Genomic DNA, 72,089 nt, shown 5'->3' on the forward strand with positions numbered 1-72,089 from the left:
GGCAGAGAGTGACAAGAAACAGGTAGAAAAAGACAGAGTGAGAGAAATAGAGAGAAAGGCAGAGAGATAGAGAGGAGACAAAAAGACAGACACAGAGACACAAAGACAGACAGACACAGAGCCAGAGAGACATAAACAGATACAAAAAAGAAAGAGAGAGAGGCAGAGGAACAGAAGGAGGGAGAGATAAAGAGAGACAGAGACAGATTTTACTTTCAGAGAGAACCCATCTATTTTGGCGATTCATATAGTCATAGGAAATGTGGCAAAATAGGCAGATGTAATTGAAAATTTAGTTGATTATCATTCATCACAGGGCAACTAAGGAGCATAGTGGATAGATTATTAGGAGTCAGGAAAAACTGCATTTAAAACTAGTTTCTGAGACTGTTTGATGCTGAGCAAGTCACTTGATCTCATTTTGCCTCAGTTTCCTCATCTTTAAAATAGGTGCAATAATAGCACCTATCTCCCAGGGTTGTTATAAAAATCAATCTGTAAAGCATTTAGCACCATGCCTTTTTCTCTCTTGTTGCATTGCTCTGATCTAAATCAGTGATTTAGAACATTTTTTCATGTGCCTATAGATAACTTTGTTTTCTTCGTCTGAAAACTTCCTGTATACATCCATGGGTCATTTATCGCTTGACGAATGGCTTGCAATCTTATAAATCTGACACATTTTTTTATATATTTGAAAAATGATGCCTTTATCAGAGACATGTGCTACAAAGATTGTTTCCCAACTTTCTAATTTCCTCCTAATCTCAGTTGCATTGGTTTTGCTTGTTCATATAAAGAAATGCTGATGATTTATATGGATTTATCCTATATCCTGCAACTTTGCTGAAGTTGTTTATTGTTTCAAGTAATTTTTAAGTTGACACTCTAGGGTTCTGTAATTACTGATCATATTCCTATTCTGCATTTCAGACACAATTGGGTGTCCGGTGTCCCCTTTCAGATATCACAAGTCAGCCTCTTGCTTCCCCAGGAATAAGGCTGTCTCCCAAAAGATATGCCAGTGATCTCTAAGTCAACTTTAACTAGGTCACCTAAAGCGCAACTGACTCTAGTACACAATGGAGCAATATAGAAAGGAATATATTTATTCTGGCATATGTCTACATAAATGTAGAACAAAATTTCATTTTTCCATATTATATTAATAACATTTGTAAAGAATTTTGAAGTTTGCAATGTTCTCAACAATTCTATTGGTTTAGTTGTACAAACACTATCTTCACCCATTTAAAAAAATGAGATTGTAACTTGAGACTCGGAGAGATGAAGTTCAGACTTATATTCAAACAGTAAAGTTCTGGAAGAACAAAAAAAAATCAAAAACATCGAGAGAATTAGTAAAAAAAAAATATGCAAAGAAAATGGCTTGGTAATAAAAGATCCTAAATTGTAGCATAAAAGAGTAATCATCAAAACTATTTGCAACTAGCTAAAAATTAGAGGAATGGATCAGTGGAGTAGATTAGGTAGATGGGTACACTACCATCAGTGACAAAAATAACCTTTGGTAAACCCAAAGATCCCACTTTTGGGGATAAGAACTCAAGTTTTTGAAAAGAATTGTAGGGAAAACTGGAAAACAATAGGTCACAAACTAGATATAGACCAACATCTTATATCTTCTACCAAGATATGATCAAAATGGGTGTATGATTTAGACATAAAAGATGACACCATAAGAGACAATACACATAAGAAACACCAGAAGAGCAAGAAAATAGTCTACCTATCTGACCTTTGGGAAGGGGAAAACTAATGATCAAACAAGAGATAGAGAACGTTACAAAATGCAAAATAAATAGCTCTGATTATATTAAATTAAAAAAAATTGTACAAGCAAAACCAATGCAACTGAGATTAGGAGGAAATTAGAAAGTTGGGAAACAATCTTTGTAGCACATGTCTCTGATAAAGGCATCATTTTTCAAATATATAGAAAAACATGTCAGATTTATAAGATTGCAAGCCATTCCTCAAGCGATAAATGACCCATGGATGTATACAGGAAGTTTTCAGACGAAGAAAACAAAGTTATCTATAGGCACATGAAAAAATGTTCTAAATCACTGATTTAGATCAGAGCAATGCAAATTAAAACAACTTTAAGATGCCACCTCTTACCTATTGGATTGACTAATATGACAAAAAAAGGAAAGTAATAAATGTTGGAGAAGATGTGGGAAAATTGGAACACTAATGCCCTGTTAGTGGAATGGTGAACTGATCCAGCCATTCAGGAGAACAATTTGGAAGTATGGTCAAAAGGCAACTAAATTGTGCTTATCCTTTGACCTACCAATACCACTACTAGGTCTATATCCCAAAGGATTGTAAAATAGGGGAAGAGACCTATATGTTTAAAAGACCATTTATAGCAACATTTTTATGACAACAAAATATTGGAAATTGTTGAGGTGCACATCAGTTGAATGACTGAATGAATAAGCTGTAATATAAGGATGTAATGGAATACTATTGAACAAGAAGAAATGATGAACTGGCAGATTTTAGAAAAACCTGGAAAGACCTGTATAAATTGGCACAAAATGAAATGAGAAGAAACAGGAAAACATTGTGCATAATATCAACAACATTGTGCGATGATCAACTACGATTGACTCAGCTCTTTTCAGCAACACAATGATCTAAGTACAAAGGACTCATGAAGAAAAAATTCATAATTAAAGAACTAGTGGATTTGGAATGTGAATGAATACATTTTTTCACCTTATTCTTTCTCATTTTTTTCCTTTTGATCTTTTTTTTCTTTTGCACATGTTTTACATGACAGTGCATGTATAAATTATTTCAAACTGGCTACCATATTTGGAAGAGAAAAAGGGAGGGAAAGAGGAAAGAAGAAAAATTTGGGAAAAAAATCTTGGAAAAAATTAATGCTAAAAATCTTGACACTGAACTGGTGAATAAATTAAACACTATTTAAAAAATATTAATTAAAAATAAGACTGATCCCTTGAGAAAAACTTTATTACTCAGCTAGATAAACCTATCTGTGAAGAGATCAAGCAAAGCACTAAGAAGGAGGGAGAATAAAATGTTAATTGGGAAAGAAAAGGAAGCTGTTGTTTATCCCCTTCAATTGTTTATTTAATTGTTTATCCTTTTCTTGTGGTCAGTAAGCAAGAAAAGTTAAGTATAAGTTATCCCCAATAGTTTCAGACACTGGACATTCTTGTAGGAAGAATGGCTGTATAACTGAAATTTCAGAAGAATAATATTAATAGTAATAATAAAGAATAAATGCATCCTCTCATGGCAGGAATTGGAATTTCCCTTGGAGTAAGTAGAGGAAGGAGAATCTAGAATTTTTTGCCTCCCTTCTGTAATGCCGGAGAAACTGAGGCAAGATAGAGAATTTTTCATATTTCATTTGGATTTCTGAGAGGGAGAGATTTTCTGGGACCAAAAGATCAATTTTGGTCCCAGGGCTGATGTCTCAAAACATTCATCAGCAGTAGCAGCACTAAATGTGAGATTCCAATGAATTATATATGTTTCTAGAGGTCAAGGAAGACAAAGGCAAGGGGTAGGTGGAGTCTGAACACTGTTGAGCTTGGGAATTTCCATGAAAGGGACCATCAATCAAGTTCTGACAGGGTGGGGGTGGGACCATAAATTCTGATAAACTGGGAGTAAAAGGGGGGTAGTTAGTCAAAAACATAAAGTCTGGAACTTGGAGAGAGAGGGTGCCAATTAGGTATCTGAGATGGGACATCTGGAGTTTTGCTTTGGAATGCCAGAGTGGTCAGATCTCTACAACCCTAATTATCTCAGCCCTAATGAACAGGAAGGGGGTTTGCAACCAGGGGAATTGAGGCAAAACAATTCAAGGAAGTGATACAGAACAATTTAGGGAAACTGAGGCAGGACAATTAGGGAAACTGAGGCAGGACAATAAAAGGAAACTGTGGAATCATTGAATTACCTTCCCCAGATACCTGGAAGGTCTCAGTACCATAATTTTGACCAACCCCATGTGAAGCAAATAAACCAAAATAAAACTAGAAAAATTCAAGGATTTATGGCAAGACAAGTCTCTCCCTGAAACCCCAGAATTAACAGCAGTTCAAGGCTCTCTGTGCACATGTCAGGCCCTCTGCAATTCTGGAGCACCATCTCAGCTAGGGAATCCAGTGGATCTGACTCTGGTGGTCTGCAGTCATTTGTGCACTTAACTCAGCCTCTGCTTATACAAGAAGTAGCAGTGCTCAAGACAGTCGTGCTGCCCATCCTAGGAGGGGCTGTCAGGGACTCCAAAGGGGGAATGGTGAGACCTGGAGTAGCTCCACCTGTCCCTCATTAGAACAGACAGGAGCTGCTACAAAGATACAGGAAGGGTCTAGACTTCTGAGCAGTTAGACCATCAAGGCAGGCAAACCCCGAGTTTTTAGATGCCTGGTACTAAACTGCAATGTCCTTTGAGAATGCTGAATACTAATTAAGGAACTGGGTTACAGGACTGGAGATTGTCAAGTCCCAAGGTGCCTGATTTCTGGTTATTCCTAAAAACAGGCAATCAGAAATTATTCCCCAAAACAGTCTGCCAGAGCAATTCCAAGAGAATAAGAGGTTTCAAAGCTAAAGTATAACCAGCAATCACAGTCCAGTAGGGATTTAAAATAATAAATATTTAAGTACTATTTATTTAATGGTATTTTATATTTTATTTTAATAAAATAATAATATAATAAAATATATAATATTATATATATAATATATAAAATATAAACAATAAAATAATAAAATAATATATATCATAAAATAAAATTTTATTATTTAATAAACATTTAATAATATTAAATAAATAAATTAAATAGGGGCATCTAGGTGGCGCAGTGGATAGAGCACCAGCCTTGAATTCAGGAGGACCTGAGTTCAAATCTGATCTCAGACACTTAACACTTCCTAGCTGTATGACCCTGGGCAAGTCACTTAACCCCAACCTCAAAAGGGAAAAAGAAAAAAAAAAGTAAATACATTAAATATTATTGAAATAAAAATACTCAAGCAAGGAGCAAAAAATGAAAAAGGACTGCCTTCAATTCAATCTGAACGGGTGGGGCAGAAGTGCCTGAAGCAAAGGATTCCTATTCTTTCAGGTGCTTTGAGAAAAATCCTCCAGTTTTCCTGATTCCTTATCTCTTTCTTCCTTTTTCATTTTACTGAAAGGAATCATCCAAAGAGAAGTAAATCAATTGTCAAATAACCATCCCACATATAAATCCCGAGAGTGAATTCTACATAACAGACTAGCTCAGTAGGGTTTCTAAAAATCCCTCAAGCAATTACATGTTCTGAAGGAAATATACTGAACAGCAATAGCTACACAATTTTAATATTTCCATCCCAAATCTTAAACACACAGTAATAGTTAGAATTTTAATAATAATTCATCAACTACTCCCAATCTCCCCATCAAAGTCCATCAGGGGCAGGGGGCAAAGTCTCATTGAAAACTGTTTTCTGCAGAGACTGATCAACGAACTGACTCTCAGTCCACGGAGGGGGATGGGTGTCGAGTGGCAAATAAAATGTTTAGAACAGACTGCTACAAAATGTGGAGAGGCCAGTTTAGGCCAGCAGCTTCTCATGTAAAAAGAAACAAGTTTGCCTCACAGAAGAGGCAAACAGTTGTAGTCTCAATAAACAAAGCTGCAGTCAGGTCTCACAGAGCACAGTGCTAATTGCCCTCTTATTCTTTAGAAACCTTTAAAAACAATCTAAATATCCACCGACACAAATATCCAGTAACAGACAGATGACCAAGCTAAATATTCATTTGCCTAAGCATTTAGGATATAATGATTACATGTAATCAGATTGGAAACAGCAAAGTATGACATAATTGAATTGCATTAATAATCTCTATGGACCATTGGCTCTGTTCAGTCACAGGAGGAAAAAATGCAGAGGGATGACTATAACATAATTTAAGCAGTCAAAACTGATCTTTCAGCACATACAGGATAGAATAGCCTTAACTCAGTTTTACTCCAGTAATTGTCCCAATAACTTTCAGAAAACGGAGCTTTAAAACTCGAAAATAATATTAGCTAGAAGGCCAAGAAATTTTGCCTCCAATAACAAATCCCATTAACCAAAGTTTCAGATAACTCCCAAATAGGTATTTACTATGACCTTATATTGATAACAGTAAGAAATTTGTCCCAGAAAGTTCACACAAATATCTTATATATCTAAGTAGCTGTTTTATAAATGAGGATTACAAAAATAATTAAACTTTTAGAAATAACCCTACCAAATTATAGATCCTATTTATGACCATATTTCTTAAATAAGGAAACCATTTTGTATCTAAAGAAAAAAATATTCAGTCAATTAACTTATTACAGTAAAAGCAGAGCTGTCCCTTTAAATAATCAGAATGCTCTCTTCAGCCTAGAGCTAGGAGCCTAAGCTTAAAAAAACTGGCTACCAGGCTTAATGGGGGGTAGGGGATTCCACCCTTCCCCCCCACTCCACTTCCAAAGAAGCAGCCACAAGCAGTGGGGGAGAGGGGAGAAAGGGAAGGTGAGTTAAATCTTCCCCCTTGAAAACAAAAGATTTTTTCTTGTTCCCCACTCAATTTTCTCCATCCTTCCATTAAAAAAAAATTTCCTCTTTCCCTTTGTTACATGCTTTTTTTCCTTCTAAATACTGTCTCTTTCCAGTTTCCTTCCTAAAACTGTCTCTCCCCATCTTTCATTTCCTGAAATCATTCAAACCTTCAAGGGTACCTACAAATCAATCCTTCTTACTCCATTTCTTCAAAATCCCTGCCTTATCTCCTGTCCTTTCCTTTCAAAACTTTTAAGAATACAGTGAATAGCTAAATAACTCCATAAAAGCCACACATGTCCAGCAGAGCTGACAAAATTCAAAGCATAACTTATAATGTTTGCAAATTACCCAATATGTTTCAAAAGGTAACATACTTTATCTAATTAGAGGCATGTGACCTCCCAAGACAAGTCTTCTGCCTGAGTTTTCTTCTTGCAGCAAATAGCTTCTCTCTTATATCTTCCCCAGGCAAAGCCTTAATTTTATTGCTCTTTCCCTCCTCTAACTAGCAGGCTGCTTTTACAGGGAAAAACTTTTCTGCTAATTTTGAAAGTAGCCAAGCTTTTCCTATTTCTTTTACTTACAAATTAGTGCAATAGCTTAGGAAATTAGAAATCACAAGCAATTTTTTTTATGCTAAACACCCTTGAAACATTGAAATGACCAATCACCAAATTTCTTTATCATTGTTTTTAAATTTTAATAGAGCTCTTTAATCAACAAAATAAACAGGCAAGTCACACAGAATAAAGAACACTAATCACACAAACATTTAAAATATACAAGCTCCTGGAATTTCAGAAAAGCCCTTGAGGGAAGTTTTTTTCTTCCCCCAGCTCAAGACACTTGCCTCAGAAATCCAAAGGGAGTCTTTTTAAATAGGCTTCCACGCTCCAGTTTGGTCGTTTCTCTGCCTTCACAGAATTGTGTTCCAGACACCCGGAGTTGTTCTGGAACACACAGAATTGTGCCCCTGGCACACAGAACCAGACCAGATGTATCTTAAAGATACTCGATACCAGACCCAGATTGTATTCCAGAACACACAGAATTGTGCCAACTGTCACGCAGAACCAGATATGTATCTTAGGAGACACCCAGGTAGTACCAACTGTTTGTAATAGAAATTTTTCTGCATCTTTTGAGAAAGTCCTAAGATTTCTGTTGGTTTTGTTACTGATGTGGGCAACTATGTTGGCAGTTGCCCCAATAAAGAACAAACTCTGCATTTCTGATATAAATTCCACCTGATCATACTATAGAAACCTTGTGATATGTTTTTCTCAATGTTTTCTAGTATTTTGTCCAAAATATTTGTATCAGTAGTCTCTAGGAAAATTGGTCTACTATTTTCTAGGTGTCGGTGCAAATTTGTGTCTTAGGCAAAAAAAGAGTCTTAACAAACTAATTTTATATTCCCAAAGAGTTTAGGTAGTAATGGGATTAATTATTATTTTTTTTAATTCTAATTTTTAATTAATTAAATTAATTTTTACAAAAATTTTATGCATAGGAAATTTTCCAAAATTGAAAACTGCAAAACTTTTTGTTTCAACTTTTCCCCCCACCCCTTCCCCCAGATGGCAGGTTAACCAATACATGTTAAATATGTGAACGTATAAGTTAAATACAATATATGTATAATGTCCAGACAATTATTTTGCTGTACAAGAAGAATTGGACTTTGAAACAGTGTACAATTAGCCTATGAAGGAAATCAAAAATGTAGGCAGACAAAAATAGAGGGATTGGGAATTCTATATAGTGATTCTTAGTCATCTCCCAGAGTTCTTTTGCTGGGTGTAGCTGGTTCAGTTCATTACTGCTCTATTGGAACTGATTTGGTTCATTTCGTTATTGGAGAGGGCCTCGTCCATCAGAATTGATCATCATACAGTATCGTTGTTGAAGTGTATAATGATCTCCTGGTCCTGCTCATTTCACTCAGCAGCAGTTCATGTCAGTCCCTCCAGGCCTTTCTGAAATCATCCTGTTGGCCATTTCTTACAGAACAATAATATTCCATAACATTCATATACCACAATTTACCCAGCCATTCTCCAATTGGTGGGCATCTACGTAGTTTCCAGTTTCTGGCCACCACAAAGAGGGCTGCCACAAACATTCTTTCACATACAGGTCCCTTTCCCTTCTTTAAGATCTCTACAAAGCCAGGAGCAACACTGCTGGGTCAAAGGAGTTTGATAACTCCTAGAGCATAGTTCCAAATTGCTCTCCAGAATGGTTGGATGTGGAATTAATTATTCTCTAAACATTCACTTGGGAATCTTTTCCCAAGGAGTTCATTAATGGCTTGTTCAATTTCTTTTTCTAAGTGGGGCTATTTAGACTTTCTATTTCCTGATCTGTTAATCTGGGTAATCCATACTTTCATAAATATTAATCATTTTGTTCAAATGCATTGAAATAATTTGGCAAAATATTTTCTAATTATTGCTTTAATTGGTTATTGATATTTAATTGGTTATGATTTTACCCTTTTTATTATTAAAAATGGATATTTAGTTTTCTTCTTTCTTTTTTCTAGCCAATTAACCAATGACTTAATGTTTTTTCCCATTAATAACAGCACCTAGTTTTATTATCAGATTTTTAAAAAATTAATCCTCTTCATATTAACTTTGAGTTTCAGGATTTTCTGCAAATTAAGACAACTCTGAGGTACCACTATACATCTCTCAGCCTGGCTAAGGTGAACAGGAACAGATAATGATGAATGTTGGAGGGGATGTGAGAAAACTGGTACACTAATATTGGAACTGTGAAGAGATCCAGCCATTCTGGAAGGCAATTTGGAACTATATCCACAGAGTTATCCAACTGTACATACCCTTTGATCCAGCAGTGTTACTACTGGGCTTATATCCCAAAGAGATTTTAAAGAAGGGAAAGGGACCTGTATGTGCAAGAATGTTTGTGGCAACCCTTTGTGTAGTGGCAAGGAATGGATGCCCATCAGTGGGAGAATGGCTTAATATGTTATGGTGTAGCTATTTTATGGAATATTATTGTTCTATAAGAAATGATCAGGAATATGATTTTAGGGAGGCCTGGACCTGCATGAACTGAAGTAAAGTGAATTAAGCAGAACCAAGAGATCATTGCACACAGCAACCTCAATGTTATACAGCAATCAATTCTGATCAACGTGATTCTTTCCAACAATGAGATGATTGAGGCCAGTTCCAATGATCTTGTGATGAAGAGAGCCATCTGTATCCAGAGAAAGGACTGTGGGAACTGAATGTGGATCCCAACATAATATTCTCACTCTTTTTGCGATTGTTCACTTGCATTTTGTTTTCTTACACATTTTCTTTCCTTTTTGATCTGAATTTTCTTGTGCAAAAAGAGAATTGTACAAATATGTTTACACATATTGAATTTAACATATATTTTTACATGTACAACATATTTTGGATTATTTGCTGTCTAGGGGAGGGGGTGGGAAGAAGGAGGTTAAAACCCTAAATGCAAGGGTCAATGTTGAAAAATTACGCATGCATATGTTTTGAAAATGAAAAGCTTTAATAAAAAAAATTCAAGAGTTTCAAGATTTTCCATTTGATACCCACTTGAGAATTTCTAATTTGTTATTTTTATGGGAAATGAGTGTAAACTGTGAGCATTGTTTTATTGTTTTGTTTTGTTTCTCTTCCCAGATTATTTTTACCTTGCGACTACAATCCTTCCTTTGCAACAACAACAAAATTCAGTTCTGCACATATATAATGTACCTAGGATATACTATAAGATATTTAATATGTATGGGAATGCCTGCCATCTAGGAGAGGGGGTGGAGGGAAGGAGGGGAAAAACTCAGAACAGAAGGGATTACAAGGGATAATGTTGTAAAAAAAAAAATTTACCTATGCATATGTACTGTCATATATGTACTATAAAATTAATAAAAACAAAATTTTAAAAAACCACTAAAATGTTCTTTTTAAAGTCTTTTTAGATATGTATCCAATTTATTGATATGCTCTTCCATTTGGTTGATACAAAAATCTAGAGAAATAAATTTTCCTCTAAATATTACTTTGGCTACATCCCATAAATTTTGGTGTGTTGTCTCATTGTTGTCATACTCTTTAATGAAGCTATGGATTGTTTCTTTGATCTGTTCTTTGATCTTTAGGGTTAGATTATATAATTTTCTATCTTTTTTTTCCCCCTGAGACAATTGGGGTTAAGTGACTTACTCAGGGTCACATAGCTAGGATATGTTAAGTGTTGGAGGTCTCATTTGAATTCAGATCCTCCTGACTTCAGGACTGGTACTCTACCCTCTGCACCACCTAGCTGTCTCCGAATTAATTTTTAATCTATCTTCCCACTGTCCTTTGTGGATTGTCATTTTTATTGCATTGTGATCCAAAAGGAATACATTTCATATGTCTGACTTTTTTTACATTGGATTTAGAATTTTTAATGCCCTATTGTTTATTTTTGTGTAGGTACCATATGATGTTTAGAAAAAAGTATATTCCTTTCAGTGGCAATTCAGTTTTCTCCCCAGTCTGTTATATCTATATTTTTCTAATATTCTATTTATCTTATACCCATATATCCTATCTATTAATACTCTTTCTGGCTATACTATTAGTGACAGTTTTTAAGAATTACACATATTATCTTTTTCTTTTAGGGAAGTAAACAGTTTAAGTTCTACTGAATCTTTTATGTTGTTTTTTTTTTTTTTTAACCAGGGCAGGGATCTGAGCCAAGGAGGGGGGGAGAGTAAGGAGGGGTGGTGGTGGTGGAGTGGAGAGACTGCAAGGAAGAGGGAAATCTGTGGATTGGGATCAGCTGTTCTTACCAAGAGAAAGAACTGACAGTGGTGACTAGGGATCGGAAACACACTCTTGCCCCCCCCCCCCCCGTTTTATTTATTTATTTATTCATTCATTTTTAAATTTTTATCAGAGCTTTTTATTTACAAAACATGCAAGGGTAATTTTTCAACACTGCCCTTGCAAAACCTATTCCAAATTTCCCCTCTTTCCACCCCCCCATCCCTTAGATGACAGGTAGTCCAATACATATTAAATATGGTAAGATTAAGATATATGTTAAATCCAACATAGATATATATATACATATATATACGCACACATATATAAGGGAGCATATATGAGAAATATTTTGAAGGCAAAATGGACAGAGCTTAAGATTTGATGGGGGAAGGAGGGCAGTCAGAGAGAAGAGTTAAGGAGGGCGCACAAGTGGTGTCGGGGACCGGGAGGAGGGTGGTGCCCCCCACAGGGCAGAGAAGGTAGCAAAGGAAATGCGCTAGGAAAAAGACCTTCCATCCCCACTGAGCTTACGGAGTTGGAAATGTCACCCAATGTGGGGTATCCTTTCGCCACTGGAGATGTGAAAATGGAAGTCAGGAGCCAGGGGAGAGTCGAGATATAAGGCGAGAGCCACCTTCAGAAAGACAAGAACTTAGTATGGAGGAGCTGATGGAATGGTAGCGCAGAGGAAAGACCAAAGGGGGTGAGGATGGAGCCTTGGGGGGCACACACACCGAGAACAGGCGGGAGGGGGGTCCAGCAGAAGAAGCTGAGAAGCGGTGGTCAGAGAAGAGAAGAATTAGGAGAGAAGGGGTCACGGAGACAGCATCCAGCAGATAGCAGAGTGCTCCAGGTCACAGGCCACAGACGGGCCAAAACGAACGGGGAAAGGCCAGTGGGTCTGGCGGTCGGGGCCCAGTCAGTCTATTCGCTTCTTTCCAGGCGTTCAGCTACACGAGGCAGCAGAGACGGGAGAGGAGGCGCCTCCGACGTAGGGAAGCAGCCGGCGGTGAGAGGTGGAGGACCGTTAGGGAACACTGTTGACGTTTAGGGGAATGCACCACTCGGCATTGGCAGAAGCCATCTCCTCACCCCAGAGTTCCCTTTGCCAGGGAAACCTGGCAATAAACATTTTGGCTTTAAAATTTTAAGGGAAAAAAAATAACTTTTTCCCCTTGAGGCAACTGTTGTTAAGCGACTTTGCCCAGGATCACAAAGCTGGGAAGAGTTCAACGTCTGAGGCCACATTTGAACTCGGGTCCTCCTGACTTCGGGCTTGCGCTCTACCCACTGCGCCACCCAGCTGCCCCATTAAGACAACATTCTCAAGGAGCGATAGGGAATATTTGCTAGGACAAACTGGGTAAAGCAAAGGCCGGAGAGCCAGGCCTGGAAGGGGCAGGCTCAGCTTCCGCAGTTCAAATGCAACCTGGGCCCCCGAAACAAGCCACTTACCACGGCTTGCCTCAATGCCCTTCGGGCCTCGGGGGCCGGGGCTGGGGAGAGGAGTCCGGCTGAGGGATGGGGAGCGGGGCCTGAGAACTGACAAGGGAAGGAGGCAGGAGGGAAGGCGGCTGGGGGGAAGGGAGATGTCCGCCCCCCGGTGCCGGAGCTGGCGCTGAAAACGGCGATCCCCCTCTCGTCCCCAGAGGCTCCGTTTGCGGCGAGAGAGGGTTACACGCAAACGGGCGGGGCGGGGGCGGGAGGCGGAGGCCGGGAGGGATCGCTGACGAACGGGAGGCCGGCTGCGCCCCGATCCGCTCGCTCTTCCTCACAGTCCCGGCGGAGCTAGGCTCTCCCCGCTCGGGCCTCGGAGCCGCAGAGCAGCGGCCGCGCGGCCCCCTCCCCCCAGCGCGAAGCGGGAAGACGCGGCCCGGGGCTCCCGGCCGATCCCGCCCCGCCTCCCGCGGCCCCGAGCGCTGCCCGTCCCGGGACCGGCCCCGAGCGCTCTCCCTCCGCCACAGACGCCGAGCGGCCGATTCCGGAGGAGGCCGCAGAGCGCTTGGCGGACTCCCGCCGAGGGAAGCGCGCAGAGCCGGGGGCACCCAGCTCCAAGAGGCGTGGGGGGCGGGGCTCGGGGTGAGAGCCCCGGCACCGAGTCAGGAGCGCCTGAGCTCCAATCTGCCCTCGCACGCTTCCCAGCTGCGAGACCCTGGGCGAGTCACGTCACCCCGACTGCAGCAGGAAAAAAAGATCGCGAGATGGACGTGGCTGTTTCCTGCCCTGGGGGGCCTGAAGGCGATTCCAGCGTACTGGAAAGTGCTGTCCGCGGCCCGAGGGAGGAGGATGGACACTGAATGCGGATCAAAGCGGGGCGTTTTCCCCTGAAAAAAGCGGATTCTCCCTCTGAGCCTCCTTGTTTCCTTCAGCTGTCCCAGGGGCATGTGGAGGAGGATCAGGAGTTCTCTCCCACGGGAGGGGGGGGGAGGGCGGTGACGGGCCCGGCCCATTCTCCAGGTTCTACTTCTGACCAGACCCCGCTCAGAGCCCCCACTGCCTTCCCGCTGCTTCCTTCTAGCCCCTCCCCCACGCCTCTGCCTTCCAGAACTCCCGAATAGTCTTTTAAAGGCTGTTGTGTTTGGAGTAGTACCCACACTTCCTCCGTCTGACCCACAGTGAGGCCTTAATCAGGGCTTATTTCTTCGCCCTCCTCCCCCAGAGCCGCCTGCTTCCCCCATCCCGGGGCGGGACCAGTCTGTGTGCGGGAAGCCCCAGAGGACCAGGTGGGGGGCGGGGAGTGTACACCCTCACCCCTTCTCTCAGCACCTTTCTCTGCCCGTGTCTGTAACCTCTTCCAAGCAGTCTGGTCCTTTTTGCCTCCGAGCCCAGATCCCCAGGGCCCCTGTCCCCGCGCCACCCCCTCACTCTGCTGGCGTCGGAAGCTCTCGCGGTGACTCCGCGGCTCTCAGTCCCTGGGAATTCCTGTCTCTCCCCTGCCAGAGGAAAGGTGGAGCCGGGAGTCAGAGCCTGACTTCAGATCGGGCCCCAGACACTCACCTAGCCTGGGCTTGGGAGCAGAAGCTTTAGCGCTCTCTGTCTCCTATCCACGGCGCGCTGCCTTTAATGCCCTCGAAAGGCCTTGGGGCTCCGACTCTTGCCGTGACTGTTGTTCAGCGACTCCGTGTCCCCACAGGTCTCCGTCCGTGGGATTTCTTGGCAAAGACACTGAAGTGCATGGCCATTTCCGTCCCCAGTGGCCGGGGATTAAGGAGGCCCGCAGTGCCCGGAATCAGCCAGCTACAAAGTTTCTGGGACTGGATTTAAACTCAGGGTTTTACACTGTGCCATCTAGCTGCCTTTTCAGAAGTAAGAACAACGAGCATTTCTGGACTGCTTTGACTTTTGCGGAGCACTTTGCCATTTGTTCTCAGCCTCTCAAGCAAATGACTCCCTAAATGCCGTTCGAGGAGTAACACTATCGATGTACCTAGAAGAGTTTGGCAAGCCCTCCTACCAGAGATGCTCATCCTCCTTCCATACCCTGGGATCTTTTTCATCTCATTTTTAGCCTTTGTGATTTGTAAGAAGAACAACAATTAGAAGTTATGGTATAACTAAGACTTATGTGTCCTGTGACTAACCAAGCCTTTTCACTCTGCAATCCTGCAATTGAAGAAAGTCACACAAAACCTGCCTCCACCAGCTGAGTATTCTGTATTGTAACCAGATACAAGGTATCTTGGAATATAAATTCCTTTATGTTCCCCACACCTCATGTAAATCATACCTGTCCCATGGATTATTCTGACTATAACGGTATCAAAACAATCTTCAATTACACATACTAACATATCCAGAATTGCTCATAAGCCAGATCCTATGTATACATATAATTTAATTTTACATGTGCATATGTCGTGTCATTTTAGACAATACTTTCCAATACAGCATTAGAGGGAATGGAAATATTGCAATGTGTCCACCAGCCATGATCTGTATATCCAGAATTACCCCCATGCCAGATCCCATACCTATCCTGATTAAATGAAGTGACCCATGATCTCCAGTTATACATTCATAATATTTCCTACCCATATACTACAGTATAAATCTAACCCAAACCTTCACCAGTGAACCCAACAGCAAGCTGAGCAGACATACATATGATGTAATTGTAGAAAATACCTTAAAATACACAGAATTAAAGTAAATGGAAATATGGCATTGTGTGTCTCACAGGAATGATCCCTATTTTGCTACTTACAAACTTGGCATGGTGTAAAGATTTCAAAATAGGATCGAAAGTGTGTGAAAGAACTTACCGGTCGTTAAGACTTACAACATGTGTGTACAGTTTAATCTGATTTGTTTTAAAGGAAATCTTGTGATATAGTTCTTGACTGTTGCTTCTAGTCCAATACTATAATTTTTTGATCAAAGTACATTTATTTTCCAGACAGCATGAAATACACCTTTTACATATTGCAATTTAGTCAACTTTTTAATGTTAGATTGTAATCTAAATTGAAAGCCGATATGTCTTAAAAAGTCCCTAGAGATTTTGGGGTTGATTATTTTGTTTTAGATTGCTTGGGGAATTCTTTCCTGTATAACAGAAGCCAACCTGAATGCAACTCCTCTAGGAAAAAACATTGTTCTGTGTAGTTGTACCTGAAATAGAAACATTATATGCTCACAGGCTATCTGACCTTCCTCCCATATCACCCTTTTTCTGAAATGTCCAGTCACCTATTATCCTATTTTTTTACTCCATATCTCACATGCTATAAGTCTCTCATTTCTCAGGTACATATGATCTAATCTAATTATAAACCTGATAAAAAGTCAGCCTCCTTGTTATGGAATATAATTGCTCTGTAAGAAATGACCAGCAGGATGACTTCAGAAAGGTTTGGAGAGACTTACATCAACTGATGCTGAGTGAAATGAACAGAACCAGAAGATCGCTGTACACTTCAACAATGATACTGTATGAGGATGTATCTGATGGAAGTGGATATCTTCAACATAGAGAAGAGCTAATCCAATTCCAATTGATCAATGATGGACAGAATCAGCTACACCCAGAAAAGGAACACTGGAAAATGAATGTAAATTGAGAGCATTGGGTTTGTTTTGTTTTGTTTTGTTTCTCTTCCCAGATTATTTTTACCTTGTGAATACAATCCTTCCTTTGCAACAACAACAACAAAATTCGGTTCTGCACATATATATTGTACCTAGGATATACTATAAGATATTTAATATGTATGGGAATGCCCGCCATCCAGGGGAGGGGGTGGAGGGAAGAAGGGGAAAAACTCGGAACAGAAGGGAGTACAAGGGATACTGTTGTAAAAAAAAAAAATTACCCTATGCATATGTACTGTCAAAGAAAATGTTATAATTATAAAAATTAGTAAAAAAAAAAAAAGAAAAAGAAAAAAATAAATCCCAATTTGCATGGGAAAAAAAAAAAGGAAGTCTGCCTCCTAACGATTCTCACAGTCCATCATCCCATGTATAATCAAAACCTAAGCCAGGTGCTAATGCCACACAGCTCCATATCTTACTTACATGCAGGTATATTGTTTCCAATCCCGTCCTCTTTTTCCAGTGTTACCCTCAATATTAAGCATTTGGTGCCCTGCCCCCTTCAGTGCTTGCTGCTCTACAAGATGGCAGAGGCCCCTGTAGGAGACAGAGAGGGATCCTCAGAGAGTCCTATGCTGTGTGTGAAGCCATAGCCAAGAGTTTCTCAAGTCAAACAGAAGCAGAGGTAAATATTATGATATAAGACGGCTAGATGATAGATAAGACTATTTCTAGGAATCACGATTATCTCATTGAAGTAACTTAACCTCACTCTAGTGGTAGAGTTGAGGGACCTGAAAGTCTAGATTAACCCTCCTTTTCTCCTCCCCCACATCTTACTGGTGAGAAAACTGAAGCCCCACAATCCCACAGCTAAAACATCCGTGCCTTCTTCACTGCCAACCCCAGCTCTCTCTCGATTAGGCCATATTGCACTCATGTTATTCCTACCCCAAGCATATCAACCCATGAGAAACTACCAGAAACACTTATAAACAAACCAACAACTTTATTTATAAGAAATCCTAGAAGAAAATCAACTTTGAATCCAAGTGTGAAGGAATTCCTTTAAAATGAATTCCTCTTCTTACTCAGCCCTCCCCCCCCAAAAAAAAACCGCAAAAACAACAAAAACAAAACAAAACAAAACAAAAAACCAGGTAGTTTTAGATTCCTTAATATTTTTAACTGAAACAGGAGAATCACCCCTGGTCTTTTCACTAGAACTCCTGAGGTAATAAAGATTCCCAGCTCAGAAGGCTCCTAAATAGACTCCTCCTGACCTGTAGCTGTGAGGTATCTTCTCAGAACATTGACAGCCAGGCCCCTCCACTCCACTTCTCTGGGAGGCAATTTAAACACTGCAATGTGCAATGTCTATAGGGGTGTATCTGGCTGCTAAAACAGAAATTGTAATTTTAATGGCACTTATGTCTAAAGGCATCCTGCTGGTAGGAGGCAGCCCCATTCAGCCCCAACCCCTCATTGTTATCGAAAGTGCTCCAGATGATAAGCAAGTTAAGAATAAACACACTAAATGTGAGTAACAAAACAAAACAAAACAAAAACCATATCTGGTCTTGAGGGTCACTGAATGGGAACCACTTCAGAGCAGGCTCCTCACCAACATCACAAACAAGGTCTTCTGGGTGGGGACCTGGCTCCAGACAGCACATACAGCAAGCCCAGGGGCAGGAGGGAGAATCACTTGTGCCCTGGTCTCCAGAGGCAGGGCGTTGGTTGGGGGAGCAGGGGAAAGTCTAATAAAGAAAATCCCAGGCACAGCCTCCAGGAAGTCAGAGGAGGCTGCAGAAGATGAGGGCCAGACTGGAGAGAAAGGCTCTAGGGAGCTGGCTGTCTCTGGGGCCTCTATCAGCCAAAGAGGCGGGGGGAGGCTGAGCATTCAGGGAGGAAGGGAGTCTTTCCTTGCCTGGTCAGGATACCCGGGCAGTGAGGTAGTCAAGCCTGGTCAGGATACCCGGGCAGTGAGGTAGTCAAGCCTGGTCAGGATACCCGGGCAGTGAGGTAGTCAAGCCTGGTCAGGATACCCGGGCAGTGAGGTAGTCAAGCCTGGTCAGGATACCCGGGCAGTGAGGTAGTCAAGCCTGGTCAGGATACCCGGGCAGTGAGGTAGTCAAGCCTGGTCAGGATACCCGGGCAGTGAGGTAGTCAAGCCTGGTCAGGATACCCGGGCAGTGAGGTAGTCGATTCCTTTTCAAAAGAGGAAACAAAAGCAAAAAACCAAAAAGGCCTTGAGAGAAACACAGACGGGGCCCTCCAAGAGGCTCCTAGAAATATCCTGATAAGGCCCAAAAGGGCTTGGCAGTGAAGAGCAGGCAGGAGGAAGGGTCCAGTGAAGGTCTTGAAGGCTGGGGAGTAGCTAGAGTAGTTGGAGGTATTCGAGGCCAGGTGAGAGTAATTAGTGGGCAGGATTAGGGTAAGGGAGTACCTGCTCACTGGATTGTGCAACACTTGAGCCCACAGGCCTTCCTCTGCTCAATATTAGGGAGATTCTTGAGCTCCTCCTCAGCTCTCACCCTACGAATTTCACGAACTAATTCATGGAAGGCTTGCTCCACACCTTGCCTAGTCTTGGCTGATGTCTCTACATAAGGGACCCCGAAGTTCCTGGCCACCTCCTGGCCCACTGTGGTGTCCACCAGTCTGTCAGTCACGTCTACTTTGTTGGCCACCAACACCATGGGTACATGGTTGGTACCCTTGAGCCTCCGCAGATGTTGCCAAAGGAAATTCACGTTCTCAAAAGAGCAGAGGTCATTCACTGCGTAGACCAAGAGAAATCCCTCTCCCCAGCGCATGGCCTGGTCCCTCAGAGGGTAATACTCTTCAACACCTGTGGTATCCAGGATGTCTAGCTGGCATGGCTCTTTGTCCACCACTGTTTGACTATGGTAGGAATCTTCAATGGTGGGGTCATACTCGGTCACAAATTGATTCCTACTAAACTGCATAGTCAGAGCACTTTTGCCCACACAACAGGCACCCATCACTGCCAAATTATACATCTTGGTTCTGCGTCTGGCTGGATCACCTATGGAGGTATGGACACAAGAAGCCATGAGAACTGGGAAGGGCTCAAGTGGCCTCTAGTCTACTTTCCAGGCTGCAAGAAGTCAGCCCATTTCCCTGGAGGTCACCTCTCAGGAGGAAGTCTTTCCTCCGGCCTCCAGCCTCAATTTTTTGTTAATCCTCTTCCTTGCTCCCTTTCAAATCTCTGGGGCCCAGCGGAACAAGGTTCAATCCTTCCCCCTCTCCCCCACAGAACTTCAAATACTGGAAATCTCTGAGTGCCCTGGCTCTTGCTGACCAATCCCAAACCCATTACTGCACAGGGCTCCAGGCCCTCCCATTCTGGCTGGCTTCTCCCAGTCATCCTCTGATTTACTGGCGTCCTTCTCAGACCTCGCAACCAGAAGCCCTGGGGTCAATTCGGAAGGCTCTTAGGAGGCAAGAGCAGTGCTATTTCTACAGGCCACGCTCCTTCACATTACTGTGGCCCAAAGGGGTTCTCTTTGGGCGCTGCAGGGTCTGCAGCTCCTGCATCAAAGGGTCTGAGAGTGCTCAGGCCAGCTTGGCTGCAAACTTGGCTGCCCCATCTGAACCTGCAGTGATACAACCCAAAACGTATGCGCTCAGGCAGCTACGGTGGGAGGAGGGGACTGGAGGCGACTGCCAGCGGCACTGCCCACAGTAATCCCCAGGGAGGAGCTGAGCTAAGCCAACACCTCCTGCATTAATGCAGTCCAAAATGGCACTAGCTTGGGGTCTACTTGCCACCCATCCCATTGCTGTTAAATGAGAGCTGGTCTCTACATACTGTTTTGGAGCTGTGAAAATACCCAGTCAGGTCGCATCCAGGTCTAGTCTTTAAGGGCGGAACTCCTCAGAAGCACCCAGAAATAGAGGTGGCCTCCTCCTTACTGCAAATGCTTTTCCGAACCCCAGGTCTCCAAGGTGACTTGAGATACTCCTCCCCTAGGCAACAAAGGCTCCTGGAAACCACGCCCCCACTCCTTTGGGATGTGGGGAACCTCCCTCATTTTGGAAGCTCCACCCCAAAAGAATTTGGGAAGCCCCACCCCTCACTACAGGAGCCTGTTGGGTTACCCAAGTCTACCCTTGCTGGAGTTTTGAGCTTTTTGAGCTCAGGAAAACCAATGGCAACAGCACAATGATTTCCTCCATCCTTGGGAGTTTGATGAAGCTTTATATATATCAGAAAAGTTATTGGCCCCAGCCTCACAATGTACACTGGGGCCAAGGTAGTTATCTCCCTAGGATTCCAACCTAAGGAAGATAATCCAAGAGTTCTGGGGCAAAGTATAGTGCGCACAAAGGTCTTCAGAACTCAAGTCCCACAGGAAAAAGTATGCCCTGTCCCCACTTTAAATCCTACTCTTTTTTCTTTTTTTTTAAAAATAGTTTTAATTTACCAGATATTTGCATGGGTAATTTTACAACATTGACGACTGCCAAACGATTTGTTCCAATTTTTCCCCTCCTTCCCCCCACCCCCCAAATGGCAGGTCGACCAATACGTGTTAAATATGTTAGAGTATAAATTAAATACAATCTATGTATACATGACCAAACAGTTGTTTTGCTGAACAAAAAGAATCGGACTTTGAAAGAGTGCCTGTGAAGGAAATCCAAAATGCAGGCAGACAACATTAGAGGGATTGGAAATTCTATGTAGTAGTTCATAGTCATCTCCCAGAGCTCTTTTCCTGGGTGTATCTGGTTCAGTTCATTACTGCTCTATTGGAACTGATTTGCTTCATCTCATTGTTGGAGAACACCATGTCCATCAGAATTGATCATCATACAGTTAAATCCTACTCTTAACCCGAAACTCCTCCTTCTCTTTCGTCCTTCTGTTTCCACCTCCAAATTTCATTGTTTCCTCCATCCTTCCTCACAAGGACTCTGGGCAACCTCGCCTTTTTCCTTCCAGCCATGGCTGCCTCTGAGTCCGGAGTCCCTCCCCACTTTAATCTTCCCTGTTTTTCTGATTGTCTTTAACTTCAGGCAGACTTTTTTCATGTTGTTTTCCTGGCCTGTGCCAAGCCTGTTTGGGTGGGTTCTTTCTCAGAACTCCAGGACAAGACTCGTCTGGCGCTTCCTTTAGGGGTACTAAGCACACCCCACCACTTTTTTTCCTTGGGTCCCATCAACCTAAATCAGGGTCCAGGTGTTTTGAAGATCCAGACCCAATTCCTGAGTTGAGAGCCCCAAACTCCAGTTGTCCTTTCTTAATTAAAAAAACAAACAAACAAACAAACATATTTCTAATGTCTTTTGGCTTTCTATCACAATTCTTTCACTACATCCCCCAATACATCAGGCACCTCCCCTGCTGACATCCAAATGACAAAGCCATCAGTTTTGACAGGCCATTCACCTTTCTGTACTTGCAGTCCTCCAGACTGTGTCCAGAGGAAGGACTTTACAGGCTCCATTGCCCCAACCAAGAGTAACAGTTCCAGGCAGAAAAAGTTTGGTCTAATGGCCTCTGCACTGGCATTATTGAAGTTAGGATTTATTCCCTCACTTCCCTGCTTCTGTTCCTCATTCTCTGGGTCAGTCTATAAGGCTTCCGGCCTTTTTCAGAAGTCCTCAGAACCCCTCTTTTTGACAGTATAATAATATTCCCTCCCATGCTTTGACCATCATTGGTTCTAACATTTATCCCATGATGGACACCCACTTTGCTTCCAGTTTTTGGCTACCATAAATGTTGCCATGGTTCTCTCTCTTATGCAGGTGTCCAAAAGAATCCCCTTCTCTCATCATCACAGGAGGAAACCTCATCTTTGTCCTTTATCAAGAAAATTGAAAATACTTGGTATGAATTCCCTCTTCTCTCTTCTTTCCTCACCTCACAACCTCTTGCCATGATCTGCTCCTTTCCCATCCTTGATTCCATTCTCAAATGCAGAGATGCCTCCTCCCCTTGTTTAGACCAGCCCTTCTCTATGCACCCTCTAGTCCATCCCCTCCTGCCTTCTCCACAGATAGCCAGTCATCCCTATTCTCTGTTCCTGATTACTGATGGCTTCCCTGCTGGGTAACATTATTCTGAGTTCTCCCTAACCCTTAACAAACTCTCATCAGAAAAGAGAGAAAAAAAAGGGATGAAAGGAAATATAGTAATCATAACTGCAAATGTTAAGGGGATGAACTCATCCATAAAATAAGTCAGAAGTCTATGAAAGAATAGATTAGAACCCACAATCCAATCACAAGTTTTTTGTAAGATACTCTTAAAACAGATAGACACCGAGTTAAAATGAGGGGCTAACTAGGTCAAATACATTTGGCTGAAGCAAAAAAGGCAAGCTTAACAATTATGAGCTCAGACCAGACAAAAACAAAAATAGATCTCATTAAACAGAGAGAGAGGAAATTACCTTTTGCTAAGAGGTACCATAAACAACACAGTAATCTTAAAAACTTTTTATACCAAACTTTTCAAATAAAAGCTTCATCTCACAAGTAGAGAGAGTAGAGAACTGAATCAAATTTACAAAAATGAAAGTCTTATTCTCCAACTGATAAATGGCTAAATAACCTAATCAGGCAGTTTTTAAAAGGAGAAACTGAAGCTACTTCTAGTTATATAAAAATTCTCTAAATCACTGATTAGAGAAATAAAAATTAAAACCACTCTAAATTGTCACCTCCTGCCTCTCAGAAAAGACAAATTCTGGAGGAGAAAAAACAGGTGCACTAATGAATAATCCATAGAGTTGTGAACTGGTTCAACCATTGTGGAGAATAATTTGGAAGTAGACCCAAAGAAGCATAAAACTATGCCTGTGCTTTGTTCCAGCAATACCAGGTCTGTGTCCCAAAGATATCAAAGGAAAAGAAAAAGGGCCTATACATGTACAAAACTCTATAGCAGCTCTTTCCTTCTGTCATGGTAAGGAATTGAAAATTAAGGCACATGGTCAACAATTGGAGAATGGCTGAACAAGTTCTGGCATCAATGTAATGGAGTAATATTGTGCTATCTGAAAGGGAAGGTTGTTTCAGGAAAACATAGCAAGACCTATATGAACTAATACAAGGTGAAGTAAGCAGAACTAAGAGATTATTACACAAGAGCAATCTGGAATTATGCCCAAAAAGTTATCAAAATGTGCATACCCTTTGACCCAGCAGTGCTACTACTGGGCTTACATCCCAAGGAAATACTAAAGAAGGGAAAGGGACCTGGATGTGCCAAAAATGTTTGTGGCAGCCCTTTTTGTAGTGGCTAGAAACTGGAAAATGAACGGATGCCCATCAATTGGAGAATGCTTAAGTAAACTATGGTATATGAATGTTATGGAATATTATTGTTCTGTAAGAAATGACCAGCAGGATGAACACAGAGAGGCTTGGAGAGACTTACATCAACTGATGCTGAGTGAAACGAGCAGAACTAGGGGATCATTATACACTTCAACAATGATACTGTATGAGGATGTATTCTGACTGAAGTGGATATCTTCAATATAGAGAAGAGCTAATCCAATTCCAATTGATCAATGATGGACAGAATCAGCTACACCCAGAAAAGGAACTCTGGGAAATGAGTGTAAATTGTGAGCATTTCTTTTTTTCTTCCCAGATTATTTTTACTTTTCGAATACAATTCTTCCTTTGCAACAACAACAGCAAAATTCAGGTCTGCACATATATATTGTACCAAGCATATACTATAAGATATTTAATATGTATGAGAGGGAGTGGAGGGAAGGAGGGGAAAATTCGAAACAGAAGGGAGTACAAGGGATAATGTTGTAAAAAAATTATCTATGCATATGTACTGTCAAAAATGTTATACTTACAAAATTAATTAAAAAAACAAAAAAAGGAAAAAAAATAAAGTTAATTTTCAAGAAAGAAGAAAGTCATGAAAATAAAAAAGAGAGATTATTACACACAATAATGTCAATGTTGTAATGATAATCCAATATGAAATATCCTGTTACTCTGATTACTACAATGTTCTAAGGGAATTTCAAAGGACCCATAATGAAGAAAAGTAATCTACCTCGAGAGAGGACTATGTACATAAAATGTAATTTTCTCATTTTATTTTTCTTAGTTTTTTAAATGCCTAATATGGAAATGTTTGCATGATTTCACATCTATTATATCATATTGATTGTCTTCTCAGTGGGTAGGGGAAAGCATGAGAGGGAGGGAGAAAATCTGGAACTTGAAATTTAAACAGAAAATATTTAAAATAAATAATACATTTAAAAATATATATATATATATATATATATATATTTAATCTTCTGATTCAACTTTTTCCAAAATGGTTATTATCCTAAAATTCTTCTCACTTTTTTAGTGCCACTAATTGAAATAAAATTAGACTCATTGTCTGGACTTCTTTCCTCTAAAACACATTTTTGTCTTTCTTCTTCAACTGCCACTGCTCCGGAGTTATTGATGACCTCCTGACTCCAGATCTAATGGCCTCTTGTCCATCCTCCTCTCTTGATGTCTCACAGCCTCTGATGCTGCTGACCAGCCTCTTCTCTTGGCTACTTTCTCCTCTCTTCTGATTCTCCTCCTACCTATCCATCCACTACTTCTGAGTCTTATCTCCTGGTTCATCACTCAAGTTTCAAGTGTTATTACTCATTGTTGGTGGCTTCCAAGGCTCCGTCCCAGATCTTTTTCTCTAGTACACACCACACTCTGATTTGGTGCCAACATATGTTTTCATGGGTTCAACCATTTCTATACAGATGATTCTCAGTATCCCGCTGGATTCAGCCTGGCATTCTCTCCTGACCTCATGTCTCCAACCACCTCTTGGACATTTGGAACTCTGTCTTGTAGACACCCCAAATTAACATGTCCCAAACGAATTCCGTTTTCTCCCAAATTCTCCTCTCTTCCCAAATTCCTTCTTTGTCTAAGAATATTATTCTCGTGTTTGTATCCCCAGCAGTCAGCACAATGCCTGGCACTTAGCAGCTATGTGATAAATGTTCGGGGACTAGGTGGAGTTATCAGGCGTTGCTGGAATTTTAGCAGTGTCAAGATGACTAAGAGGTTGCAGACAATCATATTACTATCAGTATCAACAATATTCTGTCATTATGCTCTCACTTTTGTCATTTTCCCCCTCTGATTCTGAGAAGGCAGAATAATCTCATTAACTAAAGGGTAGGAATGTAAGAACATTGTTGACGTGCTGGAATTTCCAAGGATGATTTAGGGGATTTCTCCATATGACACTGGATATTAACAATTTCTGTCAGACTGATCCTTGACTGCCTCATGGCCGTCAATCATGAGGGATATCCCTCCTATGCAGGCAGTATTTCTCTCTATAGCATTTCTTCTATTCTCTCCCCTCCCATAGCCAGTAAATGCCCTAGTTCAGACCCTGTCATCTCTTGATGGCCATCGTTTTTTCGTTGTTCTTGTTGCTGTCTTGGAGAGAAAAGAGGTTGAGTGTAAGAAGGGAGTCCCCTGACTGCCAAAGATTCTTCTATAAAGTAAATCTAATCATGTTACTGTCTTCCCCCCATACTCAATGTACTTTTGTGAATTCCTACTAATTAGACATCAAAAGTATTAAGTGCCTGCTGTGTGCCGAGCTCTGTGGTGGATGGGGGAATATAAGTACAAAGAATGACAGTGGTTCTTGCATCAGGTAGAAGAGTAATTCTGACATTTGATGCTCTTCCCAACCTGCCTCCCACTCCGGTTCCGGTACACTCTTCCTCACACATTACAACCCAATGGAACTAGCCTTCTTGTCATTCCTCACACACATCTCCCTCCCAGTTCCTCTCTGCATCAGCTACCCCAGTGCTTGGAATTCTCTCCCTCCCTCCTGCCTCCCCTGGGAATTATTGGCTTGCTTCAGGATGCATGTCCATAGCCATCCCCTGCAGGAGGCCCTTCTGGTTCCCATCACTCCCGGCACCCATCCCTGTGCCTCGCCCAGCACCAGTTAGTACCTCTTTCCAAGGTTATCCCATATCTGCTTTGTATGTGTTCGGTATTTTGTACCTTCGGAGCTTTTATGAGCCTGAGGGATCCTCATCCTAACTCTTCCTTGCAGTGATGAACCTGGTTCTCCAGAGCCAAGCTCCTACTCTTTTAGGGCTTCCCCTGAGGCAGTGAGGCTGTCCTGAAGCCATGGGCTTGGGTTCCCATTCTGGTGTATCCTTCTCCAGTGTTAGCCACCATTTACAATCTGTATCCCCCCCGCATAGCTTTGAAACTACCCAAAGATTCCGGAATCATTTCACCATTTGACATCAGTTAGCTTTCCTAAAGGAGTATTTATTGAGAAGACAGCAAGAGTAGCAGTTACAAAGCATTTTCTGAATGCCTGGGGCACACCCTCTCCCTACAACCCCTCAGATGGAGAGAAAGCCAGGACTCCATGTTTAAGTAGTTGCTCCACAGCATTTGCTCCTTCATATTGACTTTGGCCGAGGAGATAATGGATGGATGGATTGATGGATGGATGGGTGTTTCTTCTAGGCCGCCTTGTCTGGTCTGGATGCTAGCTCAAGCAGGCTCCTCAGGACCTCCTTTGTCACTTAGTCCAGCCAATTGCAAATTCTGATACAGAATCCTGTTCCTGGCCGTATGGCAGCTTGCTTATTTGACCTTCTTTATCTCCCAGATTGCTGCCTCATCTGTTGCTCCTCCACCTAAGAGCAGGAAAACCCAGCACCAAGGCAGCAAAAAGAGGCCTGGATTCACAGCCCCATGTAGACCTGGACCAGGAGAGTTTGGCCCAAGGCCTCTTCCCATCAGGAGCTTACAGCACGTTGTTCCTTTATCACAGCCAGAGAGAAAGGGGGACTGAATCACCTGATTGGATCCTTGTGGTGTAGATGCATCCATTAGCCAGTTCTTTATGTGGGAAGCAGACAAGAAGTGATGCCTGCACGTGCTCTAAAGGTCTCTATCCAAAAACCAAAGTGGCGTAGAATTAGTGGCCTATATCAGGGCATCTGGTGCATCTCTCCCTGTCAGAACTTCCTGCCCTAGACTGCACCTGTGTGCAGTCCGGCTATGACCGAGATCTTGTGTGGCTGACAGTGTAGCTCATGGGCTCAGGACCTAGAAGGAATGTGTCCATTTAAAACAAAAAGGCTAGTGACTTAGCCTGAGGTCCAGGAAAGATTGGTTGATTATTACATTCTCAACCAATTAAGGTATCAAGGCTTAAAAAAAGTCTGAGAGTAGTTTTGATCTCCTCCTTATAACTGAAAATTGTAAGACACTGTGGCAAAAGCTATTGAAACAACAAACAAAAATAATCTAAATATTTTATCCAATTAATTTATTTTACAATGGCTCGATACAAAATTGAATTTCTCTTCCTTGACAATGTCCATATGTAGATATGTAATTTAAATAGTCATTCTCATTTGCTACAGTCCATTTCCAGGGACCAGTCCTTTGACTTTGACTCATTGGTAATGAGATTTCCCAGTGGGGAAATTCCCTCCACAAATCCAGGTTGACACCTTCTCTGTAACTCAGTGTTAGAGTTGCCTAGAGTATTGGGATGTTAAATGACTTGTCCAAGTTCACACAGCCAGAATATATGAAAGGCACAATTTGAAACTAAACATGAAGGACTCTAAAAGCCATGCATACCCTTTGACCCATCAATACTACTACTAAGTTTGTATCCCAAAGAGATCATAAAAAAGGAAAAGGATTTATATGTAAAAAAAATAGTTATAGCAGCTCTTTTTATAGTAGCAAATTGGAAACTCAAGGGATGACCATCAACTGGAAAATGATTATGGATTATAAATGTAATGGAATAATAATGTGCTACAAGAAATATTCAGCAGGCAGTTTTCAGGACTTATGTGAACTGATGCAACGTGAAAGGAGCAAGACTAAGAAAATAGTGTACAAAATGACCCCAATATTGTGTGATGATCAAGTATGAGGGATACGTCCCTTCTCAGCAATAGAATGATCTAAGATAATCCCAACAGGCTCATGATGGAAAATGCCTTTCACATCCAGAGAAAGAACTAATGGAGCCTAAATACAGATAAAAGCATATTCTTTTCACTTTTAAAATTTTTTTCCATTTTTTTGGTCTGTTTCTTCTTTCACAACATGACTAATAGGGAAATTTTTTTTCTTTAACATTTTATTCTCAATTACATGCAATTTTTGCTGTTCATTTAAAAAATTGAATTACAAGTTATCTTCCTTCTTTCCCATTTTCCCTTCACCATTGAGAAAGCAAACAATTCAATATGGGTTATACACATATAATCATATTTACAGGTGCATATTAGTCATGTTGTAAAAGAAAAGAGACAAAACCTCAAGAAAAAAAAGTAAAAAAAAAAAAGAAAAGAAAGAAAGAAAGTATGCTTCAATCTACATTCAGACACTATCAGTGCAGCCAGGTGGGATAGTTGATAGCCCTGAAATCAGAAAGACATGAATTCATATATGGCCTCAGACACTTGAATTAATAGCTATGTAACCATCACCACATCACTTAATTTCAAATTCCTCTCCCCCAATTTTTAAAATAAGTTTCTAGATTGCTGATTATTTGTGTTACATAAAGTTATGTCTGAGATCTTAAATAATTCAATTGAGCTTTTACCCTGCCCATTATTCCCTTTCTAAGTTAGGGTATTACAAGAAATAGGGTTGTCTGTGATTCTCTGGAAAGGACAGCAGTAGAATAATGTCATCTCAATCTTTATCAATATTTCATGTTTCTACATTACTCTTATCTTGCTCTCTGTCTTTCTTCAAAGTGTGGATAGATACTTTTTCTTTAAAGCTAATTGTCTCTTCATCCTTTTTCTTCCTTTATGAACTCTTTGAGATAGAAACCCAGTAAAAGCACTGCTGGATCAAAGGGTTATTCACAGTTTGAGAGCCTTTTGATCACAGCTCCAAATTGCTTTCTAGAATGATTGGATCAGTTCATAACTCCACCAACAATGCATCAGTGTCCTAATTTTCCCACATTCCCTCCATCATTCGACATTATCTTTTCCTTTCATCTTAGCCAATCTGAGAAGAGTGTAGTGATACCTCAAAGTTGTCTTAATTTGCATTTCTCTGATCAATAGTCATTTACAGCACCTTTTCACATGACTAAAAATGGCTCTGCTCTGTCTTCATTTCTTCAACTGAAAATTGTCTGTCCATATCCTTTAATCATTATTCAATTGGAGAATGACTTGAATTATTATAAATTAGAGTCAATTCTCTGTGTATTTTAGAAATGAGGCCTTTATCAGAACCCTCAAATGTAAATTTTCCCCCTAGTTTATTGCTTCTCTTCTAATCTTGTCTTCATTGGCTTTGTTTGTATGAAAACTTGAACTTAATATAATCAAAATTATCCATTTTGTTTTCAATAATGTACTCCAGTTCTTCTTTGGCTACAAAATCCTTTCTTCTCCATAGATCTTAGAGGTAAGCTCTCCTTTGTTCTTCTAATTTGCTTGTAATATCACTCTTTAGCTAATTCTAATTAGCTTGTAATATCAGCTAGGTGGCACAGTGGATAGAGCATCAGCCCTGAAGGCAGGAAGACCTGAGTTCAAATCTGTCCTCATGTACTTAACACTGTGTGACCCTGGGCAAGTCACTTAATCCCAATTGTTTGAGCAAAAACAAAACAAAAGAAAACCACTCTTTATGTCTAAATCATGAACTTATTTCGAGTTTACTTTGTATAAGGTGTTTGGTGTGGATCAATTCCTAGTTTCTGGTATACTGATTTCCAATTTTCCCAGCAGTTTTTATCAAATAGTGAGTTTGTATCCCAAAAGCTGGGATCTTTGGGTTTGTCAAACACTAGATTACTATAGTGATTGACTATTTTGTCCTGTGAACCTAATCTAATTCACTGATCAATTATTCTATTTCTTAGCTGAAGAAGGCGTATGTGTGACTGATGTTTACATACCCTCCTTTTAGGACTTCTGGAAATCTTTTACAAAACCGTGTTGATTTATATTGTTTGTTATATCACTAATTGCATGTACAATTCCTGTTTGTTACACCACATCGAGTCTGCACTGACTGTGGGGAGAGTCATCACTAATAGCCTCTGCGTTATTGCTATGTGCTTGTGTAATAACTCCCATGTTGATGGGTTTGTGCATACTAGTCTCTAATAAGGCCCTTCAACCCAGAAACCCACTAGCAAATCCCCACTTCTCTTTGGTGCTTTTCATCTCCCTTCCTGAGATGTCAGGGAGGGCGTGATTATCTCCTTTTTAGTGCTTTCATCTCCCCTCCTGTGAAGTCAGGGGGGCATGATCACCTCCTTTTTGGGGTTCTCACCTCCCTGAAAAGTCAGGGATGGCGGGACCACCTGTGGGCACCAAACTCTGTCTTCCCAGAAATCAGTAGGATCACTAAACCTCTTTATTCTGGATCCTTTACGGTCAAGGTCAGGGGATTAGGTCTAACAATCTCACAGACATCTTCCTCCCTCAAAACGCCAGGAGAGACTAACCCAGCTTCCATGTCTCAATTTCCTCTTCCTCCTCCTCCTCCTCCCACACAGGTCACTTCTCCCTCTTTGTCCCACCAATCAAGTCAGCACAGAACAGCTGGGGAGGGTCAACCTTCAAACAAGTTAATAGGGAACTGTCCAATTGGCAATTAGTCTAACATGCTTCATTATCCAAGTGCATTGCTCAGTTCTAGCCCTTTACACTTAGCCAATACCAAAGGATTTTAATGACCAGTGCTTTATAATATACTTTTAGATTTGACACTGATAGGCCACCTTCATTTACATTTTCCCCATCATTTCCCTTCTTGATCTTTTATCCTTCCAGATAAACTTATTTTTTGTAGATCTGTAAAATAATTTCTTGGGAGTTTGATTGGTATGATAGTGAATAAGTAGATTGATTTAGGTAGTGTTATTTTTATTTCTAAAACTATTTTGTAAATTAACAAATTGACCTTTCTCTTTACTGCAAAGTAGACAATAAATTTCCAGCAGTTTGGTATTTTGCATATTGCATACATTTCAACATTCTTTATTACTACTCTGCTACCTAGGTGAATATCTTGATCCTGAACTAGAACATTGTACAGCCATTGTACATCCTCTCAGCCTTTTTCTGGGTCCATGCCATGACAGGATCTTTCGACCTATGCCTTCATTGATAGTCGTACTGCCTCTGAGTCCTTCTCACCCTCATCTGAACATACATCAATAGAGAGTTATCATTTTCTTCTGAACATCATTTAATAATCCATGAGGTATCATCATATAAGATCCAGGATAAATATAAGATAACTAATAAAGAGCAATTATAATGGACTCAGTAAAGTGAAATTATTCATTTCTTATATATGAAAAAGTTATCAGCACTCTCATATATCATCAATAATCTGATGTTATTCATGTAGCTTGAAAAAAAAACTTGGGCAGAGCAGTGTATGATGTATATTTTAAAAAAAGACAAAATAAAATAAAACTGTATGAAGAAGAAAAAAAGGAGACATGAAAGGAAGAATTACTAAAGAAGCAAGTGGAGGACAAGGAAAAGGAAGTGGAGGTCATCACTGGGTAGTGCTGTAAACTTATTTTCCTTGGAAAAGGGTTAAAGAGTAAACCTATATATCTAAAAGGGTATAAAAGTCTAATAAAGGGAGGGTATCAGGAAGATATTTAGAGTGGTGAGTAGATTAAGGTATAGGAGTGCAAGGTAGGAGATAAAAGAAAATTAGAAGAATGAGGAAGAATAGAGTAAATAGGGTGAGAAGAATAGTGAAGAAAATAGGAAGAAGGGAGAAATATACAACACTATTAGAATGTGAATGGTACAAACTTACTCATAGAAGAGAAACAACAGATTAAAAATCTGAATTAAACAATGTTGCTTTCAAGAAAAAGTAAAAATAAGAGATACACACAAAAATAAAGTAAAGGGCAGGAGTGGAATTTATTATGTAGAAAAAATAGGTTTATGTAATCATTATCTGACAAAATTAAAGCTCAAATTAATTTAATTAAAAGACAAGTGGGGAAACAATAGTATGTCACCAATATTATATAACATTGTTTTAGGTCATTTAAAATGACCAGGCAGTCCAAATACAATTCTTCCTTTGCAACAACAACAACAAAATTCAGTTCTGCACATATATATTGTACCTAGGATATACTATAAGATATTTAATATGTATGGGAATGCCCGCCATCCAGGGGAGGGGGTGGAGGGAAAGAGGGGAAAAATTCGGAACAGAAGGGAGTGCAAGGGATAATGTTGTAAAAAAAATTACCTATGCATATGTACTGTCAAAGAAAATGTTATAATTATAAAAATTAATAAGAAAAAATTTTTTTAAAAAATGACCAGGCAGTATAAAATACCCAAGCGGATACCTGCCAGTAGTCACAGGCATACATAAACAGAAACATAAAACTTTATAAAAATGATGTCAGATTTGAATAATTGGAATAATAATTATTGTCTGGTAGGTAAAGTCAAAATAATTTTTAAAAATGACAAATTTACTTAGAGAGTCTATTTAATACCATATCAATTAAATTATTAAAAATTATTTTACTGAGTCAGAAAAATAGCAATAAAGTTAACTTGGAAGAATAAAAGGTCAGAAATTTCAAAGGAACTGGAGAAGAAAGTTGTAAAGGACACTTCTTTATAGGGTTCTCACTAATTTTTCGATTCCAATCCTTTTAACAGTTTTAGCAAACTGGCTATAAAGCCCTTTGGTTCTCTCAGACTCAGACTGTTTCATAAGAAGAGAGGCTTGCAACTAGGTCTTTGTGGACCCTACTGGTCAGCCATGTCACACCATACCATAGGGTACTGGTTTTTCTTCTATTTGGTTTATTCTATTTGGTTTCTTTATTTGGTTCTTTGATTTGGATTCCTTGCCTTAGATCCCAACTTCTTTTTTATTATAACTTTTTATTAACCAGATATGTGCATGGGTAATTTTTAAGCACTGACAATTGCAAAACCTTTTCTTCCAACTTTTCCCCTCCTTCCCCCCACCACTCCCTCAGATGGCAGATCCACCAATACATGTTAAATATGTTAAAGTATAAATTAAATACAAAAATAAATAAATAATAAAAATACAATATCTGTATACATGTCCAAACAGTTGTTTTGCTGTACAAGAGGAATCAGACTTTGAAACAGTGTACAATTAGCCTGTGAAGGAAATCCAAAATGCAAGGGAACAAAAATAGAGGGATTGGGAATTCTGTGTAGAGGTTCATAGTCATCTCCCAGAGTTCTTCACTGGGTGTAGTTAGTTCAGTTTGTTACTGCTTTATTGGAAGTGATTTGGTTCATCTCATTGCACAACGTTCCCTTCTGCCCCCCTTCCCCTCTCCCCTTGGGTTCACAACGTTCCACCCCCTGCAGCTGCAGACTAGACTCCCTCAGCCTCTCTTCCCGCCCCAATTCCCTCCCCTGCCTCCACCTCCCCTCCTCCTCCTGCCCTCCAGGTGACTCGGTCAGTCAAGTCTAACAGCTCCTGCCCCTGCTGGGGCTCCAGGGGCGAGGCTGGGTAGGAGGGGCTGGCACTGAGTGGGGGGGCGGGGCTCCTCTACCATAGAGTTGTGGGGTGAAGGGCTGCGGCTGGTCAGCTTCCTTAGCTCAGCCTCCCGGCTTTTCTCTTCTCTCTCCCCCTGGAATCCCAACAGCCTCTGGTGAGGTCTTCCTACCTCCATCTTGTATTCCTGAAAGGTAAGTAGAGGCAGGAGGACCTGCGCAGGTCGGGGGAGAAATTACCTGGAAGGGCGTGCTCTGTGAGCCTCGCTTCAGGGAGCCCGGCCCGAGCTGGACTGCGGTTCTTGGGCCGAACTAACGCAGGGGCTCCGGGGCCTGAGGCAGTGGGGGCCCTCGTGGCACAGCACCTGGTCCCTGAGTGACGGGATGGGGCAGGGTACTGGCAGCCAGGCCGGGAAGACCCCGGAGAAGGGGGGACCTCAGCTGGATGCTGAAGCATCCACATGCAGAAGCTCAGCGGGAAACGAGGGGAAATGGCTCTTTTTCTTTTTTTTTTTTTCTTTATCTTATTTGTTTTATTAATTTTTATAATTATAATTTTTGATAATATATATAGGCACGAGTAATTTTTAAAATAACATTATCCCTTGTATTCATTATTCCAAATTTTCCCCTCCCTCCCTCTACTCCCTCCCCCTGATGACAGGTAATCCCATACATTTTACATGTATTACAGTATAACCTAGATACAATATATGTGTGTAAATACCATTTTCTTGTTGCACGTTAAGTATTGGATTCCGAAGGTATAAGTAACCTGGGTGATAGACAATAGTGCTAACAATTTACATTCACTTCCCAGTGTTTCTTCTTTGGGTGTAGTTGTTTCTGTCCATCATTGATCAACTGGAAGTGAGTTGGCTCTTCTTTATGTTGAAGATTTCCACTTCCATCAGAATACATCCTCATACAGTATTGTTGTTGCAGTGTACAGCGATCTTCTGGTTCTGCTCATTTCACTCAGCATCAGTTGATGTCAGTCTCTCCAAGCCTCTCTGTATTTGTCCTGCTGGTCATTTCTTACTGAACAATAATATTCCATAACCTTCATATACCATAATTTATCCAACCATTCTCCAATGGATGGGCATCCATTCATCTTCCAGTTTCTAGTCACTACAAAAAGAGCTGCCACAAACATTTTGGCACATACAGGTCCCTTTCCCCTCCTCAGTATTTCTTTGGGATATAAGCCCAATAGCATCAATGCTGGATCAAAGGGTATGCACAGTTTGATAACTTTTTGGGCATAGTTCCAAATTGCTCTCCAGAATGGCCGGATTCTTTCACAACTCCACCAACAATGTATCAGTGTCCCAGTTTTCCCACAGCCCCTCCAACATTCATCATTATTTGTTCCTGTCATCTTAGCCAATCTTACAGGTGTGTAGTGGTATCTCAGTTTGTCTTAATTTGCATTTCTTTGATCAGTAGTGATTTGGAACACTCTTTCATATGAGTGGATATAATTTCAATTTCATCATCTGAGAATTGTCTGTTCATATCCTTTGACCATTTATCAATTGGAGAAATGGTTTGATTTCTTATAAATTAGGGTCAGTTCTCTATAATTTTGGAAGTGAGACCTTTATCAGAACCTTTAATGTAAAAATATTTTCCCCAATTTGTTACTTCCCTTCTAATCTTGTTTGCATTAGTATTATTTTTAGAGAAACTTTTTAGTTTGATGTAATCAAAATCTTCTATTTTGTGATCAATAATGATCTCTAGTTCTCCTCTGGTCATAAATTCCTTCCTCCTCCACAGGTCTGAGAGGTAGACTATCCTCTGTTCCTCTAATCTATTTATGATCTCGACATAGCTCTTTTTCTACCCAAAGGCCTTTTCTCCTAAAATTTCAGAACAAAGTCGAGATCCAGAAACAAACTTGCTGTTCCAAGCAGAGTTAGAGCTGGAGTCTGGAGTAGCAAAGCTGGGACTAAAAGGGGATCTGGGCCATTAGGAATCCAGAGACCCTGAAAGGATGGGGGAACCCTGACCCACCAACCTAAGAAAGGTGGTCCCGGAGCCTACTCACCTTTACCTCCTGAAGAGATGAGAAGATTGTGGATTCTTGGGGTCCTGGAGAAGTGAGAGAACAGGAGTGGGCAGTTCCAGAGATTTAGTGACCCGGAAACTTCAAACTGTCTTTAAACTGACAGCGACTTTTTCTTTGGGGGGGGATTCCTATCGATGCTACCCCAGGAGAGGCCCAGGGAAGTGGGGCAGCTGCACCCCCTGGCCCTTTGCTCCCTAACCTAGAATTTCTGAAACTGGGAAGCATAGCACTGAATTAGGAAGAACTGTTTTCCAGCAATTTGAGACCTCGGGATTAATGATCCTTGAGCTGAAGGTATAGGAAAAATTAGCCTGGTGCTGCTTGGTATCTGAAGGCAGGGCTGGGATCTAGGGATAAAGGAGAATGGGAAGGGAAGTACAAACAAGTCAGCTGAGGTTACCAAGACTCCAGAGGAGTTCTCTTAGGTGTAAAATAGGGGTCCTGGCTGTGTCCCTTAGGGTTGTCCAAACAGATGCTGAAGGACCATTTGCACAGCACATGATTGGGAGTAAGTGGCCCCTGGGACCCCTTCAGCTCTCCTGAGCTAGAAGGCCACTTGTTGGACCATTTTTCCAGCACATGGGGAGGCATGGGTGGCCACTGAGGTCACTCCAGATCTCACTGTTCTCCTTTGGTGTCTGTAGGTCCCTGTGTGATTGGCCAGGTCTGGAGGCAAGATGGCATACAAACTCGTGATCCTGGGCAGCTGTGGCGTGGGCAAGAGTGCGCTGAGCGTCCGATTGGTCGACAACTGTTTTGAGACAGACCAGTACCCCACTGTGAAAGATTTCTACACCGAAATAGTGGTGGATGGCAAGTTCTGCCAGCTGGAAATTCTGGACACCCCAGGCAATGAGGAGAACCCTCATCGTTTCCGGGAGCTCCTGCACTGGGGGGATGGCTTCCTCTGTGTGTATGCAGTGGATGACATCAAGTCCTTTGTGGACGTGAACATCTTCCGGGAGCAGCTACTCAGGGTAAAGAACACTGACCGCATTCCTTTTGTCCTAGTGGCCAACAAAGCTGATGTTGACAACTGCCTGGTGTCCCCGGTGCTAGGCCAGGAAACAGCCAGGAGCCATAGGGTGCCCTTTGTAGAGACCTCGGCCAAGACCGGTCAGAACGTGGAACACGCTTTTCATGAAATTGTTCGTGAAATTCACAGGGTGCGGGCTGAGAAGCTCCCTGATGCTGAGCAGAACCAGGGCTGTGGGTTCAAGTATTGCACCATCCTGTGAGCACTTGTCCCCTTACGTGGGCCTGCTCCCTAATTGCATTGATTTGGGGTGTGTGGGGGGGTTCATTTTAAAGGGACTTCCCTCATCCGCTCATCTACAGTTTCTTACATTTTAGGATTTGTTTCAAATAAAAGTTGTTAGTTTGTTTATAAGTGTGCTGCTGGTGCTTTCTCCAGGGCTTCATGAGCTTTGAGGTGGGAATAATGTGAGTGCCGTGTGGCCTGGTGGAGAGAGCTGGGAGTCAGGAAGGTTGGACCTTAGGCCTCAGTGTTCCCATCAGTAAGATTGGGTTTGGGGGAGAGGTTTAGATGGCCTCTCCGTCACCTCCCAGCTCAGAGCCAGTAGGGGCCCCAGGGCACCTGAGCCTGAACTGTCTCAGACACATTTCCTTGGTCTTGATGGGCCAGTGGTGTCCTTTCAGGCCAGAGAAATTAAAATATTTTGGAGAAGTTAATTCGAGCCCTATCTGACCAAGTGTGGGTCCCACCCAAATAAACTCCAGATTGTCAGATCAGGCAATTTAACAAGGGTTGCTGAAGGGCCCTGACTGGAGGGGGGAAGAATCCACCATCATCCCAGAGATGACCCTTCTCCCCTTATGTGACCTGTGAGAAAACACTGTTGCCTATTGTTTCTGATTTTTCCCTCAGGAGCCCCCTCCAGTTGAACTCCCAGCATAGCAGAGACCACAGCAAGGAGCTGGCCTGGGAGGGGAGCAAGGTCGGGTCCTCAGCATGACCTTGCTCTGTATCCAGAGCCAAACCAGGAGGAGCCGTCAAGCTGGGCTGGCAGAGACTTGGTTCATTTTGGGGGGGTCCAAGTCCACCTTCATAAGATGAGGGAAAATAAAAAATAAGTGACCACCCAAAGTCCTGGGCAGCCAGTAGCCACGTCAGATCAGGAGGAGAGGGGGAGGAAGGGATCTTCCCACTGCTTGCTCTTGATCACACTAATTCCTAAATGAATGAAGTTCCTAAACAAAGCTTGCCGGGAGAAGTCAGAGTGAAGTAGATAGGATATTGTTCACTTGCCCAGATGTTTTCAAGTGCTCTCATATTGGCCAGTAAGCCAGTTCCTATTTTACCAGATTCCAAGCTACAGACACACAGACGCGCGCACACACACACGCAATTTCCTGAGATGCGTGTTTGTATGTGTGTGTCCAAATTGTCACAAAACAACTATCCATGTCTTGATCTAGAAATGTGTGTAAAATTATGTATAACTTAAACATGACCAACTTACTTAGGTTGTTTGTGTGCTTTAAAAAATGTAGTAATTCCCTAAACTTTTATCTGAAAGAGATGCCCTATGTCAGTCAGCCTACACGCACACAGGCTGTCTGAGCACTAGGGCTATAGGCACCATAATATGTCCTATGCTAAGGATATTGTAGATACAAGCAAAGTCAAATATAGTCCCTAAGCCCAAGAGCTCACAGTCTAGTAGAAAAGGTGACATACAAGCTACTCTGTACATACCATATGTGTGTGCATGTAGAGATATATACACACAGAAATACAGGTGTATGTGTGGTACACAGGTATATGACGGAGCGGGTGTGTATTGGAGGTAATCTCAAAGGGAAGGCTCCAGTTAGCCCTGAAGGACCAGGAAAGTCTTCCTGTGGAAAGTGGAATTTTTGTGGAGACTTGGAAGAAACCAGGGAAAGCAGGAAGAAAGCCAAAAATCCCATCCCACTTTATTTCTCTGAACTTGATTTCCGCCGAATGACTGTAATTTGGAGAAATTATCCCAGCAAGAAAGGGAATCTGGAGGGAGCTGCCAATGGGCAGTGAAAAAGACAGCTGCCCTCATTTCTCTCTTTAACAAAATCACTTCAGGAGCATATAATAACTGAAACATATTTCCCTTGCTCCCCTTGTGCTTCATTGCAAGTTTGTTTCCCATTTTTAAGGTCGCCAAAAGTGCTGAAAAGGGGAAAGAGAAATAGCTAATACATTATAACTTAAATGCCTCCTCACACACCCACTTCCCTTGACCTAAGATTTTCAATTAAATATTGTGAATGGGGATAACAACTTGCCACTTTGTTGTAACCCTCAAAATCATGTGAATTTCAGACTTCATTTTTCATTTCAGTTTTAAATCTACTTAGAAATGAACTAATTCATCTAACACCTCTTGGCTGTAATAATAGCTGGAATTATGTTGTCTGTAGAGCTTTACACAGATTTTATTCCCATAGCAGTCATGGCAGTTAATTATTAATTCCCATTTTACAAGTGAAGAAACTGAGTCACATAGAGGGTAAGTGACTTGCCTGGGATCACATAGCTAATAAAATGTCTGAGGATGAATTTGAACTCAGGACTTCCTGGCTCTGAGTCCCATTCTCTATGCACTACATCCCCAGACTGTTCTGACCATTCACTTCAGTTTGAATAAAATTCACACAACCAAGATGTGATTGAATGTGGAGAAATTAAGAGTCTTTACTTCAGCAAACCAATAGTCTCAGTTACACAGGGTAATGTCCTTTAGTTGTTTTGATGATGCACATAAGGGCTCACTAAGGAGTTGTATATTTGTCCAAGTATATATTCGTATGTGCATGTGCATATATGTGCTAATATTTTGGTGTCTCAATTTCCATTTTAAATGAAGAATTTTGAATTGAAGTGAAAATTTGATGTAGAAGAATAATTTTGAGTAATTTCTTGTCTGCCTCAATGAAATACTATTAAGCATTAATATGATGGAATATATATAGTAAGAAAAACAGTAATTTTTTTGGTTTTGTTGTCTTTGTTTAATTAACGACATTCTCCCCACAATTTATCATTTTCCTTTTTTGGTCATCTTCACCCATCTGACAGGTGTGAGATGGTTCCTCAGAGTTATTTTAATTTGTAATTCTTTAATGAAAAATGATTTAGAGCACTTCTTCCTAAAACCATAGAATCATAAAATCATGTATCACTGGATTCTTCCTCTGAAACCTTCCTGTTCATCTCCTTTAACCATTTATCATTGGGGAATAACTTGTATGCTTATAAATAATAAGCTGATAAGGGCTGCATTTCTCAAATATGTCGAGAACTGTGTTAAATTTAGAATAAAAGGAGACTTGGGGTTGATCAAATATTAGATTATTATAGTCATTGACTACTACGTCTTAGTGCCAAATCTATTCCATTTATCCTTCATTCTATTTGTTAGCCAGGACCAGGCAGTTTTGATGATTACTACTTTATATAGTTTAAAATCTGATATTGCTAGGTCACTTTCCTTTTTTTTCCATTAATCCCCTTGATATTCTTAACTTTTTGTTCTTCCAGATAAATTTTATTATTAATTTTTCTACCTCTATCTCATAATTTTTAGTAGCCTGATTGTGATGGCACCGAAGAAGTAAATTAGTTTAGACAGCATAATTTTTTTAAATTATTATTATATTGGCTATGTCTCCTCAAGAATATTTGATGTCTTTTCAATTGTTTAGATCTAATTCTGTGTGAAAAGTGTATTGTAATTATGTTCATATAGTTCCTGGGTTTGTCTTAGCAAGGGTCTACCTTGCATATTATATTGTTTACTGATATTTTAAATGGAATTTCTCTTTTTTTGCTTGATGCTAGGATTGGTGACAATATAAAGAAATTCTGATGATTTATGTAGTTTTGTCTCATATCCTGCCATTTTGCTAAAATTGTGAATTAATTCAAGTAATTTTTTTTCTTGATGCTCCATAGTCTTCCACTTATAATATTGAATTATATTCAAATAGTGACGATTTTGTTTCCGCATTACTTACTCTCAATCCTTTGATTTCTTTTGCTTTTGTTATTGCTAAAGCTAACTTTTCTAATACGTTATAGTGAACAGCAGTGATTGTTGTGCCACAGTTTCCTTTTCTTGTTCTGCCTCGATTTCCTCAAATGCCTAATCAAATATGCAGACAAACTGAATTACTAGTTCTCCTGCCAGAAATTTTTTTATCAAAGCAATTAGCATCTACTTCTTTGTTCTCCAGAGCTCTTGCCTTTTCCCAGGCCGAGCAGCAGCTCCAATCATATCAAGTTCTTATTGCTCTTTTCCCTTTACTCCTACTAGCAGATTTTTCTGCCAGAGTTGAAAGGTAGCTAAACATTTCTGTTCCTTTTGTTTTCAAATTAGTGCAAACAAGATGAGCCGTTAAAAACCACAAGCAATTTTTTTATGCTAAGCACATTTCTACATTGAAATGATCAATTGCCCAATTTCTTAATCATTATTCTTAAAATTTGAACAGAGCTCTTAAATCAACAAAACAGAAGCCATAATCACAGCCTGCACAATTCCAACATTTAACAGAAATTCAATTTATATAAACTAAGGGCACTCTGGAAATTTCCAGAATGCCCAGGAGAAAAGTTTTCAGCTCTCATCCTCCTCAGAAACCCAAAGGGAGACCTTTAAAATAGGCTTCCAAGCTCCAGTTTGGTGCGTGTCTCTGCCAGAACCCAGAACCTAGAACCCAGGATTGTGCTTGGAGGCACCCAGAACCAGACCCAGAACCCAGAATTGTGTTCCAGAACACCCAGAACCAGATGGTGCTTAAAAACACCCAGATTTATTGTCTGAAGAATATTCAGACCAGATGTGTCTTAAAAGACACTCGGAAGAGACGATGTTCCAGTGGTGTCCCATTGAATGCCTCCCAGATATTAATGCCATCCGTGTCTTATTTTTTCTGGGGCCCAGATACTAGCACCAGAACAGAACAGCCTTCACACCTGATCTTATTGGGAAGGATTTCGTTTATCCCTTTTACAGATAACACTTGCTCATGGTTTGAGATAGATACTGCTTATCATTTAAAGGAATAGTCCCTTTATTCCTAGAGGTATTCGAAATGGATGCTCTAATTTTCAAAACCTTTTTCTTCATCTTTTGAGACAATCATATGGTTTCTGTTGGTTTTGTTACTAATGTGGCCGATTATGTTGGTAGTTCCTCTAATAAAGAACCAACTCTGCATTTCTGATGTCAGTTCCACCTGATCGCACTATATAAACCTTGTGACATATTTTTCTCATTGCTTTTGTCCAAAATTTTTGCACCCATATTCACTAGAAAAATTGATCTCCTATGTCATGTTCTCTTTGGTTGAGGTTTTCCTGGGGTCTCTGAAAGCAGCCTTCCTTTCAGTTCAGAGTAATCACCACAGGGACAGCCAGGGGATAAAGGCCAAATCCTTTGCCTGTCTCCTTGCCTGGGGCCTGGGCCAGCTTTCTTGGGGTCCTTCTGAATGTGATGGAGGCAGGAGGACTGCCACCAGTCTCTGTCTTCCCTAGTTCTGTTTCTCCCTGAGTTTGTCCGAGCTTATATGCTCTTATCATAGGTGTGAATCTTGTGGAATTATAGTTAGTACTAAGGACATGTACTGAACTAGAGAACTGTTAAGCATCATGCTAAATGACCATTGTCTCTATCAATTCCACTGAGTTAGCACCTTGTAGGAATCCTGTTTCAAGTTCTGGCCCATAACACTACTATTCTCTTTCTCTGCATTAGCTCTTCTTGCTTTATTATGTGAGAAATAACACTCTTGTCCCTGAAAATCAGATATCCGGAAAATTTATTAAAGAAGAATCTAAAGGAATCATCTTAATGTTTCTGGACAGAATCGGCCCCGCTCCTCTTGTGGAAGAGGGAGCACTGAGTATAGAAAGGGGGGAATACTTGCTCCTCCCTTGGAGAAAAAGATTGATTCATTTTATCTGGGGTACACTCTTTCTGATATGCCCACTACATGTTTCCTTTTAATATGTATAAAACATTCCCCCCTAATGTATCCCATGATCAAAAGTAACTGAAAATTACTCCTCTGTGTTGCTTAATATTCAATTAGTCTATTAAGCAGGTGGTGATTTGGTCAAGTCAGGTCATTGACCCCAACTAGTTTGGGCAGGATGGGCTGTTAGCTTAAGCCCAAACCAAAACTCTTTCTGATTGGCTGAATCTACTTGTGCCTTCTTGGCCCCCCAATCTCTTGTTTGCTCAAGGCTTCTATTGATCACTTAATTGTTCTGTGAATCTTAACCTTCCTTAAACTCTCCCATTCTGGAAACCTCTTAGTCAATGGTACCCACTTCCTCAAAGCTTGCAACATTGTGGAAACCCAACTTTTCAGCATTTCTCACATTATGATTTGGTGAGGGCACATTTTAAAGGATTCAGGAAAAAAAAACTTTAAGTAGAATTTCCTGGCATCTAAAATTAGACTGGCTGGTTGTGCCATGGGGAAAGCAGTTTTTAGAAATGACATTCTGAAAACAAAAATGGTGCTAATTTTACTGAGGAAGAAAAGTGGGAACTTGTGTAAAGAAATTTAAAAAGGGTCAACATGAAACTCATCACTGCCTCATTTTTAGAATAGAAAATGGAAGCAAGAGACAGGTAACAAAGTATGGATAGATACAAAGTGTTACAGTCCTTTTGTGGTTGGGTTAGAATGAGCCCAGAAGGAACTGGGGCTGGTGATAGTGTTGTTGAGCCCTTTAAGTCATGTCTGACTCTTTGTGAATCCATTTGGGTTTTTTGGGGGGCAGAGATGCTAAAAAGTGGTTGCCATTTCTTTCTTCAGCTCATTTTATAGCTAAGGAACTGAGCAGAATGGGGTGAAGGGATATTTTGATTGTATTGTGGCTAGGACCTTTGCTGAAGTGGCTATATTGGGACTGTGTGGTGGAATGGACAAAAATAATAAAGGGGTAAAGATAGAAGTACTGAAATCTTATTTTGCTTCCGTTTTCTCTGCCCGGAAAATGAGGATCAGGTTGTGGCAAATAAAAGGAAATTAGTTAATAATGAATTGAATCTATGCTAAATTAGATCACAATGGAACATCTAACTCCCCTCAATGAATTAAATCACCAGCCTCAGAGGAAATTCCATCCCTAGGTACTAAAAGAGCTGTTTAATATCCTTCCTGTATATTTCTCAGGAATTAAGAAAAAATTTGGAAGGCAAAAGAAATTAGAAAAAGAGAAGGCAATTTTTTGTTAACATTTTTCTTAAAAAGGTAAGAGGATAAAGTTCCTCATTTTATGAGTCAATGAATTTGTTTTTAATTTCCAGCAAAATTCTAGAAGGTAGAGACTTTAGTCGTGAAAATCATTATTGGTAGGAGACTGTCTAGCTTTGTGAAAAAGAGGTCATTTTAGACAAATCTCCTTTCTGTTTGATAGTATTTTGACTTGTAGAGCAGGGAAGAAATGTGTTCTATCTTGCTGTGGGAATCAAAAGTGGGAATGATGAGTCAAAGTTACAGAGAAGCAGATTTTGATTTGATGTAGGTGGAAAATAATCCACAGCTAAGAGTTCTTGCTGCTGCCTCAGAAGGAGATAGGTTCTCTCTCATGAGAATCTTTTAAGCAAAAGATATTATTGGGGGGTGGGGGAGATTTTTATTCAGTCAGTTATTAACTTGACATTGTAAACATAAACACATATAACCCCTTATTCAAGTTTAGGTTTGATTAGAAACTCTCCAAGGTCCATTCCAAATCTGAGATTTTATGATATATATTTTTGGCATAGTATACTACGTTTTTAGCAAAACGGTTTCAAAGTCTTACATTCTTTCCTTGTGGGCAAGATGAACAGATGTGGGATAGATGATAACATTGGATGGATTTGGAACAGGAATAATGGATGGAATTTTATAAAATAAAATTTAATATAGAAATATGAAGCCCGACACTTGAGTTTAAAAGATCGGTGTCAACAAGTAGAGAATGGGGAATAATATTTCAAGTTAAAAACAAAACAAAACAAAACAAAACTATGGTCTTAGTAGGCTGCAAGATTAATAGGAACCAACAGTATGATTTGCCAGTTCAAAAACTGAAATGGTCTCAGGTTGCTTTGAAAGAGACAGAATGAGAGAAAAGATAGCCCCATGGTATTCTGCACTGGCCACAATCTATTATTTTGTTCTTCCATTCGATTTAATTCATATTTTAGGAAAGATACTGACAAGCCAAAATATATCTAGTCTGTGGGTTCTTATGGACAAAGTCCGGTAAATGAAATCCCTTCTCAAAATAATGTTTTAAATGTACCAAATAAAATATAGATTATAATATGAATAAAGATACGCTTACAAAGAAAGATGTATTTCTTCCTATTCAGGATGACAGACCTTTTGCAATTAATCCATAATCCTCAGGTTGAAGTATACTTTATTGAGAACTAGAGAGCATGCCCGAGGTAGAAACCATGTCCTCTAAGGATTGCTTGACAGAATCAGGGACTCAGCTAGCTAGGAAAAGAGGAGGTCAGTTGGAAAGTATTTTGTCCTTTTCATTTTTTTCATTCCTGTCCGACTCTCCATGACCCCCTTTGAGGTTTTCTTGGCAAAAATACTGGAGCCATTTGCTGCTTCCTTCTTCATCCCGTTTTGCAGATGAAGAAACCAAGGAAACTGGGATAAGTGACTGGCTCAGGCTTATGCAGCTAGTAGGTGTCTGAGGCCAGATTTGAACTCAAGAAGATGAATCTTCCTGACTGTAAGCCCAAAGCTCTATCCATTGTCCCCTTTACTGTCCAGCATTGCAGCACAATGGAATGTCCCAAAGATTGTATGTAAGACAGAGTGTGCTTGGACAGTCCGGCGCAGATACCCTAAATTTTAGCTGAAACATCTTGAAGGCCAGTTGGGAAGGGGAAGAATGGGAACGGCACGATTAAGGAAAGGAAATGAGATAATAGTGATAATGACACATTACATAAGGTTTCAGTGTTAATGGGGATGAATCATGATGGTCCTATTGAAGATTCCTGAAGTCAGCAGAAATTTAGATAACATAATATTCAAGTTGGGATGATCTTTATAAGCATATGGAGAATTAATACTACGAAAGGATATGCTTGTGGCTTTATGGATATGACTATTTATGTAAGCAGTAGGGGACAAAGATGCCTTTTGGCCTGATTTAAAGTTTACTGTACAGTAAAGAATTCAAATTGTATTAATATTAATTAATTTAACTATATTAATTATATTAATTATATGTGGAAGCCCATTTTTCAATTTTTTTGAATCATCTCGTTGTTGAGGAGAGCCACATCCATCAGAATTGATCATCATATGGTCTTGTTGTTGCCATGTATAATGATCTCTGTTTCTGCTCATTTCTCTTAGCATCAGTTCATGTAAGTCTCTCCAGACTTCTCTGAAACCGGTCATTTCTTACAGAATAATAATATTCCATAATATGCATATACCACAATTTTTTCAGCCTTTCTCCAATTGATGGACATCCACTCAGTTTCCAGTTTCTACTGGGCTTGTATCCCAAAAAGATCTTAAAGAAGGGAAAGGGACCTGTATGTGCAAGAATGTTTGTGGCAGCCCTCTTTGTGGTGGCAAAAAACTGGAAGCTGAGGGGATGCCCATCAGCTGGAGAATGGCTGAATAAATTGTGGTATATGAATGTTATGGAATATTCTTGTTCTGTAAGAAATGACCAATAGGATGATTTTAGAAAGGCCTGGAGAGACTTACATCAACTGATGCTGAGTGAATTGAGCAGAACCAGGAGATCACTATACACTTCAACAACGATACTGTATGAGGATGGATTCTGATGGACGTGGCCCTCTTCAACAATGAAATGAACCAAATCATTTCCAATAGAGCTTCAATAGATGCAGAAAAAGCATTTGATAAACTCTAACACCCCTTCCTATGAAAAACACCAGAGTATAGGAATTAATGGAGTTTTCCTTAAAATGATCCACTAACATCTATTTCTTCATCTAAAAATTCTAACTATATTTTTAAAGTCCAAATATCATACTTCAGTCTGAGCCTTCATTTCTCCAGACTAGCAGAAATCCTTTTAACCTATCCTTATGTGAAATTATCCTCAAAATCTTTTCATGCTCTTATATTGTTTGATGCTGTGTAATGCTCTCATTTTTGTCTTAATGATTCCTTATTCCCTTACCTTTTTGGTAAATTACCTTATTGTTTATATTGATTCCTTATCTATTCACCACAGTAGCTACTGCAGACCATTTTTATTCTTTTACCAATCCTCAATCCCTGTCTTTCTTAGCAAATGGTTTCTTTTAAATTACTTTAAGTTATTTTAATCTGAATAAATGGTTCTACAGCTTTTTGGGGCTTAGAACAATTATATACTTTTTAAAATTTCTGAAGAATCCCCAGAACCTTTTGTTTATGTGAGGTAGAGCAATTGATATTATCATACTTTAAATTAGGAAGATACATTTTAAAACATTTATGTTACTTCATTAAAAAAAAACACTAAACCTGTTACAAGTTACTTACATATTTAAAAAATAATAAGTATGTTTTCCAAAACAAAAAAAAAAATATGGGAAAGAGTCACCTTTATAGATTTTTAAAAATATCTTTAATGTTTGGCTTAAGAGAAGATAGCTGGATTTTCATGTCTGCTTCAGCATTTGATCGGATGTGATATGTTACTGTGGTTGAAATATCTGAAGAAAATGACATGAACCAAATCAGCTCCAATAGAGCAGTAATGAACTGAACCAGCTACACCCAGCAAAAGAATTCTGGGAAATGACTATGAACCACTACATAGAATTCCCAGTCCCTCTATTTTTGTCCGCCTGCATTTTCGATTTCCTTCACAGGCTAATTGTACACTATTTCAAAGTCCGATTCTTTTTGTACAGCAAAACAACTGTTTGGTCATGTATACATATATTGTATTTAATTTATACTTTAACATATTTAACATGTATTGGTGGATCTGCCATCTGGTGGAGGGGGTAGGGGAAAGGAGGGGAAAAGTTGGAGCAAAATCTTTTGCAGTTGTCAATGTTGAAAAATTACCCATGCATATATCTTGTAAATAAAAAGTTATAATAAAAAATCTGCAGAATTATGTAGTCAGAAAGGGAAGGAGAATTGCAAAAGGCAAATAAAGCTGTAAGAACAGTCAAGGATAAATAAGCAAGGAATGGAAATTAGATTTCAACTACAAATTCTACAAATCATAAGTCAAATTTAGCTTGAGGAGTACATTATATTTTGAGATATAAGAAGTTAACTTTTTTAAAAAATGCAAATATGCAACATAGAGTAATAAGTGTTTCATATGGAAGCCAAGGGTCTGTGTTCTAATCCCAGTTGTTTACTACTAATTTCTTCATAAGTATTAGGAATGTAAAATTGGGTCTCAATTTTTTGATGTGTAAAAGGATTTCTAAGGCTCCTCTCAACTATCAATTTATTTCAAATGTTAAATCACAATAGAATAGTTTTAATCTTTTCCTCTCTATTTACTCAGGCCCTCCTGTGATCAAGACAAATTAATGAGCATTTATTCAGTACCTAGGATGTACCAAGAATCGTATTAAACTGATCAGATACTGCTAGGCTTTATAAAGAAGTCTAGCTCTCCAGTTCTTCAATGAAAATGAGAGATCATTGAGGTTAAAAATCTTCAAGGAACACATATCACAATGTGTGTCCATCCTAAATAGATTTTGTCAATATTTTCTTAAACATATGACACTAAGAAGTAAAATGTGTGAGTCCTTGCAGGTTTTTATTTTTTCATTTGTTTTAATTTTTCATACTGCAAATTAAAATTTTCCTTTTAAAAACACCATTAGTTAATAGGCATTTCATAATTACTTCCAAATGTCATACATAGATTTTTTTCAACATTGAAAGGGTAAATATGGAAGCAGCAAAATGAAAGTACCATAGAGGGGGCAATGATTGATTGAAATACTCCATATAATGTCATTTCTTAAGAATAATAATATAATAACCAATCACTAGGCCAAGTGAAGGATAAATTAATAAAACCTTTTTTAAAATGCAAAATTATAATGAAAAAAATTATTAATAATTATAGCCATGATAACTATACTACTAATAGTGTTATTCAACTCACTTATTGGGGGTGAAATATGAGAGATCTCCCAATACTTTAGGAAGGCAATGTGAAATGTGTAAACCATACTGAAGCTATTGACTTTGAATTCTATACAGTTTCTGATCACTAGAATAGGTTAACTTACCCATAATATGAATGATAACAAGCCCCTAAATTATTTGAGTAATAAATGAGATCTTTGCATTTTTAATCTATTAATTAATATTAATTAATATTAAATTAATATTTATTTTCCCCCATTACATGTAAAAACTATTTTCAACATTCATTTTAAAAACTGAGTTCCCCATTATTTCATTCTTACCCCACTTTCCTCATTGAGAAGGCAAGCAATTTGATACAGGCCATACATATGTAAACATGCAAGACATATTTCCACATCGGTCATGTTGTAAAAGAAAAGAAAACAGACCAAAAATTAAAACCCAAGAGAAATAAGTTTTTTTACAAAGTACATTTAGATTCCATCAGTTCTTCCTCTGGAGAGAAAAATGAGTTTTCATGCTAAGTCTTCAGACTTGTATTGGATCACTGTATTGCTTAGAATAGCTCAGTTAGACACAGCTGATAATCCTATAACATTGCTATACATTTGCATAATTTCTCCTGGTTCTACTCATTTCGCTTTGCATCAGTTCACATAGGTTTTCCTGAGTGTACTTCTTACACCGGAATAGTGTCACAATCATATGCCACAAATTATTCAGTCATTGCTCAATTGATGGGTATCCCCTCAATTTCCATTTCCTTGCCACCAGAAAAGAGTTGCTCTAAATATTTGGGCAGTTGGAAATTGTTTCATATAACGGTGGGTCAGTTTCTAACTCCAGCAATTGAGACCGTTTCAGTGTTGTAGGGATCTGGAAACTTTCAATTTTTCCAAAGTGGAATGCTCTAAGGAGAGGTGTGTTTACTGTTCTCCTGGCCTGTGACCTGATCTATGAGTGACCACAAACACTTTTCTGCCCTGGAACTGGGATGAAGACTCCGGCGCCACTGTGGCCACAAGCTCTGATATGCTGGTATTCCTCCCAGACCAGCACTGCCACCCAGAACTGCAACCTGGATCTTAGTAGAGGAGTCTTGTCCTCATTGCCAGTCCCTCCCTTCAATCTCCTTCTGACCAGTTGTTCTTATCATCTGTGGGCTAAGAGCTCCAGAAGCCTCCCCAGCAGCTGCAGATTTATTCATTTCCAAGGCCTGCCCTTTGTTTGCTGGAGCCTGATCTGTGCTGGTACTCTGCTCCCCTGTCATCCAGGTAAGAAAGACCAGTCGTGCCAAACATTTAAATTGTCTCTGGCTGAAAAAAAAACATTTATTCCTCATCCTTTTGTGAATTCTGTCACTGTAGAGTTTGTTCTAGAGCATTATTTAAAGATCTTTGGAGAGATTTGTGGAAGGACTCAGATGAGTCCCCGCCCTTTCTCCACCATCTTGGCTCTGCTCCTCTTTGCATCATTTTATGCAGAAAATTAAATGATTATAAAACATTTAAGAAAATCAAGGGGAAAAAAACCTGATTTATTATAAAACGTTCTGTGAGTTTTTAATTATGTCGATGGAAAACAGTGCTTGAAAAACCACAAAAGTTAGTCCCAAATCTCACAAACTAGCTTGTTAGTCCTGTTCATTTGTTGTGCCACAGTTCTCTTTTATTGTCCTGACTCCCTAATTTGTTTCCTAATTTCCCTAATTGTTCTGCCTCATTTCCCTAAATTGCCCCCCTGTTTCCCTAAATTTGTTCTGCCTCAGTTTCCCTAATTGTTCCGCCTCAATCCCCTTAGTTGCAACCCCCTCTAGTTCATGAAGACTCATATAACAGTATTTGCTCTAAGATTATAAACTGTCCAAGTGTAAACTCAAAAGGGGGGAATTCACACATTCCGTCTCTTGCCAGCCACTTTCTTAACTCCCAGCTTGTTAGAATCTATGGTCCTACCCCCCAACCTGTCAGAACGGGATGGATGGTTCCTGCCTGGAGATTCCCAATCACCAGGTTTGGACTCCACCCCCTGCCTTCCTTTAGCTACTGTCGTTGAGAGCTCGCTTTGGCCGCTGCCTGCTGCCTTCTTGGAGGTGATCATCCAGCTCTGGGCCCAAACTTTGGATCCATTTGGTCCTAGTAAATCTCTCCCTTTAAATAAACGATTAAATACTCTCTAATCTCTATCTTGCCCCAGTTTCTTCGGCATTACACATCCTGCTCCTGTATTTTACAAGCAAATGACAAAGAAGCTGGGAGATGCGTTTTGGTTTGTTTAAAGGGAAAAGTCTGGGATCTGAAGAGGTCTACCCCGGGAGGACTGAGGGTCTTCATTCTCTAACGTCCCTGGGGATAACGGGGCACCTCGCAGTGCCGGGAAGCCCGCTAACCAGGGGCCGAGCGACAAGCCCTTCTGGTTCCCATGGTAGCTTGCCATTTCAGCAGATGACTGCAATTCCCGAATTGCCCCTAGAGAGCTAAAGTGAGAAACGTTTCACCGCCGAGGGGAATCATGGGACAACGAAGGCAGTTTCCCGGGGACTTTGGACGGGATTCAGGCCCTCGGTAGTCCCACGCAGATTGCAAAGTGCTTGAACTTCCCGTCCCCTCTGGGAACCTCCCCCCCACCCCCCAGGCTGCTCCGAACCGCTTCTTCTCCAGCGCCCTTTCCCGAGGCGAGCGGGCGGGCTGGAAAAGCGATGACCTCGGCTGAGCTCGCCTCTCCGGGAAGTCGGAGCGCGCCTTTCCACTTCCTTGGAAAAAACTGCGCCGCGCACGGAGCTCAGGCCCGGGGACTTGGCAGGCCCTGGAAGCGGCGGGAAGGAGGGGGGGGGGGGAGAAGAGCACGGAGGAGGGTCCCCGGGCTTTGGGCCGCAAAGAAGAGGGAGGCAGGGAAGGGCCAGGGCTCGGGGACCAAGGGAGGCGGCACTCAAGGGATTTCTCTTCGCTGCGGGGAATGGCCCCTGGGAGCTGGAGGGGAACTGAGGGGCTCGCTGCTCCGGCACCCCGGCCTGAGAGGAAGGTGAATGAGCCAGGGTCACCCGGTGGGCCGAGATGCAGAGTCAGGTGCCTCCTCCCCCCCTGCTCCTCAAGCTCTCCCTTCTCCTCCATCATTTTCCTGGGACTTCCGAGGTACTTCCGAGCTGCCCCGTGGGTTCCTGGGAGGAGACGGAGCTAAAAGTTGACTAGAGCGCAGAGCCAGTTCTGTGCAATTCGTTAACCCACTGAAGAGGGGCCACTGGTTGGGCTTCTCCCCAAACTGGATTCTGGGTTTCCACCGGGGGGCAGGGTCGGGCCCAGGGGCCCAGCCTTGGGGAAGGCCTGGCTGGCGTGGCCGCCCCAGGCTGGAAGGCCCTCCTGACCCCCTCGCCCAGCTGGCCCCTGGGCTGTGAGGGGGCAGCCTCGGGAAGGGCCTTCAGCTGACTGAGCGTGGGTGCAGGTGATAAGGGGCACCTTCCCGAGCTTTTCCAGCCCACTGAGTGACTGCCTTCGGAAGGCCGCCCTGTTCGCCTTAGTGACTGGCCGGTGGCCCTGTAGGCCTCTGGAGAGAAAGCCCTCCACTTAGAGAGCTAGGGCCAACCTCAAGATTCCCATTGCTCTTCCCATCACAGTGATCCTGGGCCGCTCACTTCCCTGCCCTAGTTTTCTCTTCTGTAAAATGGACGTGTGGCTACTGTTCAGTCAGGGGCCACCCTTCTGGATCCCATTGGGCGTTTTCTTGCCGAGATACTGGAGTAGTTGCCATTTCTTTCTCCAATTCATTTTCTCCAGTTCATTTTGCAGATGAGGAAATAGAGGCAGACAGACTTCCCAGTGTCCCCCAGCTCTTGAGTGTCAGAGTCCAATTTGACCTGTGAAAGCTGAGTATTCCCCATACCAGGCCCAGATCTCTGGGTATCTCTAGCAAGCTGCCCCCAAATGGGGGGGGGAGATCCCTGCAGATCCGTCCAGGACTAAATCTGATCCACTGTCTGGGAAAGGCCGGCAGATCCACTGGCTGCCTCCTGCACCGCCCTAGCTCTTCCACTTGACCAACAGCTGGCACCAGAACGGGCAGAGGCAGAGGAGGGGGACCCTCCCACTGCCCTGAGCCATCAGCCCTCTAAAGGGACCCAGCAGGGCTCCACCGCCCCAAGTCCAGTTAAGGGAACCCAGGGAAGGCAGGGAGGGGTGCAGGTGGATTCAAAAATCCCATCTGGTCTCTCTGAAAAATCACCTTTCTTTCCCTTGGCTCTCGGAAAGGCTTGGCAGAAACAGCTTTCAGCTCTTCAGGGTGTTCCCAGTATGTCATTGAATAGTAGAGTCAAGTCACAGTAACTGGGGGAAACGTGGAGGGGAGAATGGGGGGAATCAGCACCTAAGGGTGTGGTGTTGTGTGTAAAAAACAAATTTGTAGCGGCCTCTTCTCCCTCTGAGCACCCTCCCTGTATTGGCGCCCGGTGCAATGCTCCCCCTGCCCGGCCTTAGGTCCCTCTGTACTCGGAAAGCCCAGTCTCGGCCAAAACTGGGGGACAGGCGTCAGGTCCAATTAGCTTAATCCCGGGCACCCTTTCTCCCGGAATAAATCTGGCTGCGGCCGGCCCTAAGACTCGAGCACCGCCTTAGGCTGCGGCTAACTTAGGCCGCCCCTTCCCGAGGGGGACAGAGGGGCGCGAATTTAGGGGCAGCTTGGGGCCGGCCCGTCCTCGGGGGTGGAGCTGGAGGCGGGCGTCTGGGGCCCAGAGCCTCCATCCGCTTCTTAGGGTCCCCGAGGTCCTGGGGGCCGGGTTAGAGGGAACTGGGGGGGGCAGAATGACCTTAATGAGGAGGTCAGTGAAGGGGGAACGGCCCTCGGCCCGGGAGGGGCCCCTTAAGAGAGGATGGCGTGGAGCTCCCGCGTCCGCCCAACGTCTCCGGGCGATTCGGTGGCAGAGCAGCCCCCTTGGGGTGCCCGGGAGCGCGTCGGTTTCAAAGTGCGGAGAAAAGCGCGGCCGGAGTTCTGGGATCTCATCCCGGAGGGATGACGTGGGTGCGGCGGCCCGCTTCCAGGAAATAACAAAAAGGCGGGGGGGGGGGGGGGGGGGGGGGCGTGGAGCCCAACCCGAACGCCCAGGGCAGGCTCTCCCTCGTGGAGGCCGCCAAGCAAACTGGGGAGAGCGGAGGCTGAACGCGGCCGAAGCGCCGGCTTTGTGGCGCTTGGGGAGACCGAGGGGAGGGAGCTAGGCCGGCCCTCAAGGACTTCACCTTCCACCAGGAAGTATGGAGGGGGGAGGAAGGGAGAACCTCTTGGAGGGAGAAGAGATTGGGAGGAAGAGCAGGATTCGGAAACCGGAATGGAGGGGAGCTAGGTTTGGTTTTGCGCAAACCAAAGTGGGTCAAAGAACCTCGGGCATGTGAACTTCCCTCAATATGTCTCTTCCCCCCTCCTCTCTGCATACACAGTTTAAAAGGCAAAGGCCAGTTGGGCTGGAACTCTAGCCCGGGCCTGGGAGCTGGATTTCCCTTCTCGGCCCGCTCCTCCTTTAGATCCGGCTTGCTGGGTGGAGCTTTTCCTGCAGAGGAGCAGGCTCGAAGCACATTTTATTTCATGGGTTGTACAGATTTCCACTCCCGCCCCTTCTCATACAATTTTTAAAATTGCTTGTGAAGAGCGCGAGCCCCCAGCCCCCTCCTAAACCCCGGCTAGCCCGGCCCCGGAGTCCACTTTTTGGAGTCCCACAAATAGAACAGACGGTTCCCCCCTGGAACGTGATGCAGTCGGTACCCATAAGTAAGATCCGGCTTAACGCGCCCCAGCTCTGAGGCGTTTAAGCGGATCTCAGCGGGTCGGGCCTATGGTTTGCAGAATTTCTTCTCGTTACTTGTGGGCAGTTAGAGCACGGGGTTATGGAACAAAGGGGGACTTTCCAGCGATTTACGGCCTTGAGAGCAGAAAAACCTTGGGGGGAAGTCAATTCGCGGGAGCTGGTCGGAGCAAAGGAGTTTGGGGGACTCCCACGATCCGAGGGCCTCTCCGCGTCCTGCCCTACACAAATCTAGGTGGCTTTTCTTTGAGACATTCACAAGATCGAATAAAGAGAAGTGGGGGGAAGCAAACCCCAAAAGAATTCGATTTAGTTAAATACCGTTCTAGAAGGTTGGACTGAGGGATAATTGGACCTCACAAATGATGTCGAATCGATTTTAATTTCATTTTTCTTTTTAAGAAAACTACGGTAATTTAACAGTAATTTAACTCCTGGTATTTGTGTGTACACAGAGGATAAATATTTTTCTTTCATTAACGAAAAAAAAAAAAAAACCTCGTCCCAAGGAAGCTGTAGGACGGATCCCGCACTCCCTCCCCGAAAATAACCTTTTAATCTAACACCTCGCATTGCCCTCGGCCCCCGACGACCCTCTCTGGGCTGGGGACGGCAACTCGTCGGGTTTCAGTTGGGTCTGGGTCTAGATGAAAGAGTCGCCCTGATTGGCAACATACTTCTTGCTTTCTTGCGGGCTCGCTTTCAGATCTCGTGGCGATCTCATCTGCGATGCTCACAGGCTCCGTCTTTATCTTAATAAGAACACTTTAGCCGGGGGTCTTAGGAGTCGGGAAATAAACGGCCAGGCCGGAAGGCGTTGGCTCGTCTGTGCTAGACGGGGTCCACCCGGAGAGAGGGAGGGAGGGAAGGGGAGAGAGCAGCTGTAGAAGCGGGGGCCCCCGAGAGCCCCCAGATCGCGCCTGATCCCCTGCCTCGGTTCGTCTTCTGGGGGATTTCGGGAAAGGGCCGAACCCTGAATCTATGTTTAGGTCACGGTTGCAGAGGGGGGGCTGGAGAGTGACGGCAAGCCGAGAGGACAGAGATTTTCGCTCGAGTTACCAGCAGGCTTTCCTCGCGCGAGTTTACTACAAAACCCCGAGCGGGGCGGCTTGATAACGTCCCAATAAAGATCTTGATAAAGTCCTGATGAAGATCTTAACATAGAGAGAAGGCGGGTTTTACAGAAGGAGGTGAGGCTGGTCATCCAGGAAAAGGCTTCCCCCCCTTCTTCCCTCCCTCCGTGGAAGAGTCCACCTCCAGGAAAACAAAACTTTGCCCCGCCCCTTTTTTGTTCCTTTATCTGAAGGGACTGGGGGCCGCAGATCCCCAGAAGAGTGGGACCCTGCCTGCAGTCTTGGGGCTTCTTTGGCTCCAGCTTGCTTTCTTTTCTCCTTTCCTTCCTCCCTCCCTTCCTTTCCTCCTTCCTTCCTTCCTTTCTTCGTTTCCTTCCTTCCTAACTTTCTTCGTTTCTTTCCTTCCTTCCTTCCTTCCTTCCTTCCTTCCTTCCTTCCTTCCTTCCTTCCTTCCTTCCTTCCTTCCTTCCTTCCTTCCTTCCTTCCTTCCTTCCTTCCTTCCTTCCTTCCTTCTTCTCTACCCCTCCCTCCCTTCCTTTTTTTGCAGTTCCTCCCTCTTTCAGCTGAGCGTGCCTCGGTGAGTGCGAGCGCGAGCCGGAGCTAAAGCCCTGGACCCTTCGTAGACTTGGTAAGTGCCCGCTCCGGGTGCCCTGTATTGGAAGAGCGAGCAGATGTTTGTGTGGAAACTGGAAGGAAAAGACGTGCCCGAACTGGCCATTTCCACTGAGGTGAGCCAGCAGACCAGCCGGCGTCCTGGTCTGTCCCCACGGCCCCTTGCCAGGCCGTGTGGCCCAGGCGCAGGCCCCTGCAACGGCCTAGTTTCTGGGCCCAGGCGCATTTTCCTTTGCAGCTCGGACTCGGGGTATTATTCTTATTAATTTACCCATCCTTCCCGACTCCACCTCCAGGGGAAAAATAATAATAATAATAACTGAGTTATGAAAGTGGCCGAGTGCGAAAGGAAGCCTTCGGTGTAAAGCCGCTTTAGGGCCGAGTGGGGGTGGGTCTGGTTTTGCTCGTTTGGAGGTCACTGTTGCCGTGCTGGGGATAGCGAAGTGGGGGAGCATGCTGGGCGAGCGGGCCCCCGAGGAGACCGCCTGCCGGCTCGAGAAGGGGGCTCCCCGACTCGAAGGCGTCAGCCCCGGGAACGGTGTGGGAGGGCACCGCCTCGGACCGGACAAGAGGCGCTCCAGGAGCGCTTGGACAAAAGCAGTCACCAGGAGTTGGGGGTTGGGAGATCTCTTCGACGCACAATTGGCTGGCGGGGAAAATAGCTGCTTTTTTGGTACCTTCGCCACTGGGCGGGGCGGCGAGGGCTGGAGGTCACAGCTCTTTCCCAATTCCCTCCATCCATCCATCCCCGAGGTTCGGACGACGCCCGTCGGAGCAGCGCCCCGAGAGCAGCCCCGGCTGGAGGCGGGAGAGGGGGTGCGCGTACCCACCCTCAACCAGACATAGACATGGGCACGCGCACTCGGCAAGTGCTCGGCCGGCGTCCCCTCTTCACCCTGGCCTGAGGCCGAATCGTGCCCGCCACTGGGCGTGCCCCGCCATGGCACGGCTTTGGGCTAGCGCTCGGGCTCCCGGGGCGGGACGGGCCACCCCAGGCTGCTGGGGGCAGCCCGGGAGAGCAGCTGGAACCGAAAGGTCGGGTCGGAAGGAGAATCGAGAGCGGTGGGCCGAGCGGCTGGGAACTCCTTTGCGCCCCAGGCTCCGAACCCACGGGCAGCCTGCTCCCACAGCCTGGCAGGGAACCGGTTTCTAAGAGAGGAAGGAGGAAAAGAGGGGGGAAAAAAGAGCTCGAAAGGGAGAAAAAGAAAGAAAGCAGTCGAGGGCGAGGGGGGCTGGAGGAAGAGGAGGGTTGTTTGTTTTTTAAAAGCTCTAGTTCAATTCCGTTCGCACCTTTAACTTCCCCATCTGGCCTAGGACTCGCCTTATCTGGAATCTAAAGGCTGCTCTAAGGTTGACACTTTTTAATTGAGCTATTAAGTAGCGATTTCTTCCAAAAGGAAGCTGCTCCTTCCGCCCTCGCCCGCGGGCGCCGGCCTCACCGCTGTCGCCGCCGCGGGCCTAATTGCGGCAGGTGTGCGGAGGGAGGGGCGGGCTGCGCTCCCGCTCCGGCAGAAGCATTTCCATTCACATTGCCGGCGGAACAAACCTCAGGCTTAGCCTTCAAGCGTTCTATTAAACTTCTTCCCTTTGCGTTTATCCAATTCAAAATTAAGTTTCGAAGCGCCCCTCCGCTCAGTTCCCCGCCCCATCTTCTCGCTCCCTCTCCTTCCCCCCCCCCATCTCAGCTCAGGGGTGATTGACGCCCGCATAGAGAACACTTTGTCCTTGGCTGGAGATTAACTTGTTGCCCCCGGCGGCGTGAGGGGGAGGGGGGGCGGGGAGAGAAGAAAAGCATCTACCGCAAGGGGGGGGGGGGGGGCTTGGTCCGGGCTCCCATCCCTCCAGCCAGCCACAAAGTCTTAGGGGGTGGGGAGGGGACGAGAGGGAATCCTGGCCAGTCCATCCGTTTCTCTGTCTCTCTCACTCTATGTCCGTCTGTCTGTCTCTCGCTCTTTCTCTTTCTTGCTCTTTCTCTCATTTTCATCTTCTCCTTCTTTCTCCCCTTCTCTTTCATTTATCTTTTTCTCCCTGTCTCCTTCCCTAGTCCCCCAGGATCATGTCTGAAGAGTGCTGGCCACCTGCAGCCCTAGCGGCGGGAAGGAAAGGCCCGGGAGACGGGGGCCTGGTAAGGGTGTGAAGCGGAGGAAGGACAGGGGAAGCGGATTGATTTGGTCTGGGGGAGAGTCCGGGTCACCTACGTGTGTATGTGTTGGGGAGCCTGTGGCAGCTGGGGGGGAGGGTGAGGGAGGAGGCTAGGCGGCAGGTGGTGGCGGATCGCCGGACTAGCGCGAAGGATCACGGGCAGCAGCACAAGTCCCTCCGGCCTCGAAGCCGTCGGGGCGGCGCTGCAAGAGAACCCCAAGTGAGCGCGCCTGGGACGCTCTGCTTCCCCCGCCAGGTGATTCCCGAGGCTGCCGCGGAGGAAGAGCCCTCGTCTTCCTCAGTTCTCAGTTCTGTATCCTCATCCCTGCAGTCCATGGGCTCTGCTCCCGAGGAGCTCTTCTCGCTCCACCAGGTGATTCCCGAGGCTGCCTTGGAGGAAGAGCCCTCCTCCACCTCCGCCCTGCTGGCTCTGCCCTTGTCCCTGCAGCCTATGGGCTCTGCTCCCGGGGAGCTCTACTTGCTCCACCAGGTGATTCCCGAGGCCGCCGCGGAGGAAGAGCCCTCCTCCACCTCAGCTCTGCCCTCCTCCCTGCAGTCCATGGGCTCTGCTACCCAGGAGGAGTTCTATTTGCTCCACCAGGTGATTTCCGAGGAAGAGACCTCTTCTTCCTCCGCTCCGCTGCCTTCCGGGGTGCCCTGCTTCCTCCCCCAAGTGAGTGGGGAGGCCACTGGGGAGGAAGATCCCTGCTCTTCCAAAGCTCCGCTGGCGCAGTCCACGGCCTCCGCCCCGCGCCTCCCCCAGGCCAAGTATGTGTGCAGCGGCTGCGGCCTGGACATCCTGGACAAATACCTCCTCAAGGTAAGGGCTTGCTCTGCCCAGGGACAAATAGGGGCAGTCCCCCCTCCAGCCCACGTTATAGTTCCTTCCTAGCACTGACTGGCAGATGCTCCTTAAACTAGTCCAATTCCCCCCAGAATGGGAATCCTGCCCCCCCCAAGCTGGCCGGCCTTCCGGGAAATCCGATTTTGCCTTTGCCCAGTCTGATTTGAGTTTTCCCAGATACACAAGAAATGAAGCTGCCAGTCTCACTGATGGGTCTTTCAAGGTGCTCTCTTAATGATGTCTTTAAAAAAAATTGAGACCCCAAGTTTGCCCTTTTCCACACTGGCGGTGTTGCTTCCCTGGGTCCCATTTGAATGCTCGCTAGGCTTTCCATCTGAAGCCAGACCTTTCTGCGCCCCCTCTTCTTGGTTTGGACTTTGGCAGAGCTCTTGGCCATAAGGCAGACTGAGGCCATACTTGAGAATAAGTGGGTGAGAGTCTGTGCCTTCGGGGGCTCATTTGCCCTTCTGGTACATAAAGCAGCTTCCTAAGAGACCTGCTGCAGGGGAATAGTAGGGTCAGGTCCAAAGCTGTCTTCTAGCAGCCTGGGGCCTGTTCGGAGCACAGGAACATGGTTCAGAGTCTGTTGGAAATAGGTATGGCCTAAAACCCGGGCTTGATGGCCTGCTGTAAGCCTGGAAGAGGCCGTGCTGTTCTGGCTGTTCTGGGGAATGAACCGTTAGCCGGCAGAGAACTCTGGGCTGTCATATTTGTCAGGAAAATGCCTTCTTGGTACTGTGGGTCAGCTTGGTTTTTTGCCAGACCCAAATTGGGGCACAGATTGTGTCTTTCATGCACGAAATGGAGAGATTATATTGGAAGGCGTGTTTGGTTCGCGTGCCTCTGGGAATTTAGGAACCTGGGACATATGCATGGGAAATTTTTCAACATGGACCCTTGCAAAAACTTGTTCCAACTTTTTCCCTCTCCCCAAGATGCTGGGTGGCCTCATACACAGGTTAATTGTGTTAAAGTCTACATTAAATGCAACATCTGTATACATATTTATACAGTTCTCTTGTTGCACAAGAAAGATCAGATTTAGAAAGAAGATAAAAATAACCTGGGAAGGAAAACAAAGATGCAAACAAACAACAGAAAAGGTGGAAATGTTCTGTTGAGGTCTCCACTCATTTCCGAGTGTTCTTTCTCTGAGTGTAGCTGGTTCTGTTCATCACTGATCAATTGGAACGGATTTGGATCCTCTCTTTGTTGAAGAGAGCCACTTCCATCAGAATTGATGGAGGCTTTCTCTTAAAAAGAATTCTAATTCTCTAAAAGAAAATCCCGAATGTCTCCTTGAAGGAAGAATAGACCATGGGTTCTACTTTGCTGAGAGGCAGAGGAATGGAGGCTTTTCCTTGGATTCTGCAGCTTCATTTACTGGTACTAAGAAAACTGGCTGACCCCTTCTTTCTCAGCTGACACCCTAGCAGCCAGATTTGGTGTTCTGTGGAGGATATGGGGTTTCTTACTCTGGTGGCTACCATTTTATAATAACCACCAGTAAGGAAATGCCCATTTCCTTCAGAAGAGATCTGAGCTTAGTTCAGTATTGTATTCTCCATAAATGAGTCTGTTTGGACCCTGGACAGAGTCTGAGTTGGTTTAGAATTGTGATGAGAAGCCAGAGGGGTAGTTTTTAGCCTCCCGCCCGTTCATTTCATTTTGGTCGAGCCTTTGGCTCTTCTGGCACCCTTTCCTGGGCAGGCTGAAACGAGAGCCTGCTTGGACCACACTTGCTAAACCCTGAAAAGTGTCCTTGCTGTCTGAAGGTCAGCTGCTTGTATGGCGTTGCCATGGAAGTTTGTTTGGGGGGCGCAAAACATTGTTGAATACAGGTCATAGTTCTGCAGGTTGGAGAGGCTGACCCCGTTGACTTTTGGTCAGCAGGGACCTAGGTCTTTTGTATCAGCAGGAGCAGGGTGGGGTTAGGGGGAAGGTGAAGGGAAATGGTATAGTTTCTGTCACCCTGGCCCTGATCAGAAACCGGCACCTAGCTGGAGGTCAGGGTTAACAAAAAGCCAGTTACCCACATGTTTTTGCTACTGATTTCAGTTAGAGATTTGTGGTTCCCCTCGTCCCCCATGTTTCTGGCACAATCACTTAGGTGACATTTTGCAATATTTTGTGTCAGAGCTGCAATGGTATTTTTGGTTTCTGTTAGGTATCTGGCCAGAGAGAGAACAAAGCTTTCTCAGGTCACTGGGGGGGGGGGGGGGGAAGAGACAAGGAAGAACAGATCTGAAACAGATCTCCTGTACACTGAGGAAATCAAAGCTTCTTTCTGGAACCTAGCCCGAATATTCCGTTATGGCCTTCCCTTGGTGTGCCGAACAGAAAAATCGCCACAAAGTAACTCCATCATCCCCTGAGATGAGGATTGAATGTAGCTAGAGCCGAGGGATGCCTGAAGCTCGGCCTCCAGTATCCAGCTCAAAAGCTAGCCCGGCAATTCTGGTCAACAGGAAAAGGAAGCCAGTTGATCTTTGGAAATAGGCATCTCGTGCATGCACTTGGGCCAGTGTTGCAGACTCACACTAGGTCAGTCTGCAGGGTTTGGGCAGAGTGTGAGGACTGGACAGGCTGCCCCTCTGAGACAAAGAAAACTGCTACTTCTGATCTTCCCGGCTTGGGCATTTTCTGCAAGTCTGACTCAAAAAAATCTGAACTAAAAAACAAACAAAATAGAACAGACTCTTGTCATGATTTTATTTTATTTTTTATTATAGCTTTTCATATACAAAACATTTGCATGGGTAATTTGTCAACATTGTCCCTTGCAAACACTTCTGTTCCAACTTTTCCCCTCCTTCCCTTCACTCTCTCCCCTAGATTGACAGGTAGTCCCATCCATATTAAATATGTTAAAGTATGTGTTAAATTTCGTCATAATTTTAGAAGAAACACCTAAGGAAGGTAAGTGTTTTCGTACTATACTTTCTGGGGTTTAGGGAAGAGATCCAGATGCACATTTATAAAATGTTACTCAGGAAATTCAGGTTAAAGGCCAAGTAGCAATGTGTCTGTGGCGGCAAAAAATGGTAGGACCTTTTGACCCCATGAAATCAGGATAAGTTGGGGATGGGGATCGGTGCAAGGAGTTTCCACACCCAGGAGTTCTACACACTAAGCAAATGAGTCTGTGTCTGTCCATACCTCATTTCCCCTAAAAACAAAAAGGTTCAAATAGAGGGTGTTCATAATGTATTCACGGGTCAGGCTTTTGAGCCTCCAGTTACAGGTTGGAACGCTCTGTGTTCTCGATTCTCAGAGCTTTCCTCTTGTCCTTTGCAGGTGAATGACGTGTACTGGCACATGCAGTGCCTCTGCTGTAGCGAGTGCCAGGCCTCCTTGGGAAAGCACGCCACCTGTTACATTAAAGATAATACCATTTTCTGCAAGATCGATTATCTCAGGTAGGTTAGCAAGGCGGCAATTCGGAAACACTGGCTTTGGAGGTCTGCTGCCGCCCGGTCTTAAAGCATGGGTAACTTGGAAACGTGTGGGAGTTGATGAGCTCTGCTCCCCAAGCCTGCTGGGAAGAACAGATCTCGGGGAATGTGTCCAGCAGCTCCTTTTTTTGTCAAGAAAGCAGTTGCTTTTAAAGCCTCTCCCCTTTGGGAATGAAAGTTCTGGGGTTATTGTCTAGGAACTGCACCAGGATAACCCCAAGCTATAGGAACCAGGGGTGGAAGCCAAAGCCAAGGCCATGCCTTCTCATAAAGAAACTGGGGAAGTTAGGCCTTGGCAGGCTGGGTCGGAGCCCCTCATGGAGGGCAACAATGTTAGCCCCAGGTACCGGGTGAGAAGTTCAAATGTACTTTCACATTCTCCCTAAGAGATGCTCTTGGACCTAAAAATCTGGCCTCCCATCGCTTTGCCCCATCCAGTGAGCTGCCCTTGGACAGCCCTCCCACTTTCCTCTTGATGTGACCTTTTCTGTATGGAAGTCATTGAAACGACTCTCAGATTCTTCACCTATTCTTTTTTTAAAAGTTTGCTTCAGACAGTAATGGACCCAGACTAGAAGTTGCTTTTTATAAACATTAAGCCCTTTTTTCCTAATTGTCAAGAATGACATGATGATTAATTATTGTGCCTTCAAATGGAAAACATTTTGCCTTTGTGAGGCTCGCCATATGTGAGAGGAGGCTGGTAAAGTACCATCCAAAGTTTGGGCTTTGCACTTGAGCAAGCTGTGGGTGACTGTAAAAATTCAGAATCTGATGATGAGGAAAAATAGAAGGGATTAATTATTAAAAAAAAAAAACAAAAACAAAAAACAAAATCTGTGCTAGGATCCTACATGGGTCTGCCTCCTTGTTCTCCCTGGAGGGCTTGCCAATTCCTTTAGTGATCTAAAGGAGGGCGCTGTAAAGGGGCCTTTCAGATGACCACTTGGGCAATTGGTACCCCGACCATTTGGTTTATGTCCAAAATTGTTCTTAGGACAGTGTTACTTAGAACAGCTTTGTAAAGGGCAAAATGTATTCCCAAAGGGCATTAAAGCAGTTGTCATGTATGATGCTGTTGACAGCACTCTGCCAGTGATGGCGTCTCAGGCGTCACTGGGCCCTCAATACGGATGGTGGAGCCCAAGCAAAACTGGACAGAGAACTTGCTGGTACCCTGGCTTTTGCTTGCCACCCCTGGAACTGCTGTTCAATTTGGCCCATGTTCTCCAGGTACTACATCTGAAAGGAAAGAAAGATTTCCCACCCCCCACAGTGGGGAGGGGCATCTTGTACCTTAATAAGGTCCACAGTTAATCTCTTCTTTGAAAATATCAAAAAGGGCAGTTTTTTCCCTTATGGAAAATTGCCCAGAGTTTTGGCCCTAAGGGACCAGTTGGGTGCTGATTTTGGTTTTCCGGGAGGTGCTGGGGAGCCTCATTGGTTACAGAGTTGTCTCCATTTTCTATCTCAGTCTCCCAATTTATTTGACTGTGTTTATAACACGTATAATACATAAACATGTTTTTTCAATCAGTCGTGGTAATGGAATGCTTTGGCGTATTTGGAATTTATCAGCTAGAAAAGCCAGCCCCTCAGTCCTGAGGCGGGGGGCCCACGTTCTTCTGTTCCCATCCTGGGCGTCCTGAGCCCGTCCCCAGCGATGCCTTTCGTGCTTCCTGAGCTTGGCTTATGTTTATTTAATTTTATCCCATTCTTTAGATTTGAAGCCCTATCGATGTAGGGTTTTTTATTAAAAACCCAAGAAAACCCCAAACTCCTGCACTCCTTCTGTGATAAGCCACTGCTCAGAGTTTGAATGGAAAGCTGTTGGGAGAGCGGGCTCTTTTGGAATTGTGAGCAATTAGAATGCAGAATGTACTGAGTGCAAGAGGAGACCCGGAAGAAAGATCCGGGACAGTTCTCACTGTTGGCCGTGAGGAAGCGGAGGGCAAGGGCCCTGGAGATGGCCAGTTGGCGCTCGCCTGCCGGGCTTGACTCGGGATAAAAATGACACTCTCCCTTTTCTCCCTCTCCTTCCCCCTTCTCCTTCACTGTAGAAAATTTGGAACTTGCTGCTGTGGCTGTGGGAGGTTCGTCCGCTTCACTGATTGGGTGCAGAAGGTTCAGGGCTATGTCTACCACTTGGTCTGCTTTGCTTGTTTCTCCTGCAAAAGACAGCTCTGTACCGGAGAGGAGTTTGCTTTGGTGGAAGAAAAAGTCCTCTGTAAAGTCCATTTCAATAGCTTGATGGACAGGCTGAAGAGAGAAGTAGAAAATGGTAAATTCTCCCTCTGTCCCAGCTTGTGGGATGGGGTGGGAAGAAAAATGCTTGTGCTGAAAGCTATAGTGTTAACTTGATGATTGTGGACTTGAGAATATTTTATTTGGTAATATTGTAGCCTAAAGATTGGGAGGGGGTGTGTGTGTGTGTGTGTGTTATAATGTATTTTGTAGTAATTGTATCCTATTCTTTCGATACAGATCTCTCTCCATATATATATTTATATATACATATATATATATATACACATATATATGTGTATATATATATATATATATATATATATATATGTCTCCATATATTTTAAACTAGCAAGCTAAGTCTTTATTATTTCAAAAATAGGCACGCCACTTATCTCTGATAGATCAGCTATTTCTAGCTCGTTGCCGCTAACTATATCTTGTCAGGAATAGTAATGATGTCTTCGTAATGATTTTACAGATTCAATTTTATTCCTTAAAAAACTTCCAAAAATAGCTTGTCCTGTGTCATAAACATTCAGGCTTTATTTCCAAGGTAGTTGTTTCTCAATTAATAATAGACTAAGAGGGGAAATTCATGTGAATAAATAAAGGAAGACAATGATGTTGATCTCCGATAGCTCTGGGAATGAAATGATTGCACATCCAAAATGACAAAGGGAATTTTTTTTTGCTGAGGCAATTGGGCTTAAGTGACTTGCTCAGGGTCACACAGCTAGGAAGTATTAGATGTCTTGAGGCCAGGTTTGAACTCAGGGCCACTGCATCACCTAAAGGGAAGCATTTCAAGTCAGAGATGGAAAAGAAACCATGTTTTTTTTTTAATTTTTTAATTAATTTTTATAATTATAACATTTTTGACAGTACATATGCATAGGTAATTTTTTTTTACAACATTATCCCTTGTACTCCCTTCTGTTCCGAGTTTTTCCCCTCCCTCCCTCCACCCCCTCCCCTAGATGGCAGGCATTCCCATACATATTAAATATCTTATAGTATATCCTAGGTAAAATATATATGTGCAGAACCGAATTTTGTTGTTGTTGTTGTTGCAAAGGAAGCATTGTATTGGGAAGGTAAAAATAATCTGGGAAGAGAAACAAACAAAACAAAAACAAACAAACAAACAAACAAACAAAAACAATGCTCACAGTTGACACTCATTTCCCAGTGTTCCCTTTCTGGGTGTAACTGATGCTGTCCATCATTGATCAATTGGAATTGGATTAGCTCTTCTCTATGTTGAAGATATCCACTTCCATCAGAATACATCCTCATACAGTATCATTGTTGAAGTGGATAATGATCCCCTAGTTCTGCTCGCATCACTCAGCATCAGTTGATGTAGGTCTCTCCAAGCCTCTCTGTATTCCTCCTGTTCGTCATTTCTTACAGAAGAAACCATGGTTTTTGACATTTTGACACACGTGTGTCAGGATGCTTACATAGCTGTGTTGGACGGGGTGACTGGTTGGAGACTTCTGCAGTTTCAAGTTGAGAGCAAAATCTGTCCCAGCATAACTAGTGATTCAGAAACGTGGCCCAGAGGGGTCGGCACTTTGGGACTGGCTGGCTGGTCAGGGACCCTTCTTAGTTGAAATAGGGAGATGAAGATGATATTCTAAAGGCGTTGGCACAGTGACCCCTGCCTGCCTTTTTCAGAAAGAGATCTTTTGCCTGAAAATGGTGTACACGTGTATGTGGGGGTTATACGTGTGTGTCTGCACACATGCATGCAGGCATGGAGAGAAGGGATACAAGGATATCCGTGGCCATCTTTCTCAGCATCACATGCAAAAGTAAATGTGTTCTGCTTCATATCGTGGCTCGGTTACATCTCTAACTGACGCATCTGCCAGATTCTCCTGCCTAGCAATGGCCAGTTTCATTCCCAGACGTGTGCGCTTTTTCTTAAGGCAAGCATGTGAATGCTTAGCATGTTGGAGTTGTGCCTTTCACTGAGAGCCCCAAGGCTTTTCGCCACAGGACCTTCGAGCGCAGCCGTCCTGGCCTTTTTGTGTGTTCTCGAGTGGGCTCTTTATAAGTGTTTAGTACGGGACTGATGCCTGACTGTCCATCTGTGGAATAAGTAAGGACCAGGCAGAATGTGTTCTGGCAGCGGGGCTGGCTCCCTCTGAACAATGGACCCGATGAACCTATTTTTCTTTTGAAATTCAGGGAACAGAATTAACATTGAAGATGCCTTGCTCTTAGAAGACATGAAGAGCCCGAAACCATTCAAGAGAGCTCGCACCAACTTCACTGTAGATCAGCTCCAGGTAGAGGCGGCCGGTGGGGGGTGGGAAATGTCAGTGGCACCCCTTCTCCTTGCTCCCGGTGTCTCCATTAGCATGCGCCTCTTAGGCCTTCCTAGCTTTTAGCTCAGAAAGCTTGCTGGGTTGATAGATTCGTGTTCTCTGAGGGCCATCCCGGAGCTCACAGAGGCTCAGGTGAGTCCTGACATGGAACCAGCAGCCAATCCCCCCACCCCTGGCAGTCTGGGGCCTTTCTGCAGAGTGGAAGCAAAATGTGGATTTGGTGAGGCTGCCCAATTAATTTGGCTTTAATCCAGATCGTGACACCACAGCCCAGCATTTCCAGAGGAGCATCAGGCCAGGTCGGGCAGCTCACAGGGATGGCAGCCCCCTCTAGCCCTTTTGGGGAGGGGCAAGAGGGTTTGTTTTCAGGATTGGAAATAATTGCAGTCACGTGGGCATCAACAGGAACTAGAGGTCAGCGCCGACCAAATGGACCTTTTTCTTATTTTTTGAGAGACCGAGGTTTGGTCAGCTCTCATTGGGATTGCTCTTGGGGACAACTAGGAAAAGGAAAGCTGGGAACTCTCCGTCCACCTGCTCCTCCTGGTGTTTCCAAGGACGGCCGCGGCCTCTGAGGGAGTTGGTGCCTGCCAATTAACAGACACATTTTTCTCTTCAACTTTCTGCGATGTGCTGCAGGGTTCTTGGGAAGGTGGCAGGAAATGATACCCACACACATTTTTGAACCCTTTTTGAACCTTGCGCCGTTCTGGGTGCCAGGAGGTTCGGGCGCTCTTGGCAGGACGCCTTGGCACAGACCCAAGTGTGCAATTATGTGCATGCTTGGTTGTTTCAGGGAAAGACCACCTGCTATTAGGTGCAAAAATGCTTAACAACAGGGGGCTCAGAAGGCTATGGGACAACAAATGAACTTCCTATCTAGGCTTCTGGGGGGATGCACAACCTAGAACGTGGGGGCTTCAGTCACTTACTATTGTGTGGTAAGCTTCATCTCTGTCTGCCTCAGTTTCCCCATCTGTAAAATGGGACTTATAGCACCTATCTCCTAGGGTTCTTTGGAGAATCAAAAGAGATAACTGTAGCATTTAGCACAGTGCTGACACATAATAGGTGCTATAGAAATATCATCCTTTATGATTATTAAGTGTTCCTAGCTTCTAAGCACTGGAGGTAGAAATGGACAAGTACAAGAGCCCCCTGCTTTCCAGGGGTGTCCATCCTAAGGGCAGAAACAACACTGCCAGGCAGAGGGGAGGGTCCTGTGGTGTGGCCCCTTTGGGGACTGGCCCCTTTGCTGTTCCAAAATCTTGAATGTGGGGTCTTGGGCTGCCTCTTTCAGGCAGCAAAACCTCAGATGTTGCAGTCCGGACTGACAATGACCCGCAACAGGGCCGTGGCTCAGACATCTCTGACTTTGGTGGGGGTGGTAGCTAAAAATCAGAGATTAGGATTCAGCCAGGTGGAGTTTTTAAGCTGGAAAGGCCTTGGAGGTCCTGGAGAGCAACCTTCCAGTTTAGATTCGGGAAATGCGCCTCAGAAACTTATCGCTGTGCTCAGTCACATGGACAATAAAATCCGGATTCAAACCCAGGCCTCTGCTCCCCCAAGCATGTCGCCTTTGGCCTGGTGGCAGAAAGCTCCAAGGGTAAGTGGAGTCCCTGCGGAGCCCACAGGAAAAGGGCGGGGTACCTTCTTCTTGGCAAGGGAGAAAAGCTGCCCGTTGGGGACTTCCATTCCATGTAGTTGAATCGCAGGGTTTTTGATCTCAAACCTAACATCCCAAGTGAAAGAAAGCCGAGGAAGTTCTTGATCCTTGCAAAAGCCTTTATAAAGTCCTTCAGCGATACAGGACCCGGAGGCAGAAGAAGGCCAGGGGCTGGGCTTGTTCCCGAGATCTCGGGGGCCCTGATTTTAGCAGGGACACAGCGGGCAATGGCGTCTCTCCCCACAAACAGCAGCATCCCAGCAGCTTCTCTTTAGGCCTTAACAGTAGTGATCCCACTGGATCTTCTCAACCTGCCTGGCTGCTGGGCTCAGGAGGAGCCCCGGCGGGGGGAGGGCGAGGATAGGAAATTCTCCGAGGACTGCCCCTGGAGAGGAAGGGATTGCTTTAGAAGCCGGCTACATCTGCTGAGGGCCCATTCACCTCTGGTTCTGGGATCTTATTGCTTCCCATTCCACAGATGAGAAAAACCAAGGTCCAAGCTGCACAAGGTTGTGGTGTTCTGGTTGGTTTTCTGGAGGTCTCTGGACCAGCCTTTGTTTCACCAGGAGAATAGCCAGGGGTTAAAGTCCAAGTCCTTTATTGTCTCCCTGCCTGCGCCAGGGCCATTTTGGTCTCAGTGGAGGAAAGGCAGGAGGTCAGGCCCGCCACCACGGTGCCTTGAGATGTGGTGAATCTGTATCTGAGGCAGAGGGCTCGTGCTCCAGCCCCCCGCCGCACCGAGGTGGGAAATGGGATGGGGGTGTCTTCGAGCCGTCCCCACATTGTACACTCCATTACAATTACATCCTGACAGTAGTACCGGAGTATGACCCAATCGTGACTGTCTCTTTTTCTCTCTCTATGTCTCTGTGTCTGTCTCTCTTGGTCTGTGTGTCTCTGTCTCTGTCTTTTTGTCTCTCTCCTCTATATCTCTTTGTCTCTCTTCTCTATGTCTCTTTGTCTTTTCTCTGTCTCTGTGTCTCTGTGTGTGCCTCTCTTTCTATCTCATTGTCTCTTTCTCTCTCTTCTCTATGTCTCTTTGTCTTTTCTCTGTCTCTGTGTCTCTGTGTGTGCTTCTCTTTCTCTCTATCTCATTGTCTCTTTCTCTCTCTCTGCCTCTGTCTGGCGCTTTCTGTCCTTCCCCCTCCTTTTCTCTTTCCCCTCCCTCTGTTTTGCACGTTCAATACACGTGTACCTACATGCACACAGGCTGGCCTGTCTTCTGAAACTCCTTTCACGTACCATAGCTTGCTCTTAGAACCGGCCTTTTTCTGGTGCTTGCATATCCCAAAGCGCCAGATCTCTGCCAGAATGGGGCCTGGAATGGGAAGAGAAACGCCCCCAGTTAGGGGGGAAATGCAAGACCCTAGAGAGCCGGGTTGGCGCTTGCTCAGGTGAGTCATCAGATTGGCGAACCTTGGCTAACCGAGAGTTTTGAGAATAGTGATCATGATTATAGTCACTTGGCTGGATTAATCCAATCAGGGACTGGAGCTCCAGATGAGGATGGCAGGATTTCTGCCTGCCCCTTGGCTACTGGGCCAGCTGGGCTCCTGGGAGGCTCCTGGACCACCTCTGGACCTCTCCCAGCTTTAAAACTGTGTTTAATCTTGTTTAAAGCCCGTCTGTCCCCTTTTAAAATGCTGGTACAGACTCGGGCTTTGTCGTCCCTCCCAGAGCGGTCTGAGTCTGTAGCTACAGTGACTTTCTGTGACTGCCTTTCAGATCAGGCCCTGTCTCAGCCGGGCCATTCCCCGAGACCCCCCATGATCCAGCCCCTCAGGAGTTCACTGTTTACCTTGCTGTCTCCTCAGATTATGCAAGACCATTATACTCAGGAAAAGAACCCGAATGCCCAGGCACTTCAAAAACTTTCCGAAAGAACTGGCTTGAGCAGAAAAATAATTCAGGTGGGTGACTGCACATGGGGGTGGGGACCAGGGCCATTAAGGGCCCTGGGGCTGGAGTACAAAGGAGGAGGGACCACCTCTCTGCCCTCAAGGACTTTTCTGTGGTTCCCTATGAGCATCTCTTTATGGCCCCTGAAAACCTCTGGCAGATGTAGTTTCTAGGTAGTTGATCATTTTATTGATTATTAGTAGGGGCTAATTAATAAAAGGGGTCAGTGGTACGCCAGACCCTCCCGGAAGAACTCATCCCACCCTTGGATCCCTTGGAAGAGGGGCTATTCCTGAGGATGGCCATTATTCTGGTTGGTTAACAAGAAATGAGGAATGAACATTTTAACAAGGGGCTGGCTGTCTGGTTCTGGGTCCAGGGACATATGGCAGGGACGTACTCGTACCACCCTGTCTAGGCAATCTGCATAAGGGGGGTGGACTTCCCTTCAGACTTACCTAACACACACAGGACCAGAACTTAGATCGGACTGTTGTTTTGGTCCAGTCCATCCGCCCAAGGCTTCATCCCTTTGCCGGCCTTGCTTTTCAAAGACTGATGGAGCCAGAGGGGGAACCGCCTTGGTCCCGACTTGATGACTTAGGAGCCACACCTAGTCATTTTAGGGCTGGATGTGGTGATTTTGGGGCCACATTTGGTGACTTAGGGGCCACATTTGGTGACTGGGGCTGGACTTTGTGACTTTGGAGTCATTTTTGGTAACTTAGGGCCACATTTGGTAACTTAAGGACTGACGTGATTTTAGGGCCACATTTGGTGACTTTGAGGTTGGAC

At 43.5% G+C, this 72,089-nt stretch overlaps 2 protein-coding genes across 2 annotated transcripts; one reads left to right on the forward strand and one right to left on the reverse strand.

Moving 5' to 3' along the window:
• Positions 1 to 18,913: 18,913 nt before the first annotated feature.
• On the reverse strand, positions 18,914 to 19,540 carry LOC141543231 (ras-like protein). Its single transcript, XM_074268162.1, has one exon. The coding sequence runs from the start codon at positions 19,538 to 19,540 to the stop codon at positions 18,914 to 18,916; it is 627 nt and encodes a 208-aa protein (XP_074124263.1).
• Positions 19,541 to 36,775: 17,235 nt separating this feature from the next.
• On the forward strand, positions 36,776 to 37,336 carry LOC141544023 (GTPase NRas-like). The gene has a single exon (XM_074269678.1). The coding sequence runs from the start codon at positions 36,776 to 36,778 to the stop codon at positions 37,334 to 37,336; it is 561 nt and encodes a 186-aa protein (XP_074125779.1).
• The last annotated feature ends 34,753 nt before the right edge of the window (positions 37,337 to 72,089 follow it).

This window comes from Sminthopsis crassicaudata, chromosome 5 (assembly GCF_048593235.1).
Source record: "Sminthopsis crassicaudata isolate SCR6 chromosome 5, ASM4859323v1, whole genome shotgun sequence".
In the NCBI taxonomy this organism is placed as follows: domain Eukaryota; kingdom Metazoa; phylum Chordata; class Mammalia; order Dasyuromorphia; family Dasyuridae; genus Sminthopsis; species Sminthopsis crassicaudata.

What these genes read in the sequence shown, in the direction of transcription:
- LOC141543231 (XM_074268162.1), bottom strand. Translation starts at nt 19,540, where the DNA reads ATGGCTTCTTGTGTCCATACCTCCATAGGTGATCCAGCCAGACGCAGA.
- LOC141544023 (XM_074269678.1), top strand. Translation starts at nt 36,776, where the DNA reads ATGGCATACAAACTCGTGATCCTGGGCAGCTGTGGCGTGGGCAAGAGT.